A 72,089-nucleotide genomic window follows, 5' to 3' on the forward strand; every position below is an offset into this window, starting at 1 on the left:
TAGTCTATAGTCTAGTCTATAGTCTAGTGTCTATAGTCTAGTCTATAGTCTAGTCTATAGTCTAGTCTATAGTCTAGTCTATAGTCTATCTATAGTCTAGTCTATAGTCTAGTCTATAGTCTAGTCTATAGTCTAGTCTATAGTCTAGTCTATAGTCTAGTCTATAGTCTAGTCTATAGTCTAGTCTATAGTCTAGTCTATAGTCTAGTCTATAGTCTAGTCTATAGTCTAGTCTATAGTCTAGTCTATAGTCTAGTCTAGTCTAGTCTATAGTCTAGTCTATAGTCTAGTCTATAGTCTAATCTATAGTCTACTCTGTAGTCTAGTTTATAGTCTACTCTATAGTATACTCTATGGTCTAGTCTATAGTCTAGTCTGTAGTGAACTAATAAGTCAAGTCTATTAGCAAAAGTAGCGTACTTTTATATTTAGAAACAGCCAATAAAATGACCACATCTCAATACAAAATAAAATTCCCCCAAGCTTTGCAAATAAGTATAAATGTGCTTGTTCCATAAAAAAACAAAACATTCAAGTTCCAAACGTTTAACGATGAAGATCACTCAAGTTTTTATTATCTGTTTCGCTTTGCTAGACGCAGTATCAACAACACAACAACTGTACAAAGCATCAGACGGCAGAGACTACCTAATCGAAACAGAACTTAAGGTAATTTACCCAATAAAATTCTAAGAAAAAATCATTTGCAATATATGAAATCATTAAATTTTCCAGTACAACTGGTATCAGGCCTGGCATGAATGTGCCCGCAGAAATTATCAACTTGTTGAAATTGTTTCTTCAGCAAAAAATAGTGCCATTATTGATCTATTGAAAAAAGTCATAGGGAAATCACATAATTTATGGCTGGGCGGTAATGATGAATACAATACTAGCCGAGACTACGCTCGACCATTCTTCTGGTCTGCTACGGGTCAACAGTTCACATTTACATTTTGGTCCAACGATAATCCCGATAATTACAGAAATCAAGAACATTGTGTTCACATTTGGCAGGAAAAGTCCTTGTTTGAATGGAATGATAATGACTGCACTGTTAAAATGGGTTTCATATGTGAGCCTAATCATTTAGTACAGAAATATAGAAAAGATCTTCAGGATAATTGTGATGCTGTCAAACAATCGCATTCGTTAATTTCGATGCAATTCGACGAGGTCCAAAAGCAACAACTTTCGTTAATGAATAACAAACAACAGAATATCGATCGTGTGGGCAATGATTGGAAATTAGAAATGCAACAATTGCAAAATACTACACAAGCTGCAGTACAAAAACTTCTCGATGATCAGCAAGTGATGCTGAAACAATTGACGGAGAAAATGCTGAAACAAGTGAATGATTTGAATATTGAACTGAAAAACTCTAACGCACAGATAAATACGGAGTTTAGCAAAAAGTTGAATGAGAAACAAAATGAAATTAATAAATTCTGCTAATTTAAAAGTGATCAAGATCTCAGTTTTTTTTTTTTCATGAAAAATTAAAGTATGTACTCTACGCCGATTTTATTTTTTAATCATTATTTTATACTCAACGAAATAACTTAACAGTTTAGTTCTAGCTCTGTTCTTATTCCGTTCTAGTTCAGTTGTAGTTTAGCTGTAGTTCAGTTCTAGTTTAGTTCTAGTTCAGTTCTAGTTCAATTCCAGTTCAGTTCTACATCAGTTTTTGTTCAGTTCTAGTTCAATTCGGTTCCAGTTCTAGTTCAGTTCTAGTTCATTTCTAGTTCAGTTCTAGTTCAGTTCTAGTTCAGTTCTAGTTCCAGTTCAGTTCTAGTTCACTTCTAGTTCAGTTGTGCTTCAGTTCTAGTTCTGTTGTAGTTCAGCTCTAGTTCAAATCTAGTTGTGTTCTAGTTCAGTTCTAGTTCATTTGTACTTCAGTTCTAGTTCATTTCCAGTTCAGTTCTAGTTCAGTTCCAGTTCAGTTCCAGTTCAGTTCCAGTTCAGTTCTAGTTCACTTCTAGTTCAGTTGTACTTCAGTTCTAATTTAGTTGTAGTTCAGTTCTATTTCAGTTCTAGCTCAGTTTTACTTCAGTTCTAGTTCAGTTGTAGTTCAGTTCTACTTCAGTTCTAGTTCAGTTCCAGTTCAGTTCCAGTTCAGTTCCAGTTCAGTTCAGTTCTAGTTCAGTTCTAGTTCAGTTGTACTTCAGTTCTAATTTAGTTGTAGTTCAGTTCTAGTTCATTTCCAGTTCAGTTCTAGTTCAGTTCCAGTTCAGTTCTAGTTCACTTCTAGTTCAGTTGTACTTCAGTTCTAATTTAGTTGTAGTTCAGTTCTAGTTCTGTTGTATTTCAGTTCTAGCTCAGTTGTACTTCAGTTCTAGTTCAGTTGTAGTTCAGTTCTAGTTCTAGTTCAGTTCTAGTTCAATTCTAGCTCAGTTCCAGTTCAGTTCTACTTCAGTTCTAGTTCAGTTCTAGTTCAGTTGTAATTCAGTTCTAGTTCAGTTGTAGTTTAGTTCTAGTTCAGTTGTAGTTCAGTTGTAGTTTAGTTCTAGTTCAGTTCTAATTCAGTTCTAGTTCAGTTCTAGTTCAGTTCCAGTTCAGTTCTAGTTCAGTTCTAGTTCAGTTCTAGTTCAGTTCTAGTTCACTTCTAGTTCAGTTCTAGTTCAGTTCCAGTTCAGTTCTAGTTCAGTTTTAGTTCAGTTCTAGTTCAGTTTTAGTTCAGTTCTAGTTCAGTTTTAGTTCAGTTCTAGTTCAGTTCAGTTCTAGTTCAGTTTTAGTTCAGTTCTAGTTCAGTTTTAGTTCAGTTCTAGTTCAGTTTTAGTTCAGTTCTAGTTCAGTTCTAGTTCAGTTCTAGTTCAGTTCTAGTTCAGTTCTAGTTCAGTTCTAGTTCAGTTCTAGTTCAGTTCTAGTTCAGTTTTAGTTCAGTTCTAGTCCAGTTCTAGTTCAGTTTTAGTTCAGTTTTAATTCAGTTTAGTTCTATTTTGAATCCAGTTCAGTTCTATTTCAAATCTAGTTCAGTTCCAGCTCAGTTCTAGTTCAGTTTTAGTTCAGTTTTAGTTCAGTTCTAGTTTAGTTCCAGTTCAGTTCTAGATCAGTTTTAGTTCAGTTCTCGTTCAGTTGTAGTTCAGTTCTAGTTCAGTTATAGTTTAGTTCTAGTTTAGTTGTAGTTCTCTTTCAAATCGAGTTCAGTTCTAATTCAGAAAAAAAATTTCCTAAAAACTATTTTTAATAAAAAATCCTTAAAATTAATATTTTCATATAAAAATTTCTTAAAATTTATATATTTTGTCCTAAAAAGAAAATTGTTTACAATACACTTTATTTATAATTTTCTATTTAAATTTACCTTTTTGCAAGAGTAACTGGTTTCTTCGCTTTTCTGTGATCATTTCCTTTTAATATCAATAATTTTCACTTAATAACTTTGACTTCAAACACTTTTTATTTAAAAACAGGCCATGGAACGAGTTTTCTAAAACTTACTTTTTTATTAATCTAATTTTATTTATTATTAACTCTTTCATTTAGATTTTTTATTTTTAATAACCTAAATTTGCTTTATTTTTACCTTTAGCAACAACTTTTTTTATTTCCTTTAAAACTAAAGCTAACAACAACAACAAAAACACTTTCACACACACATTTAAACTCGTTAGCTTTATTTTAATAAAAAACAGGCCATAGTTGGAGCTTTTACTTTATATCAAATTAATTTTCATTCATGCTCTCTTTTAATAACTTTACGCATTCATTAAGAATTCGCGAAACGTCTTCGACGATGGATACACATTTTTTCCTTCACGACTGCGCTGCCGGCAGCACATTTTTTCTTTGCAAATTTTCTATCTATTAACGCGATTTATTAAAAAAATTTTAATATATTTTTAAAAAGCATTTTAAGCTCTACATTTCCGCACTTTTTATAACAATTTGAAATAGTTTTTTATATTTTAATAATTTTTTTATTACGACACTACCGGAAGACGAATGTATTGTTAAGAAATCACACTAAGAACTGATTAACAAAACGTGAAACGGAAAGAAAGAGTTTAGTGGAGCAATGCAACAAAAACAGAAAGACACAGATTATATGTGCAAATAGTTAATTTTCATATAAGCTTATAATGAGAGTAAGCAGTTGGATAAAGAGGAAATGTCATTAAGTCGAGAAGTTAAAATTTGCAAACATTCGTGGGAGTGAGATAAATAACGAAAGCAACAGGTTTAAATGCATTTAGTATTAACTAACAAGAAAGAGTAAACGTAGTTATTTGCAGATTTGCCATAAATAGTGCAGTGCGCATGCCCAAAATTATGATGTGATTATTTGAGAGAGTGAAAAAAGTAGGAAATGCAATAGTTTTAGTGCAAAGAGACCAGTTTGTATTAGTTAAGTATGATGATACAAGAACAACAATAAGGAATACTAGGAGCGCATTCATACAAGTATGTGGGAGCTGCCAGCTTTTAATTTTTTATACATAGACTTGTATTGAAGTTTGTGACATAAGAATGTCAAATCTCATATAAGGAAATTTGACAGCAATAAGACTTTTGTGGGATGCTTGTATTTTCATAAATATGCATACCTTAATAAAGACTTCTTTATACATATGTATATGTATGTATGCATGTAAGTATATTGTTGCTTTAAAGTAGATGAAGTTTTTTGAATTGTGCTTTTTTTAGAATATAGCACGGATGGGTAATTATGAATACTTGAGTTCGCCCAGCGCATTATAAGGCATTTATCCTGAAAACCTGGCAAAAAAGGCAAAAATGAATTTAAAGAAATTTAAAAAACTGAGTATACAGTTCGATAGACAACAAAATTCTACATAATATAGTGAATTTTTAAGTTGAGATTTGTAGTTTTGAGACGAAGTCAAAGTCAGGAAAGTGAAGAAAATTAAATGCCTTTTTAAATTTTTATCATTATAACAGGTTTTTGTGTTATTTTTTGGGGCTAAACGAATAGAGGTTTGTTTTTATTTGAAAGGTGGACCACCTTTTAATTTCGATTTTTTGTTTTAATATATATTTATCTTATATAGTAGCGTCAGAATAATTTGTTCAAAATTTAAAAATAATAAATATTTTATACTTTTTTTACACTTCCAAAAAAAGAGATACGAATTTTAAAGGTGAAAGTAGTTTTTAGTAAGTTTAATGTATATACTAGGGTTCTATAGTTGAAACGAAAAGTCGACTTTTCGACTATGTATTTGCATTTAGTTAAAAGTCGACTTTTTGCATTTTATGAAATGTCGATTTTTCGACTTTTAGTATTTTATAAATAGTAGACTTTTCGACTTTTTCCGACTTTGTCCAACTTTTTACGACTTTTCGACTTTTTTCGATGTTTTCCGACTTTTCGACATTTTGACTATTTTCGCATTCTTTCGACTATTTTTGAGTTTTTCCGACTATTTTAGGGTTTTTGACTTTTTTCCACTTTTTTCAAAATTTCCTACTATTTTTTACTTTTTTCTACTATATTCGACTTTTCGACTTTTTCCGACTTATATCGACTTTTTTAGACTTTTCGATTTTTTGACTTTTATTTACAAAGACGACTTTTCGACTATTTAATAGACGATAGTCGAGTTATCGACCTTTTTGGAACAAAATAGTCGACTTCGACTTTTCGACAAAAAGTCAATTGTTCGATTATTCGAAAGTCGATTTATAGAACCCTAGTATATACCACAGCAAAATATGCACTCTCTATATTCAGAAACAAGAAAGCAAGTTTGGGTAAATTTGCGCAAATTTTTTTGAAGATTTTTTTAAAATTTCACTTTTTTGAAAAATTAATAAAAAAAATTCGCCATTTTTCTATCAAAAAAATAAGATTATTGCAATGAAAAGTAGCAAGAATTCAAAAATTGTTATACACCGTAATAAAATATAGAACCTATATTTTCAGAAACAAGAAAAAAAGTTTTCTTACCAAAAAAAAAGAAATAAGCTTATTGCAACGAAAAGTAGCAAGAATTCAAAAATTGTTATACACCGCAATAAAATATAGAATCTCTGTTTTCAGAATCAAAAAAACAAGTTTGTGTATATTTGCGCAATTATTTTTGAAGATTTTTTGAAAATTTCGCTTTTTTTAAAAATTAAAAAATTTTCCACTTTCTTTCAAAAAAAAATAAATAAGATTATTTCAACGAAACGTATCAAGAATTCAAAAATATAGAATCTCTATTTTCAGAAACAATAAAAAAAGTTTGCTCAAATTTTCGCAATTATTTTTGGGGATTTTATAAAAAGTTTCGCTTTTTTGAAAAATTAAAAAAATACCAAAAAATAATAAATACTGAAAGTAGAAATTGTTCTATACCGCAATAAAATATGAAATCTATCTTTATGTGCGATCTAGGGATAGTTATGGACCTACCATAATAAAACTTGGTTAAATGATTTACATTCATATAAAAACCTTTCAAGATAAATTTGATTGCGATACTAATATTTTTAAGTCAATTATGAATGTTTAACCGATTTTCATAAGGGACCTTATGCGGCACCTAGGGTCGGGCAATTATGAACCGATAATAATAAAATTTACTAAAATGATTAATTTTCATATAAAACTCGTTCATGTTAAATTTCATCGCGGTATTTTATTATACACAGAAAAAATTAATTTTAAAAAATTTTCAATTAAACGATTAATCAATAATTTTAAAAGGGTTCAATTCATTTTGTATTTGATTCATAAAAATGTATAATCAAATACGTATTTAACAACAACAAAAATAGAAAAAAATAAAAATTTTGTGTACGAAATCAATTATAAGTAGTAATTGAATATACAATTTTTGTTATAGGTTGAACTTCAAAAAATAAAATAATTGAAAACAAGGTTTTGGTAATTGAAATCGTTTTTCAGTTTTTTCTGTGTAATTTTTAAATTGATTTTCTTAAAAGGCCTTAGTTGAGACCGACCATAACAAAATTTGGAAATATGATTTAGAAATACATATGTAAGCCACCTTCAAGTGGTAGGTACTTTTTGGATTCTCTATAATGGGGAACTGGAACACATGACATACGGTCCTTATTAAATGAGAATTTTTTGTACTTTTTAATTTTTCAGATGGTACTTTTTCAATTTTTTACGATATTGAACATAGAAATATAAAATTTAATATGTAGAGACCTGAGTGAATGAGAATCTAATGATAGGGAATTTTGGTACTTTTTCGTTCATCAAATTATATACATATTTTTTTAATTTTCTATAATATTGAATACATAAACATTTGAAATGTTTTATAACATGGAAGCTAAACGAATGGAATTAAGAATAGACGCTCCTTACTGAATGCGAATTTATTCACGTTATAAATTTCAATAAAATTGAAAATTGAAAAAAGAAACATTAAAAAAACTTTTAATCAATACAAATTTTCTATAAAAATAATCAAAATTTTGTATGTATGTTCAGGTCTGTGTAGCGAACCACCTAGGCTATTCTAGTTTTTTATAAAACGACCTTAAATAAATAAACTTTTCTATAGAAAAATTCTTAAAAAGATATTTATATGAAAGATAGTTCACAGTTATAAAACTGAATTAATATGTGAAATTAATCATTTTAAATTTACCTTTTTAAACAACAACTGTTTTTTTTTGCATTTCGGTGATCATTTCCATTTTTCATATCAATAATTTGCACTTAATAACTTTGACTTCAAACACTTTTTATTTAAAAACAGGCCATGGAAAGAGCTTTCTAAAACTTACATATTTTATTAATTTCTTTTTATTTATTATTAACTCTTTCATTTTTTTTTTTAATTTTTAACAACTTAAATTTGCTTTTTTTAAAACTTTAGCAACAACTTTTTTATTTCCTTTAAAAGCTAATAACCAACATAACACTTTCACACTCTCACACTTTTAAACACTTTTGCTTTAATAAAAAAACAGGCCATAGTTGGAGCTTTTACTTTATATTTCATATATTTACTCTTTATTTTCTTGCATGCTCTCTTTTTATTTACTTTTATATCTTCACTCACTCACACCTCCCACTGCGTAACAAAACACTCTTTAATAGAAAACCCGAACAAGACAGAATTTGCAAAACTTCACAAACATTGAATACACATTTTTTCCGTCACGACTGCGCTGCCGGCAGCACATTTTTTCTAACAATTTAACTATTTTCTTAACAAATTTTCTACTATTTAACGCCATGTATTAATAAAATTAAGATTTTCTCAAAAAACTTTTTATGTTCTATTCACTTTTTTCAATATGAAAATTTAATAACTTTTCTATTTCGAAATAATTTTTTTTATTACGAAACTACCGGAAGACGAACGTCTTATTAAGAAGACATCACACGAAGAACTAATTAACAAGACGAGAAGGAAGAATTTAGTCGAGTAATCCGAAAAAATAGAAAGAGACAGATGGTATGCGCAAAAAGCTTAGCAACAGCTTTAAATGCATTTAGTATTAACTGTCGAGAAAGAGTAAACGTAGTTATTTGCAGAAATGCCATAAATAGTGCAGTGCGCATGTCCAAAATTATGATGTGATTATTTCAGAGAGAGGAAGAAGTAGGAAATGCAATAGTTTTAGTGCAAAGATACCAGTTTGTATTAGTTAAGTATGATGATACAAGAGCAACAATAAGGAAGGCTAGGAGCGCATTCATACAAGTGTGTGGGAGCTGCCAGCTCATAATTTTTTATACATATACTTGTATTGAAGTTTGTGACATAATAATGTCAAACCTTATCTAAAGAAATTTGACAGTAATAAGACTTTTGTGAAATACATGTATCTTCATAAATATACATACCCTAATAAAGGCTTGTTTATATGTGTGTATATGATTGCTCTGAAATATACATACAGTGTCTCTCATAAGTATTCGAATTTAGGTAAACTATGAAAAAAAAACAAATTTAATAATATATTTTGTGTGGAAAATAAATAAATTAATTTGTTATATTGTCTACATAGTCCTTAGTTTTGATATCACGCCCCTTAAAACTTGAAAACTTTACATTTACTTAAATTAGTTGTGCTTTTTTTAAAAAAAGTCCATGAAACTACTTCACAAAAGTATGCGAATTTTTCCTGTATTTCATATTTGATCAAATTATACGATACACAAATTCTAGAATCGCATGGTTTTATGCTTAATATTTTTTTAAGGGGTAACTATCCACCGCATGGATATATTTTTGACCCATTTGGTCCACAATTTTGGGGGATTTCTTGTAACAAAAAATATTATTTTTAGATACCCCAAGGGGTCTTATCAAATTTTTGTTTTATCTCTGGAAATAAGGAGAAAAATTTACAATTATGGCCAAAAATATCCATTTTAATGATACTACTTGAAAAAAGGTACCAATTCCCCAAATTTGTGGACCAAATGGGCCAAAAATATATCCTTTCCGTGGATAGTAACCCCTTAAAACAATATTACGCATAAAAACCATTCGATTCCAAAATTTGTGTTGCGTATAATATGATCAAATATGAAATACAGGAAAAATTCGTATACACATTTAATTTAAGTCAATGCAAATTTTTCAAGTTTTAAAAAGCGTGATATCAAACAACGACTATCTAGACAATATAACAAATTAATTTATTTGTTTTGCACACAAAATATATTATTAAATTTGGTTTCTTTTTATAGTTTACCCAAATTCGAATAATTATGAGAGACACTGTATGTATGTATGAAGTTTATAGTATTGCGATTTTTTGTATAGTAGGGATGGGTAACCATTAAGATATATGGTATGCTAAGAACTTAAAGGTAGCTGAGAAAAGTAACTAACTAACTAACTAACTAACTAACTAACTAACTAACTAACTAACTAACTAACTAACTAACTAACTAACTAACTAACTAACTAACTAACTAACTAACTAACTAACTAACTAACTAACTAACTAACTAACTAACTAACTAACTAACTAACTAACTAACTAACTAACTAACTAACTAACTAACTACTAACTAACTAACTAACTAACTAACTAACTAACTAACTAACTAACTAACTAACTAACTAACTAACTAACTAACTAACTAACTAACTAACTAACTAACTAACTAACTAACTAACTAACTAACTAACTAACTAACTAACTAACTAACTAACTAACTAACTAACTAACTAACTAACTAACTAACTAACTAACTAACTAACTAACTAACTAACTAACTAACTAACTAACTAACTAACTAACTAACTAACTAACTAACTAACTAACTAACTAACTAACTAACTAACTAACTAACTAACTAACTAACTAACTAACTAACTAACTAACTAACTAACTAACTAACTAACTAACTAACTAACTAACTAACTAACTAACTAACTAACTAACTAACTAACTAACTAACTAACTAACTAACTAACTAACTAACTAACTAACTAACTAACTAACTAACTAACTAACTAACTAACTACTAACTAACTAACTAACTAACTAACTAACTAACTAACTAACTAACTAACTACTAACTAACTAACTAACTAACTAACTAACTAACTAACTAACTAACTAACTAACTAACTAACTAACTAACTAACTAACTAACTAACTAACTAACTAACTAACTAACTAACTAACTAACTAACTAACTAACTATCTAACTAACTAACTAACTAACTAACTACTAACTAACTAACTAACTAACTAACTAACGAACTAACTAACTAACTAACTACTAACTAACTAACTAACTAACTAACTAACTAACTAACTAACTAACTAACTAACTAACTAACTAACTAACTAACTAACTAACTAACTAACTATCTAACTAACTAAGGAACTAACTAACTAACTAACTGACTGACTAACTAACTAACTAACTAGTTAGTTACTTTTTTTCAGCTACCTTAATGTTCTTAGCATACCATATATTTTAATGGTTAACCATCCCTGCTATACAAAAAAAGCGCAATACTAGAAACTTCATACATATGTATGTATATTTTAAAGCAATCACATACACTCGTACATATACACAAGCCTTTATTAATGTATATATATTTATGAAGATACATGTATATCACAAAAGTCTTATTACTGTCAAATTTCTTTACATAAGGTTTGACATTATTATGTCACAAACATAAATTTAAGTCTATGTATAAAAAATGTTGAGCTGGCAGCTCCCACACACTTGTATGAATGCGATCCTAGCCTTCCTTATTGTTGTTCTTGTATCATCATACTTAACTAATACAAACTGGTCTTTTTGCACTAAACTATTGCATTTCCTACTTTTTCCTCTCTCTCAAATAATCACATCATAATTTTGGACATGCGCAGTGCACTATTTATGGCAATTCTACAAATAACTACGTTTACTCTTTCTCGACAGTTAATACTAAATGCATTTAAACCTGTTGCTAAGCTTTTTGCGCATACCATCTGTCTCTTTCTATTTTTGTTTGGGTTACTCGACTAAATTCTTCCTTCTCGTCTTGTTAATTAGTTCTTCGTGTGATGTCTTCTTAATAATACGTTCGTCTTCCGGTAGTTTCGTAATAAAAAAATTGTTTAGAAATAGAAAAGTTATTAAATTTTCATATTGAAAAAGTGAATAGAACATAAAAAGTTTTTTGAGAAAATCTTAAATTTTATTAATACATGGCGTTAAATAGTAGAAAATTTGTTAAGAAAATAGATAAATTGTTAGGAAAAAATGTGCTGCCGGCAGCGCAGTCGTGACGGAAAAAATGTGTATTCAATGTTTGTGAAGTTTTGCAAATTCTGTCTTGTTCGGGTTTTCTATTAAAGAGTGTTTTGTTACGCAGTGGCACACCTCCCACAGTAAGTGAAGAAATAAAAGTAAATAAAAAGAGAGCATGCAAGAAAATAAAGAGTAAATATATGAAATATAAAGTAAAAGCTCCAACTATGGCCTGTTTTTTATTAAAGCAAAAGTGTTTAAAAGTGTGAGAGTGTTTTGTAGGATATTAGCTTTTAAAGGAAATAAAAAAGTTGTTGCTAAAGTTTTAAAAAAAGCAATTTTAAGTTGTTAAAAATTAAAAAAAAGAAATGAAAGAGTTAATAATAAATAAAAAGAAATTAATAAAATATGTAAGTTTTAGAAAGCTCTTTCCATGGCCTGTTTTTAAATAAAAAAGTGTTTGAAGTCAAAGGTTATTAAGTGCAAATTATTGATATGAAAAAAGGAAATGATCACCGCAATGCCAAAAAACAGTTGTTGTTTTAAAAAGGTAAATTTAAAATTATTAATTTCACTTATTAATTCAACAGTAGTATTTTATAAAAAAAACATCCTTAAAAAAGTTTTATAACTGTGAACTATATTCATATATTTTTTAAAAGAATTTTTCTATAGAAAAGTTTATAAAAAACTTGAATACCCTAGGTCCTTCGCTACCCAGACATACATAAAAAATTTTGATTACTTTTATAGAAAATTTGTATTGATTAAAAGTTTTTTTAATGTTTCTTTTTTTACGTTCAATTTTATTGAAATTTATAACGTGAATAAATTCGCATTCAGTAAGGAACGTATATTCTTAATTCCATTCATTTAGAAAATTTCAAATGTACCATCTGAAAAATTAAAAAGTACAAAAAATTATCATTTAATAAGGACCGTATGTCATCTGTTCCGGTTCTCCATTATAGAGAATTCAAAAGGTACCACTTGAAGGTGTCTTATGTACATATTTCTAAATTATATTTACAAATTTTGTTATGATCGGTCCATAATTGCCTCTAGGTCTCAAATAAGGCCCTTTAAGAAAATCAGTTTAAAAATTATAATTAATAAAATAATTAAACATATAATTAATGAAATTTAACATGGACAAGTTTTATATGAAAATTAATCATTTTACTAAATTTTATTATTATCGGTTAATAATTGCCTTTAGGTGCCGCATGAGATCCCTTATGAAAATCTGTTAAACATTGATAATTGACATAAAAATATTAGTATCGCAAATCAAATTTATCTTGAAAGGGTTTTATATGAATGTAAATCATTTAACCAAGTTTTGTTATGGTGTATAAAAACACTTTTTAATTTGTGAATAATTTCTAGGTACGATATTATTTTTGTACATTTTTAATTAAAAAGGGTAGATTTTAAAAAAATAACAGCAAATATAATTGCGCAAACTTTTTTTCATGTTCCTGAAAATATAGATTTCATATTTTACTGCGGTATAGAACAATTTCTGATTTTTCTTTCTACTTTCAGTTGCAAACATTTTATATATTTTTTGGTATTTTTTCAATAAAGCGAAACTTTTTATAAAATCTTTAAAAATAATTGCGCAAATTTACGCAAACTTTTTTTTATTGTTTGTGAAAATAGAGATTCTATGTTTTATTGCAATGTATAACAATTTTTGAATTCTTGCTACTCTTCGTTGCAATAATCTTATTTTATTCCAAGAAAGGGATTTTTTTTAATTTTTCAAAAAAGTGGAACTTTTTATAAAACCCCCAAAATAATTGCTCAAATTTACGCAAACTTTTTTTATTGTTTCCCAAAATAGATATTCTATATTTTATTGCGGTGTATAACAATTTTTGAATTCTTGCTACTTTTCGTTGCAATAATCTTATTTATTTTATTCCAAGGAAGGGAATTTTTTTTTAATTTTTCAAAAAAGCAAAACTTTTTATAAAATCCCCAAAAATAATTGCTCAAATTTACGCAAACTTTTTTTATTATTTCTGAAAATAGAGATTCTATATTTTTTTGCGGTGTATAACAATTTTTGAATACTTGCTACTTTTCATTGCGATAATCTTATTTTTTGATAGAAAAGTGGTAAATTTTTTTAATTTTTCAAACAAGTGAAATTTTCAAAAAATCTTCAAATAAAAAAAAAATTGCGTAAATTTACCCAAACTTGCTTTCTTGTTTCTGAATATAGAGAGTGCATATGTTGCTGTGGTATATACTAGGGTTCTATAAATCGACTTTCGAATAATCGAACAATCGACTTTTTGTCGAAAAGTCGAAGTCGACTATTTTGTTCCAAAAAGGTCGATAACTCGACTATCGTCTATTAAAAAAGTCGTCTTTGTAAATAAAAGTCGAAAAAAGTCGAAAAGAATAAAAAAGTCGAACAGTCTAAAAAGTCGATAAAAGTCGGAAAAAGTCGAAAACTCGAAAATAGTGGAAAAAAGTAAAAAATAGTAGGAAATTTTAAAAAAGTGGAAAAAAGTCAAAAACTTTAAAATAGTCGGAAACACTCAAAAAAAGTCAACAAATAGTCGAAAAAAGTCGAGAGAATGCAAAAATAGTCAAAAAGTCGAAAAATCGGAAAAAGTCGTAAAGTCTACTATTTATAAAATACTAAAAGTAGAAAAATCGACTTTTCATAAAATACAAAAAGTCGACTTTTAACTAAATGCAAAAAGTCGACTTTTCGTTTCAACTATAGAACCCTAGTATATATGTACATTAAACTAACTAAAAACTACTTTCACCTTTAAAATCCTTATCTCTTTTTTTTGGAAGTGTAAAAAAGTATAAAATATTTATTATTTTTAAATTTTGAACAAATTATTCTGACACTACTATATAAGATAAATACATATTAAAACAAAAAATCTAAATTAAAAGGTGGTCCACCTTTCAAATAAAAACAAACCTCTATTAGTTTAGCCCCAAAAAATAACACAAAAACCTGTTATAATGATAAAAATTTAAAAAGGCATTTAATTTTCTTCACTTTCCTGTCTTTGACTTCGTCTCAAAACTACAAATCTCAACTTAAAAATTCACTATATTATGTAGAATTTTGTTTTCTATCGAACTGTATACTCAGTTTTTTAAATTTCTTTAAATTCATTTTTGCCTTTTTTGCCAGGTTTTCAGGTTAAATGCCTTATAATGCGCTGGGCGAACTCAAGTATTCATAATTACCCATCCCTGCTATATTCTAAAAAGAGCACAATCAAAAACCTTCATCTACTTTAAAGCAACCATATACTTACATGCATTCATACATATGTATAAACAACTCTTTTTTAAGGTATGTATATTTATGATGTATCTTCATAAAAGTCTTATTACTGTCAAATTTCTTTATATGACATTTGACATTATTATGTCACTAATTTAAATACAAGTCTATGTATAAAAAATTATGAGCTGACAGCTCCCACACACTTGTATGAATGCGCTCCTAGCCTTCCTTATTGTTGTTCTTGTATCATCATACTTAACTAATACAAACTGGTACCTTTGCACTAAAACTATTGCATTTCCTACTTTTTCCTCTCTCTCAAATAATCACATCATAATTTTGGTCTGCGCACTGCACTATTTATGGCAATTCTGCAAATAACTACGTTTACTCTTTCTAGACAGTTAATACTAAATACATTTAAACCTGTTGCTAAGCTTTTTGCGCATACAATCTGTCTCTTTCTATTTTTTTTTCGGATTACTCGACTAAATTCTTCCTTCTCGTCTTGTTAATTAGTTCTTCGTGTGATGTCTTCTTAATAAAACGTTCGTCTTCCGGTAGTTTCGTAATAAAAAAATTATTTAGAAATAGAATAGTTATTAAATTTTCATATTGAAAATAGTGAATAGAACATAACAAGTTTTTTAAGAAAATCTTAAATTTTATTAATACATGGCGTTAAATAGTAGTAAATTTGTTAAGAAAATAGTTAAATTGTTAGGAAAAAATGTGCTGCCGGCAGCGCAGTCGTGACGGAAAAAATTTGTATTCAATGTTTGTGAAGTTTTGCAAATTCTCTCATGTTCGATTTTCTTTGAAAGAGTGTTTTGTTACGCAGTGGGAGGTTTGAGTGAGTGAACAAATACAAGTAAATAAAAAGAGAGCATGCAAGAAAATAAAGAGTAAATATATGAAATATAAAGTAAAAGCTCCAACTATGGCCTGTTTTTTATTAAAGCAAAAGTTTTTAAAAGTGTGAGAGTGTGAAAGCGTTTTGTTGGTTATTAGCTTTTAAAGGAAATAAAAAAGTTGTTGCTAAAGTTTTAAAAAAAGCAAATTTAAGTTGTTCAAAATTAAAAAAAAAGAAATGAAAGAGTTAATAATAAATAAAAAGAAATTAATAAAATATGTAAGTTTTAGAAAGCTCTTTCCATGGCCTGTTTTTAAATAAAAAAGTGTTTGAAGTCAAAGGTTATTAAGTGCAAGTTATTGATATTAAAAATGATCACCAAAAAGCGAAGAAACTAGTTACTGTTGCAAAAAGGTAAATTTAAAATTATTAATTTCACATAAGAATTCAATAACATCTATATGTATATATAAAAGAGTAGCGTTACTGACTGACTGATTCATCATCGCACAGCCCAAACGGCTGAACCTAAATAGAATCATTATTGGTTATGCAGATCCAATAAGAGGGCTTTTTTGGAAATTTGTACATTTAGGGGGAAAACGGTTAAAACAGGTTTTCTTAATTATCTTACCCAATATAAGTGATACAGGAATAATTTTAAATGCATCTGTATCTTCTCTTAATATAAGCAGATGGGTGTCTGGTACTTTTTTGAAATGCGTACTTTTAAAGGGTGAAAATGTGTAAAAATTGTGATTTTCGTACCTTTTTTGGCACTTTATAACGTTTTAACTAATAAACCTAATACATTTTTTGTAAATATTTTGGATAAATCTTTTAAAGTTATGAGACACCTGTTTCGTACTTTTTTTTTAAAATTCAGTTCTTTTTGGGTGTTAAAGGGAGAAAACTGTAATTTGGGTACTTTTTTTTTAACACATTAAGAAAACTTTTTTGATTTATTGAAGTATTCCTATTAAAGTACGGACTAACTCTGCAATATTTATTGAAACAAAATTTTTGCTATCTCACTGGGGAAAAAAGTACCATAAAGGGGAAAAACGGGAAATTGAATTTTATTTAAACTCATTGAGCCAATTTTTATAAAATCGTTAATAGTTAAGTTACTCACACAAAATAAGCTATTGGTATATTATTTTGGAATTCGGCTACTAAGCCCTATATAGGACTTGGAATTCGCGTAAATTGTTTGGTACATACATACATATGTATTTATAGAAAATGAATTTGAATCAATTTACAAAAATCAACAGATTTTATTTATTTCATTTTGTTTTTCATTCAATTTTTCGCCAAACTGTGAATTTGTCTCAATGGTTGAATTCCTCAATTGCTCATCCAAATCCTTTAATTGATTTAGCATTTTCTCTGTCGACTGCTGCACTGAAACCAAATGATTATTGAGTAGTTTTTGTACAGCTGCTTGTGTAGAATTTTGCAATTGTTGAATTTCTATCTTCCAATCATCTAACACACTTTTAGTACTTTGTATTTTATTATCAATTTCGGTTTGCTGTTGTTTTTGTTTCTGTACGAAATCCTCTGAAATTGATGAACTTGATTGTATGACACCATCACATTTATTCTTAAGATTTTTATTACAGGTTTCGACATAATGATTGATTTCACATATGAAGCCCATTTTTTCAGTACAGTCAATATCATTCCATTTATAGGCAGACTTATGGTCCCAGATGTGAGCACAGTGTTCATTTTTTCGATTATTGTCGGGTTGATTGTCCGACCAATAGCTAAATACGATTCGTTTTCCTGTGGCCGCCCAGTAAAAAGGTCGTGTGACAGATTTTTTAGAACTAAACTCATCATTACCGCCCAACCATAAATTACTAGATTTTCCTATGACTTTTTTCAATAGATCGATAATGTTTAAATTTTTAGCTTGCGAATCAATTACAGTTAGTTGAAGATTCCTTCGCGCACATTCATGCCAAGCTTGATACCAGTTGTACTAGAAATTAAAGACTTTCTGTGTTAATTTTTTAGTTATTTCTTCTATGAGCGAAATAAAGTACCTTTTTATCTGTTTCTATTAGATATTCTCTGCCATCTAATGCTTTATAATAATATGGTGTACTGGATATTGCCTTTAGCAATGCAAGGCAAATAAAGAGAACTTGTATAATCGCTTTAAATAAATGCATTGCTTAACCTGCCGAACTTAAATGTTTAATTGTTTTTAAATATGAAAACTATATATACTTACTAGGAAAGTAATTACAGCTGTTATTAAGTAATTTAATCAAAATTGATAAGTTTTATAAAATTTGATTAAACACTTGTAAATTTTGTATATTTAATAATTTTTATTGTTTTTTCAATTTTGTTTCTATTTCAATATATGTATTATTATTGTATTATAGTTGATTATTAAAATTTAAACAATGTTACTACAGTATACACGGACAAAATATTATTGATTTATATATTTAAAATATTCTCATAAATCTATTTAATTAAAATGGAAGACATTTTATGTGTTGGATAAACATCTTATACGATTCAAACCCATTTTGTAAAAGAAAGATCTAATTGCATTTTATTGCTTTCTTCTTGAAACAATCTCTGTAGGTTCCGAGAAACAGATTTTTAAGGATCTCATATAGGATTCGTATTAATGTACTGACGACGAGCAAAATAGAAAATGTATATTGTGGGAAACATAAAAAAAGATTTTTCGCTTACAAATAACTACTTCAATAAGTACTTACAAATACGTATTAAAAAAGTTGTTTTGTTTACGTACAAAAATAAATACTCACAAAGAATACGAACCTGAGGCCCATATATGGGCTTTTTGTTCGTTAGTTCGCTGTCTCACTGTAATACTGAAATAACTAACTAACTAACTAACTAACTAACTAACTAACTAACTAACTAACTAACTAACTAACTAACTAACTAACTAACTAACTAACTAACTAACTAACTAACTAACTAACTAACTAACTAACTAACTAACTAACTAACTACTACTAACTAACTAACTAACTAACTAACTAACTAACTAACTAACTAACTAACTAACTAACTAACTAACTAACTAACTACTAAATAACTAACTAACTAACTAACTAACTAACTAACTAACTAACTAACTAACTAACTAACTAACTAACTAACTAACTAACTAACTAACTAACTAACTAACTAACTAACTAACTAACTAACTAACTAACTAACTAACTAACTAACTACTAACAACTAACTAACTAACTAACTAACTACTAACTAACTAACTAACTAACTAACTAACTAACTAACTAACTAACTAACTAACTAACTACTAACTAACTAACTAACTAACTAACTACTACTAACTAACTAACTAACTAACTAACTAACTAACTACTAACTAACTAACTAACTAACTAACTAACTAACTAACTAACTAACTAACTAACTACTAACTAACTAACTAACTAACTAACTACTAACTAACTAACTAACTACTAACTAACTAACTAACTAACTAACTAACTAACTAACACGAACTAACTAACTACTAACAACTAACTAACTAACTACTACTAACTACTACTAACTAACTAACTACCACTAACTAACTAACTACTAACTAACTAACTACTAACGTAAACTACTAACTAACTAACGAACTAACTAACTAACTAAAACTTAACTACAACTAACTAACTAACTAACTAACTAACTAACTAACTAACTAACTAACTACTAACTAACTACTACTAACTAAACTAACTAACTAACTAACCTAACTAACTAACTAACTAACTAACTAACTAACTAACTAACTAACTAACTAACTAACTAACTAACTAACTAACTAACTAACTACCTAACTAACTAACTAACTACCTACCAACCTAACTAACTAACTAACTATAGAAACATAAGTGGTTATGTGAATGCGAGTTTTTGCTTGGTAGTTGTTGTCAATTGGTTCTTATATCGGTAATTCACATGTGCAATGTTTGTATATCATTTGTAAAATGATTACATTAATAGATAAGAAGTTAATCCTTATATGTATGTAAATATGTATTTGCTAATATATACACTGAAATAATCTACTTCAGTCTTAAGTTCATTACAGTCTAGAAGAGTTGATCGAATCACATTTGACAGTCTATTAAATGAAAGCATTTAATAGTTTCATTTAATATTCTGTACATATAAATATAAATCTTAGTAGTAGAAGATTATTAAATAGGTACCTTGTAGAATCTATAGTATTTACAACAGACAGACAGGCAATCAGATTGGAGTGGCTAGACCGTTTTCCAACTAATAATCACAAATTAAGCTTTAAAATTGTACAAAATAAAATTATCTATGTTTTTGCTTAATTTATATCAGTGTGGAAGTTGAATAAGCAAAAACATTTCTCTGAAAATCCCAACATTAAGATTGCACGTAACGCTAATTTTAGAGAGATGTACCTTGTTTATAGTTCATAAAACACATTGAGATTTTATGAAGATTTTTAAATAATCAATTTATTTACAACTGTATTTTGGAGGATATTTTGTGAAATTCTGAATCGATATTGTTCGTTTTCAATAACAAGCATTACGCATCAATGGAGAATTTAAGCTCTTTAGCTCTTTTCCTTTTCTTTTTAGATCCGCCATAGATAGACGGACGGGCATAACGAAATCGGCTTAGAGTCGAAAAAGTACCCAGAATATATACAAATACTCTTGTGGGTGTAAGACCAATATATCAATTTGTTACAAACACAACAATACAGTTACTACTAGTTGATGGTGGGTAGCATGGTAGAATTCATCCTGGTGGTTCTAGTCTTTGCTATTTTTATAATTATATTAGCAAAGACAACAACAGATCAGGGTTGAATTTATTTCTCTTTGTATTTAACTTTTGTAATAGTAACTATAGAATATTTTTCTGCGTTTTTTTATTTTAAAAGAAAAATATGTCAGATAGGAGAAATTTGATTGAAGGAGAAATTTGTTATGCAGTCTATATACATATAGACTAGACTATAGACTAGACTATAGCCTAGACTATAGACTAGACTATAGCCTAGACTATAGACTAGACTATAGACTAGACTATAGACTAGACTATAGACTAGACTATAGACTAAACTATAGTCTAGACTATAGACTAAACTATAGGCTAGACTATAGACTAGACTATAGACTAGACTATAGACTAGACTATAGACTAGACTATAGACTAGACTATAGACTAGACTATAGACTAGACTATAGACTAGACTATAGACTAGACTATAGACTAGACTATAGATTAGACTATAGACTAGACTATAGACTAGACTATAGACTATAGACTAGACTATAGACTAGACTATAGACTAGACTATAGACTAGGCTATAGACTAGACTATAGACTAGACTATATACTAGACTACAGACTAGACTATAGACTAGACTATAGACTAGACTATAGACTAGACTATAGACTAGACTATAGACTAGACTATAGACTAGACTATAGACTAGACTATAGACTAGACTATAGACTAGACTATAGACTAGACTATAGACTAGACTATAGACTAGACTATAGACTAGACTATAGACTAGACTATAGACTAGACTATAGACTAGACTATAGACTAGACTATAGACTAGACCTATAGACTAGACTATAGACTAGACTATAGACTAGACTATAGACTAGACTATAGACTAGACTATAGACTAGACTATAGACTAGACTATAGACTAGACTATAGACTAGACTATAGACTAGACTATAGACTAGACTATAGACTAGACTATAGACTAGACTATAGACTAGACTATAGACTAGACTATAGACTAGGACTATAGACTAGACTATAGACTAGACTATAGACTAGACTATAGACTAGACTATAGACTAGACTATAGACTAGACTATAGACTAGACTATAGACTAGACTATAGACTAGACTATAGACTAGACTATAGACTAGACTATAGACTAGACTATAGACTAGACTATAGACTAGACTATAGACTAGACTATAGACTAGACTATAGACTAGACTATAGACTAGACTATAGACTAGACTATAGACTAGACTATAGACTAGACTATAGACTAGACTATAGACTAGACTATAGACTAGACTATAGACTAGACTATAGACTAGACTATAGACTAGACTATAGACTAGACTATAGACTAGACTATAGACTAGACTAGACTAGACTAGACTAGACTATAGACTAGACTATAGACTAGACTATAGACTAGACTATAGACTAGACTATAGACTAGACTATAGACTAGACTATAGACTAGACTATAGACTAGACTATAGACTAGACTATAGACTAGACTATAGACTAGACTATAGACTAGACTATAGACTAGACTATAGACTAGACTATAGACTAGACTATAGACTAGACTATAGACTAGACTATAGACTAGACTATAGACTAGACTATAGACTAGACTATAGACTAGACTATAGACTAGACTATAGACTAGACTATAGACTAGACTATAGACTAGACTATAGACTAGACTATAGACTAGACTATAGACTAGACTATAGACTAGACTATAGACTAGACTATAGACTAGACTATAGACTAGACTATAGACTAGACTATAGACTAGACTATAGACTAGACTATAGACTAGACTATAGACTAGACTATAGACTAGACTATAGACTAGACTATAGACTAGACTATAGACTAGACTATAGACTAGACTATAGACTAGACTATAGACTAGACTATAGACTAGACTATAGACTAGACTATAGACTAGACTATAGACTAGACTATAGACTAGACTATAGACTAGACTATAGACTAGACTATAGACTAGACTATAGACTAGACTATAGACTAACTAGACTACTAGACTAGACTATAGACTAGACTATAGACTAGACTATAGACTAGACTATAGACTAGACTATAGACTAGACTATAGACTAGACTATAGACTAGACTATAGACTAGACTATAGACTAGACTATAGACTAGACTAGACTAGACTAGACTAGACTATAGACTAGACTATAGACTAGACTATAGACTAGACTAGACTATAGACTAGACTAGACTATAGACTCCAAAAGTTATGGAATTAACAAAAAATTCACGTAAATTTACTTCTTATTACAAATTAATCAATCCCCATTAAAGGGTATTTCCTAAAATCATTCGGAGTATCATATTAATAACGATGTTTGACAAGCTTTTAATGGTGACTATATAAGATTAAGTTGTACGATAATGTTCTTAATTGTTTTAGAATAAATTCTCTTTTACGTGTGTTTGCTTTTTACAAAATTCTTTATTTGCTTTAGATTAATATTAAAATTCAAGCGTAAGATTTTAATTAAGCATTCATATATACGATCAGTGGCATATATACATTTATTAGGGAGTTTTATTTTTTCTATTAATAATTTAAACATAAAATATTCTCAGCTTTAAAGTTGATAACTAGAATTTTATTTAGTTTTTTAAACATTTCTATGGTTTAGCGGTTAAATAGAAATGTAAATATTGTTAATGTTTGTTTTGTTAATTATTTATTATAAACAATTAATAGTTGGACAATGACGACTATTGAAATCACTTTAGATCGAAGAGAATAATTAGAGACGAAGTCAAATTAAAAAAAAAAAGTTAAAACCCAGTCTAGTAAGTCTAGTACACAGAGGGAAAAGGAATATACACGCCTGGTACCAAATTGACACCAAAGAGTTTATAATTCTTCAATAACATCCGTTGTCAAAGTATATACATACGTTTTGTTTGTCAATAGTGAGCTTATCACGTTTGTTAACATTTAGACAACGGATGTGTATAAAATTTAGATTTCAACAACAAATTGTTGAAATGTTGTCAACATTACATAGTGCTGTTGTACGTATGTATGTATATACTTTGACAACGGATGGTATTGAAAAATTATAAACAGTTTGGTGTCAATTTGTTACCAGGCGTGTATATTTCCTTTTCCTTCTGTATAGAAATGGTATTTCACCAAATTATACATTCTGTGATATGTTTTTGAACTGAAACTAAAATCAGCTTAAATGTACTTTTTGTGATTCATAATTTTTCTTTTTCTCACAAATCAGGAGGTTTTGTAGGAATTGTACAATTTACACATGTTTTTTTTTCTAAGTGGTTAAACGAAAATGATGATAAGAAGACCACAATATGTTTGTGATAAAAGTTTTTATAAAATTTAGTGCAAATATAAATGTGTTAATTTTGTAAATAATTAAACATTAAAGTTTTAAACTTGAAACAATGAAGATCACACAAGTCTTCGTTATTTGCTGCTTATTACTGGGAACAGTATCAGGCTCACCCCAACTACACAAAGCCTCGGATGGCAGAGAATATCTCATCGAAACAGAACTTAAGGTAAGAAATACAGAAAATTTTTCTGAAATTTGTTTTATTAATGTTAGATATAAAACAATTTTCTAGTATAACTGGTATCAGGCTTGGCATGAATGTGCACGCAGAGATTTCCAACTTGTTATTATAGATAATGCAGCCAAAAATACTGCCATTATAAATCTGTTGAAAAGAGTCATAGGAAAATCCCATAATTTGTGGCTGGGTGGTAATGATGAATTTAGCTCTAGTCGAGACTATAAAAGACCCTTTTTCTGGTCCGCCACGGGCAAACAATTTACGTTTAGCTTTTGGTCCGACAACAATCCAGATAATTATCAAAATCAAGAACATTGTGTACACATCTGGGCCTCTAAACCCCTATATCAATGGAATGATGTGGGTTGCACTAATAAAATGGGTTTTATATGTGAAGTTAACCACTATAAAGAAACCTATAATAAGGATCTTAAGAATAAATGTGATGTGATTAAGAAAACCAGTTCTGGAATTGCCATTGAATTTGATCAAACGAAAAAGCAACAGTTATCGGAAATTGATAGTAAATTACAAAATATAGATCGTATGGGTGACGATTGGAAGATAAAGATGCAACAATTGCAAAATACTACACAAGCAGCAGTACAAAAACTGCTCGATGAACAACAGGTGAGCGTTAAGCAATTGACCGAGAAAATGCTGAAAGAAGTAAGCGATTTGAATGTGGAACTGAAGAAATCAGCTACGCAGCTAAGTTCACAATTTGGCGAAAAGTTAAATGTAAAACTTGATGAAATCAATAAAATCTGCTGATGTTATTAAAGATTTTCTATTATTTTCTTATAGGGTTCTTTCTCATTCCCTTGGAGTATAAACAATTTAATTGTTATTAAGCAGGGAGGCTAAAAGAACTGGTTTTAACGCTAGTTTTACAAAGAAACTTTGACTCATAATTAAGTTTTTTTTTTAAGAAAACAAATAAATAAATGATCACTAAATATTTAAGAAATTTTATTTAAGATCAGCATATAACCCCACAATAACATTTTCATGACTTGAAACCACCTTACCCTATGATCGTTGTAGCGTGCTAACTACTTAATTATTTGCTACTAGAGAAAACTGATCGCAAATCTATTCAACAGAAATTTCATTTATTATTTTGTTTTTTTTTGCAAAAGTATAAATACATATTCATATCTCAAGCCACTAAACATTTAAGTTCTAGACCTTTAAACATAAAGATGCTTAAAACGATCGCAGTGATCTTTATCATAAGCTTTGCTTTGCTACAGGCTGTGAGCGGTGATTCAAAGCTGTACAAAGCAAATGATGGTAAAGAGTATCTTATCGAAACAGAAGCAAAGGTAATTTAACCTTAAAAATTCCAAGAAAAGTAAAATAATTTAAAATAAATTTTACATAATATTCTAGTACAACTGGTATCAGGCCTGGCATGAATGTGCACGTAAAAATTTACAACTGGTTGCCATAGAAACGGAAGAAAAAAATAACGCCATTATCGATGTCTTAAAGAAAGTCGTGGGAAAACCACTTAACTTATGGCTGGGTGGTAATGATGAATTTAGTTCGAGTAGAGACTACAACCGTCCCTTCTATTGGTTCGCCACGGGTAAACAATTCTCGTTTACCTCTTGGTCACCCAATAATCCCGATAATGATCGCAAACGTGAACATTGTGTTCATTTCTGGGAAAAAAAACCTTATCAATGGAATGATATTGATTGTACTACACAAATGGGTTTTATATGTGAAGAGAATCATTATGCAGAAACCTATAACAAAGAAGTCACCCAAAAATGTGATGCCTTCAAACATTCAAGTTTATCAATCGCGCATGAATACGATCAGGTGTTTAAGCAACAAATAATGGAAATTAATCATAAAATCCAGAGTAGCAATCATGTGGCAGATGATTGGAAAGTAGAAATGCAACAATTGCAAAATACTACATTAGTTGCGGTGCAAAAAGTGCTCGATGATCAACATTTTATGGTGAAACAATTGACCGAGAAAATGCTTCATCAAGTCCATAGTATGAATGTTGAATTGGAAAAGTCTTCGTCTGCTATCAGTGCTATGTTTAGTGAAAAGTTGAGTGTGAAAGAGAATGAAATTAATAAAATATGTTAGATTTTTTTCGAAAGTTTTACGTGAGTTAAAAATTAATTGTTATTCATCAAATTAAAGTGATGCGATCTTGATAGACTCTGACGTCCATGTCAGCATGATTGACGAAATTGTTTAATTGGCGACAAATCAAGATCTTGATTTCACAGCTGGTAGTCGAGTTAGTTTTCTGCACCGTCTTGTACTCGTGAGATATCTAAACAGAGTTAACTCACCATGATTGGTGAGACTGGACTATAGACTAGACTATAGACTGGACTATAGACTGGACTATAGACTGGACTATAGACTAGACTATAGACTAGGGTTCTATAGTTGAAACGAAATGTCGACTTTTCGACTTTTTTCATTCAGTTGAAAATCGACTTTTCGACTTTTTGCATTTTATGAAAAGTCGATTTTTCGACTTTTCGACTTTTTTCATTTAATTAAAAGTCGACTTTTAGACTTTTCGACTATAAGTATTTTATAAATAGTCGACTTTTCATCTTTTTCCGACTTTTCGACTTTTTTCGACTTTTCGACCTTTTACGACTTTTTTCGACTTTTTTGACTTTTTCCGACTTTTCGACTTTTTCCGACTTTTTTTCGACTTTTTACGACTTTTTGACTTTCTTCGACTTTATTCGACTTATCGACTTTTTTTTCACAGACGATAGTCGAGTTATCGACTTTTTTGGAACAAAATAGTCGACTTCGAATTTTCGACTTTTTTCGACAAAAAGTTGATTGTTCGATTATTCGAAAGTCAATTTATAGAACCCTACTATAGATTAGACTATATACTAGACTATAGACTATAGACTAGACTATAGACTAGACTATAGACTAGACTAGACTAGACTATAGACTAGACTATAGACTAGACTATAGACTAGACTATAGACTAGACTATAGACTAGACTATAGACTAGACTATAGACTAGACTATAGACTAGACTATAGACTAGACTATAGACTAGACTATAGACTAGACTATAGACTAGACTATAGACTAGACTATAGACTAGACTATAGACTAGACTATAGACTAGACTATAGACTAGACTAGACTATAGACTAGACTATAGACTAGACTATAGACTAGACTATAGACTAGACTATAGACTAGACTATAGACTAGACTATAGACTAGACTATAGACTAGACTATAGACTAGACTATAGACTAGACTATAGACTAGACTATAGACTAGACTATAGACTAGACTATAGACTAGACTATAGACTAGACTATAGACTAGACTATAGACTAGACTATAGACTAGACTATAGACTAGACTATAGACTAGACTATAGACTAGACTAGACTAGACTATAGACTAGACTATAGACTAGACTATAGACTAGACTATAGACTAGATTATAGACTAGATTATAGACTAGATTATAGACTAGATTATAGACTAGACTATAGACTAGACTATAGACTAGACTAGACTAGACTATAGACTAGACTATAGACTAGACTATAGACTAGACTATAGACTAGACTATAGACTAGACTATAGACTAGACCATAGACTAGACTATAGACTAGACTATAGACTAGACCATAGACTAGACTATAGACTAGACTATAGACTAGACTGTAGACTAGACTATAGACTAGACTATAGACTAGACTATAGACTAGACTATAGACTAGACTATAGACTAGACTATAGACTAGACTATAGACTAGACTATAGACTAGACTATAGACTAGACTATAGACTAGACTATAGACTAGACTATAGACTAGACTATAGACTAGACTATAGACTAGACTATAGACTAGACTATAGACTAGACTATAGACTAGACTATAGACTAGACTATAGACTAGACTATAGACTAGACTATAGACTAGACTATAGACTAGACTATAGACTAGACTATAGACTAGACTATAAACTAGACTATAGACCAGACTATAGACTAGACTATAGACTAGACTGTAGACTAAACTATAGACTAGACTATATACAAGATTATAGACTAAACTATAGACTCGTCTATCGACTAGACTATAGACAAGCGAATCGACTAGACTATAGCCCAGTCAGCAGGCTAGTTTATAGTAAAGTCTATAGTTTAGCCTGAAGAGTAAACAATCAATAATATAACATCACAGTTCGATAAAATATCTTTTTCATAAACACTGTAAAGTAGTTAGACAAATTTCTAACCATAGATGGCGCAATTAATAGTAAGTAAGAGGTACTAGTTAGCCAAGACAGCAACCAAATCTCTTAAAATCATTTAACAACTTCAAAAATCGCATTGCCAGATAGTTTTAACTTCTCCCTTGTAATATAAAACTAACTTTTAAATTCCTTTTGATTATAGTTTATTTAAAATAATTAAAGTTAATTTTTTTTATAAACTTTTTGTTTAAAATAATAAAAACATATTAATTAGCAGTAAAATTTAGACTTATAGTTGCACTACAAAGTACCCTAATTTAAGGAGGGTTTACATGTTTTTGTTGGTTTATCTATATATAAATAAAGTACGTTTCATTTAAAGTAGTAGATTATTAAAAGGACTTTTGAAGCCCTTCTAGTTTTTTTCCCAGGAATTAACATACTTGCACTAATGCACCCGAACAAAGCTTTAACTCTCACTACAATATATCTTTCTTTATGCCTTACACTCCTTCACTTAGTAGTCTAATTGCCCGTCTTTGCTGTGGTCTTGTGCAAACGTTTCATTTCATTATAAAGCCTTAAAGCTAATTCTGCATTTGGGGCATATTGTCTAGAGGGCACATGATTATTGGCCTGCTTAGAAGGATCTATACAGGTTTTAACTAGTTTCATGAGATTTTTGGGAGTTTTGGCGGAGGCTAATAGACCGGGAAATAGGCCACCACCCTTTAGGATTTGATCACAAAATATTTGTAAATTATTGTTTTGTTGTACACCCGAACATATTAGTTTCTCCTGATCACATTTACCCATACAATAATGATAATTACAGTCCACATCTTCTTCACAGGGAGAGCCATTTGAGAGATGTTTATCGAGTTGTGTTTCCACAAACACATGTTCAGCATTTTCGTATTTTATTCTGTAACGGGAGATTAATATATTAATATAGCAAATATTTTTGTTTTGATCATGTTTGATCATACCTTTTATCACCCGTTACTCCAAAATTGCTTATTTTCATTTTACACATTCTCAAGGGCTCCGGTTTCATTTCATCCATTTTAAATACAAATTCCATAAGGCTTAAGGCAAACTTAAGACGCTTCTGCCAATCGAAAGAACTGCAAGTTAAATTTCTTTTCTATAAATTCCTTTTTCTTTTATACTTTATATCAAATGAAATCGTATCACATTTCGATCTATTTTGATATACAAAACATAACCTCTGTATTTCATGTTATACTTACATATATTGCAATAAAGTTTGTTCAGTTTTTAGTATATTCAAATTTTCGGTGGCATAATAGGGACCACATGAACCCAAGACTGTGGGAAATAAATTCTCCTCATCGTATAGTTTACTCATCATGTAGTTATTGTCTTTGAATAGTCTCCAAAAGTTTAACATTTGCTGGGGATTATTTTGATCGATTTCTTGATTTACTAGGGCTCGTATCTGAAAGATTGAAAAATTATTAAAAATTAAATATCCAGAACTTTTTTTTTTGATTATTTCAAATTTTCTTCAAATTATCTTGTTCTCTTGATAAATAAACTTCAATTAATTATTTTTTATGATCAATACAAAAAATGGCAAAAATGATCTTGGACCCTGCAATGAAACTATTAGGCCATTTGATAACTTAATAGGAAGCTTTTAGTCTTTGTTTTTAATATGGTCCACTTGTTAGTTAGTTCAGTTCTAGTTCAGTTCAGTTCTAGTTACAGTTCTAGTTCAGTTCTAGTTCAGTTCTAGTTCAGTTCTAGTTCAGTTCTAGTTCAGTTCTAGTTCAGTTCTAGTTCAGTTCTAGTTCAGTTCTAGTTCAGTTCTAGTTCTAGTTCAGTTCTAGTTCAGTTCTAGTTCAGTTCTAGTTCAGTTCTAGTTCAGTTCTAGTTCAGTTCTAGTTCAGTTCTAGTTCAGTTCTAGTTCAGTTCTAGTTCAGTTCTAGTTCAGTTATAGTTCAGTTCTAGTCAGTTCTAGTTCAGTTCTAGTTCAGTTCTAGTTCAGTTCTAGTTCAGTTCTAGTTCAGTTCTAGTTCAGTTCTAGTTCAGTTCTAGTTCAGTTCTAGTTCAGTTCTAGTTCAGTTCTAGTTCAGTTCTAGTTCAGTTCTAGTTCAGTTCTAGTTCAGTTCTAGTTCAGTTCTAGTTCAGTTCTAGTTCAGTTCTAGTTCAGTTCTAGTTCAGTTAGTCAGTTCTAGTTCAGTTCTAGTTCAGTTCTAGTTCAGTTTCTAGATCAGTTCTAGTTCAGTTCTAGTTCAGATCTAGTCAGTTTAGTTCAGTTCTAGTTCAGTTCTAGTTCAGTTCTAGTTCAGTCTAGTTCAGTTCTAGTTCAGTTCTAGTTCAGTTCTAGTTCAGTTCTAGTTCAGTTCTAGTTCAGTTCTAGTTCAGTTCTAGTTCAGTTCTAGTTCAGTTCTAGTTCAGTTCTAGTTCAGTTCTAGTTCAGTTCTAGTTCAGTTCTAGTTCAGTTCTAGTTCAGTTCTAGTTCAGTTCTAGTTCAGTCTAGTTCTAGTTCAGTTCTAGTTCAGTTCTAGTTCAGTTCTAGTTCAGTTCTAGTTCAGTTCTAGTTCAGTTCTAGTTCAGTTCTAGTTCAGTTCTAGTTCAGTTCTAGTTCAGTTCTAGTTCAGTTCTAGTTCAGTTCTAGTTCAGTTCTAGTTCAGTTCTAGTTCAGTTCTAGTTCAGTTCTAGTTCAGTTCTAGTTCAGTTCTAGTTCAGTTCTAGTTCAGTTCTAGTTCAGTTCTAGTTCAGTTCTAGTTCAGTTCTAGTTCAGTTCTAGTTCAGTTCTAGTTCAGTTCTAGTTCAGTTCTAGTTCAGTTCTAGTTCAGTTCTAGTTCAGTTCTAGTTCAGTTCTAGTTCAGTTCTAGTTCAGTTCTAGTTCAGTTCTAGTTCAGTTCTAGTTCAGTTCTAGTCAGTTCTAGTTCAGTTCTAGTTCAGTTCTAGTTCAGTTCTAGTTCAGTTCTAGTTCAGTTCTAGTTCAGTTTCTAGTTCAGTTCTAGTTCAGTTTCTAGTTCAGTTCTAGTTCAGTTCTAGTTCAGTTCTAGTTCAGTTCTAGTTCAGTTCTAGTTCAGTTCTAGTTCGTTCTAGTTCAGTTCTAGTTCAGTTTTAGTTCAGTTCTAGTTCAGTTCTAGTTCAGTTCTAGTTCAGTTCTAGTTCAGTTCTAGTTCAGTTCTAGTTCAGTTCTAGTTTAGTTCTAGTTCAGTTCTAGTTCAGTTCTAGTTCAGTTCTAGTTCAGTTCTAGTTCAGTTCTAGTTCAGTTCTAGTTCAGTTCTAGTTCAGTTCTAGTTCAGTTCTAGTTCAGTTCTAGTTCTAGTTCAGTTTAGTTCAGTTCTAGTTCAGTTCTAGTTCAGTTCTAGTTCAGTTCTAGTTCAGTTCTAGTTCAGTTCTAGTTCAGTTCTAGTTCAGTTCTAGTTCAGTTCTAGTTCAGTTCTAGTTCAGTTCTAGTTCAGTTCTAGTTCAGTTCTAGTTCAGTTCTAGTTCAGTTCTAGTTCAGTTCTAGTTCAGTTCTCGTTCAGTTCTCGTTCAGTTCTCGTTCAGTTCTCGTTCAGTTCTAGTTCAGTTCTCGTTCAGTTCTAGTTCAGTTCTTAGTTCAGTTCTAGTTCAGTTCTAGTTCAGTTCTAGTTCAGTTCTAGATCAGTTCTAGATCAGTTCTAGATCAGTTCTAGTTCTAGTTCAGTTCTTGTTCAGTTCTTGTTCAGTTCTTGTTCAATTCTAGTTCAATTCTAGTTCATAGCTTTTTTTTGCTAGCATCGCTTTTTTTTATAAAATAATTAGTTGCTAATCTAAAAATATAATTTCCCACATACCATATTATCATCCAGTGTTACATTATACGTCAAAGTGATATGCATTTTAACAATATGATGGAAGTTTTCTATTTTTGGATAAACCTGTTCGCCGTGTCTATTCACCCAACTTAAATCGTCCTTTATATGGCGAGCCAACTGTGAAACAGAAATGTTTATTTTTAATATTTACTCAATCTAAATTTAACTTCCTCTTACCTTAATGGCATAGACATCACCATTTTTCTCCGCTGTAAACATAATGGTGCTCATATCATTTTGAGGACATTTAAAGGATTTAAAGGACTGTTCATTCGTACACAATTCCTCACATAGCGAACCACTGTATTCATAATTTTTGTACTTTTTACACTAATTTATAAAATAAATAATTATTTAATTTTCTTTGGTCTTCACATAATAACTTACCATATAAGTTAAGCTATTTTGTGACATGATTTTATAGCAAAATTCCAAATTCATATAGGACACCACCAGCATGAAGATGCCTGCTAAAATGGCCAGCAGGATTAAACGTTGCAGCAAAGTGCGAAATCTTCGTTTAAATGCATTTAACATTTTTATTGTGTTTTTTCTTTGTTTTGTGGTTTAATTTATAATATTTTTGTTTATTTAAATTTTTCTTGACAAATTTTTCAACTTATTTTTTCACATTTTGTCTCTACAAGGATTGTTTGTCTAATGAGAACAGGATTCTTACTTTTCTCCTTTTTTGTTTTGTTGGTAGGTATTTGTAGTTAGTGGCAGCAGTATTGTCACTTGTTTATGTTTGATTTTTAAATTTTCCTCGTGTTTTCCTTTTTTTGTTTATCTGCATTGTTGTTTTTTACATTTTACCCTTGCATACTATAGTATGTTTACATTTTGTTAAAACAGTACTTTCACAATTATGCTGGTTTGTAAATAAACCGGAAATAGGTTAGAAAGAAGTTAAAAATTAATATCTTATATAAATTATTTCGAAATTATAAATTTTTCCTCATTTCTGGTACTATTGAGAATAATTTTAATTAACATGTATTTTTAAAATTATAATAACTTTTTTGATGTTAAAGTAATAGAAATGTTCATTACTCACAATCATGATTGAACTGTTAAGAAAAAGAACAAGAAGTTGTAAGGATTCTGCGCAGTATGTGAAAACAGTGGTGGCTTTGTGTAAAGGGCAGTAAATTAACTTGTTAGCTAGAGTGCAAAGCAGCTAACTCCGCTTTTGAAATTTTTATGTAGATGATATTAGTGTGGCTCAGGTTGATGTTCTAGGTGGTCAAAGTCAACTAACGACTAACCTAACAATAACTAACTAACTAACTAACGAACTAACCTAACTAACTAACTAACGAACTAGATAACTAACTAACTAACCTAACTTAACTAACTAAACGAACTAACTAACTAACTAAACGAATAACTAACTAACTAACTAACTAACTAACTAACTAACTAACTAACTAACTAACTAACTACTAAACTAACTAACCTAAATAACTAACGAACTAACTAACAACTAACTAACTAACTAACGCACTAACTACTAACTAACTAACTAACTAACGAACTAACTACTAACTTAACCTAACTAACTACTAACTTAACTAACGAAACTAACTAACTAACTAACTAACTAACTAACTAACTAACTACCTAACGAACTAACTAACTAACTAACTAACTAACTAACTAACTAACTAACTCTACTAACTACTAACTAACTAACTAACTAACTAACTAACTAACTAACTAACTAACTAACTAACTAACTAACTAACTAACTAACTAACTAACTAACTAACTAACTAACTAACTAACTAACTAACTAACTAACTAACTACTAACTAACTAACTAACTAACTAAACTAACTAACTAACTAACTAACTAACTACTACTAACTAACTAACTACTAACTAACTAACTAACTACTAACTAACTAACTAACTAACTAACTAACTACTAACTAACTAACTAACTAACTAACTAACTAACTAACTAACTAACTAACTAACTAACTACTAACTAACTAACTAACTAACTAACTAACTAACTACTAACTAACTAACTAACTAACACTAACTAACTAACTAACTAACTAACTAACTAACTAACTAACTAACTAACTAACTAACTAACTAACTAACTAACTAACGAACTAACTAACTAACTAACTACTAACTAACTAACTAACTAACTAACTAACTAACTAACTAACTAACTAACTAACTAACTAACTAACTAACTAACTAACTAACTAACTAACTAACTAACTAACTAACTAACTAACTAACTAACTAACTAACTAACTACTAACTAACTAACTAACTAACTAACTAACTAACTAACTAACTAACTAACTAACTAACTAACTAACTAACTAACTAACTACTAACTAACTAACTAACTAACTAACTAACTAACTAACTAACTACTACTAACTAACTAACTAACTACTAACTAACTAACTAACTAACTACTAACTAACTAACTAACTAACTAACTAACTAACTAACTACTAACTAACTAACTAACTAACTACTAACTAACTAACTAACTACTAACTAACTAACTAACTAACTAACTAACTAACTAACTAACTAACTACTAACTAACTAACTAACTAACTAACTAACTAACTAACTACTACTAATACTAACTAACTAACTAACTAACTACTAACTAACTAACTAACTAACTAACTAACTAACTAACTAACTAACTAACTAACTAACTAACTAACTAACTAACTAACTAACTAACTAACTAACTAACTAACTAACTAACTAACTAACTAACTAACTAACTAACTAACTAACTAACTAACTACTAACTAACTAACTACTAACTAACTAACTAACTAACTAACTAACTAACTAACTAACTAACTAACTAACTAACTAACTAACTAACTAACTAACTAACTAACTAACTAACTAACTAACTAACTAACTAACTAACTAACTAACTAACTAACTAACTAACTAACTAACTAACTAACTAACTACTAACTAACTAAACTAACTAACTAACTATACTAACTAACTAACTAACTACTAACTAACTAACTAACTAACTAACTAACTAACTAACTAACTAACTAACTAACTAACTAACGAACTAACTAACTAACTAACTAACTAACTAACTAACTAACTAACTAACTAACTAACTAACTAACTAACTAACTAACTACTAACTAACTAACTAACTAACTAACTAACTAACTAACTAACTAACTAACTAACTAACTAACTAACTAACTAACAACTAACTAACTAACTAACTAACTACTAACTAACTAACTAACTAACTAACTACTAACTATAACTAACTAATACTAACTACTAACTACCTAACTAACTAACTAACTACTAACTACTAACTAAACTAACTACTAACTAACTAACTAACTAAACTAACTAACTAACTAACTAACTAACTAACTAACTACTAACTAACTAACTAACTAACTAACTAACTACTAACTAACTAACTAACTAACTAACTAACTAACTAACTAACTAACTAACTAACTAACTAACTAACTAACTACTAACTAGCTACTAACTAACTAACTAACTACTAACTACTAACTAACTAGCTAACAACTACTACTAACTAACTAACTACTCTACTAACTAACTACTAACTAACAAACAACAAACTAACTAACTACTAACTAACTAACTAACTAACTAACAAACAAACTAACTAACTAACTACTAACTAAACTAACTACTAACTAACTAACTACTACCTAACTAACTAACTAACTAACTTTGTACTGAACTTAGAACTGAACTAGAACTGACCTAAAACTGAACTGGAACTGAACTAGAACGTAACACATATAAATTTTTTTTGTTATGAAAACCCTAAAATCGGTCATAGATGTTTAAAAAACGCTCCAATTAAGAAAATGGAGAAAATCTATGGTCACTCATAGTTTCCACCAAGAGTCGGTTTTTATATGGAAAAACTAAAATCGGCCGTTGATTCTTAAATAACGCTCTAATTGAGAAAATAGTGAAAATCTGTGATCACTCATAATTCCCATCAAATATTGCCATTCATATGAAAAACATAAAATCGGCCGTAGATTCTTATATAAAGCAGCAGTTAAGAAAATAATAGATTTTTGTATGAAAAACTATCTAAACTATCTCTTAATATTTGCACATTGATTCAAATGCTTATCCATAACACTTATACATAAATTCTTTGGATTTTCATTTACTTTTGCAGTGAAGAAAAATTTCTGATTACTTATTTCATAAAAATACTTAATAATAGTAATATTATTACAACAATAAACTATAATTAAAAAATGCAATTAATTACACAAGAACTTTAATAATAGTGTTAAAAGTTATATAAAAACTACAACTTGCGATAGAAATCCTATAGTTTTACTTTAGTAAAGTTCGAGAAAAGTCTTGTTTAAGTAAAAAAAAGAGAAGAAAAATGGAAACTAACGGAAAATCTCAAAAACTGCCTGCAGTTAAAAGTCCAAAAAAGAAGTTAAATATACGCGATTTCTATATAACGCCCTTCCGATTCTATACGTTTGTGGGCGTTAAACTTTTTCATTGGGATGAATTCGACATAATGACGAAATGGCAAAAGTTTGTTTTAACCGTGACAATTGCGAATTTAATTTTTAGCTTTACTTGGAAAATTTTTTACGTAATGGTGGATGAATTCGAGAGTACGGTGCAGATGACCGAATGGTTTTTGTATATATCATTTGCAGCAAATGGATTTTTCAAAACCCTCTCTGTTGTCTGGGGACGCAAAATTTTGGATCGTGTTTTAAAGACTTTGGGAAGATTATTTCCGCGTAATGCCAAGGAATGTAAAGATTTTAAATTAAATGAAGGTTACGACTTTATTCATTATCACTCACGTATTATGGTATATAGTCACTGGACCATAGCTTTTATGTTTATGCTTTTTCCCCTGGTGCAGTCGGGTGTGGAGTTTATACAGACGAGAGTATATGTGCAAAGACTTCCCTATATACTGGCCTATCCGTTCGATACCTCTCCTAAACCGGTATATATTTTCTGTTATGTTACACAATTTATGGCTGGTTTCGTCTTGTCGTGTTATTTCTTGGGTTCCGATACTTTGTTGCTTCATACGGTTTATATGGTGGTTTTAAACTTTGAATACTTATGCTTTCGCATTGTGCACTTTGAACCGAAGAATTATGAACAGGATATGACGGAAATTAAGGATGTTTTGGAAAAGCATTATCTATTGAATGAGTAATTGAGAATGTTCTCTTCGGTAAATAAAAAATTTAAAATATTCAAATTATTTTACAGTTTAGCTCAAGCCGTCAACAACGTTTTCAGTTTATCGATACTGATGAACTATATGATCTCGATTATGGTTATTGTATTGATCGGTGTGCAGATTATAACCGGTTCTGAATTGTTTGATTTCATAAAATTTGGTGGATTTTTTGCATCTGCCACCATACAAGTGTATTATGTTTGTCTAATGAGCACTCTACTAATGGAACGAGTAAGTTAAATCCAAAATTCATTTTGCCTTCTAATGTATTAATTGGTTTGCATCATAGAGTACAAGTGTGGGTGAGTCTTTGATGGGCCAGAAATGGTATATGGCAGATGTTCGTTATCAACGCATGTTAACCTTGGCCATCGCTCGATCTCAGAGACCAGCTCATTTAACCGCTTTTAAATTCTTTATGATTTCTATGGAAAGTTTTTCCAATGTAAGTTTAACTCCTCAGACATACATAGGTATTCTTGAAGCAATAAATTTGTGTGTTTTTTTATTTTGTTAGCTAATGACAACTGCATATCAATTTTTCACTTTACTCCAATCTCGCATGGAAGAGGGTGGCCTTTAAAAGGAAAACAAAAAAGCTTGATTTTTAAATTAAAATTTTATGAAGTGACACTTAATTGCACCATTATGGCACCTAGGTGGAATCTAATGCGGTCTGTATTAAATTTCTGGAGAATGATATGATTTCTGTTTGTAATAACTTGGTTTGATGTACTCAAATAATATGATGAGCATTGGAAGTTTGTTTTTTTTGGCACCATAACAATTTAAATAAATAAAGCACCCTGAGTTTTTTGAAAATTAATAGTAAGTCGGACATGGTCATATGGGTATATAATTTCATTTCTGTTGATTTTTTTCTTGGTCTTGTTATATTTAATCAATTTATTGATGAACAAATAATTTTCTGAAAAAGGCTATATATGGGGTCTCGGGATATATATGGAGCGATCCGCATAAAATTTGAAGGGATCAACGTTTATATACAAGCGTGTATAAGGGATGGTGGGCATTCATATGGGGATTTTATTACGCGAATGGGGAAAAATTTATTTGTACCAGTTTTTGTCGAGATCATATACTGGTGTAGGGTATTATGATAATTCACAGACCGATTATCTAGAACACAACTAAAAGAGAACTAAAAGACGTTCAACTGAACTAGAACTGAACTAGAACTGAACTAGAACTAGAACTAGAAACTGAACTAGAACTGAACTAGAACTGAAACTAGAACTGAACTAGAACTGAACTAGAACTGAACTAGAACTGAACTAGAACTGAACTAGAACTGAACTAGAACTGAACTAGAACTGACTAGAACTGAACTAGAACTGAACTAGAACTGAACTAGAACGAACTAGAACTGACTAGAACTGAACTGAACTGACTAGAACTGAACTAGAACTGAACTAGAACTGAACTAGAACTGAACTAGAACTGAACTAGAACTGAACTAGAACTGAACTAGAACTGAACTAGAACTGAACTAGAACTGAACTAGAACTGAACTAGAACTGAACTAGAACTGAACTAGAACTGAACTAGAACTGAACTAGAACTGAACTAGAACTGAACTAGAACTGAACTAGAACTGAACTAGAACTGAACTAGAACTGAACTAGAACTGAACTAGAACTGAACTAGAACTGAACTAGAACTGAACTAGAACTGAACTAGAACTGAACTAGAACTGAACTAGAACTGAACTAGAACTGAACTAGAACTGAACTAGAACTGAACTAGAACTGAACTAGAACTGAACTAGAACTGAACTAGAACTGAACTAGAACTGAACTAGAACTGAACTAGAACTGAACTAGAACTGAACTAGAACTGAACTAGAACTGAACTAGAACTGAACTAGAACTGAACTAGAACTGAACTAGAACTGAACTAGAACTGAACTAGAACTGAACTAGAACTGAACTAGAACTGAACTAGAACTGAACTAGAACTGAACTAGAACTGAACTAGAACTGAACTAGAACTGAACTAGAACTGACTATAACTGAACTAGAACTGAACTAGAACTGAACTAGAACTGAACTAGAACTGAACTAGAACTGAACTAGAACTGAACTAGAAACTGAACTAGAACTGAACTAGAACTGAACTAGAACTGAACTAGAACTGAACTAGAACTGAACTAGAACTGAACTAGAACTGAACTAGAACTGAACTAGAACTGAACTAGAACTGAACTAGAACTGAACTAGAACTGAACTAGAACTGAACTAGAACTGAACTAGAACTGAACTAGAACTGAACTAGAACTGAACTAGAACTGAACTAGAACGAAAAACTGAACTAGAACTGAACTAGAACTGAACTAGAACTGAACTAGAACTGAACTAGAACTGAACTAGAACTGAACTAGAACTGAACTAGAACTGAACTAGAACTGAACTAGAACTGAACTAGAACTGAACTAGAACTGAACTAACTGAACTAACTGAACTAGAACTGAACTAGAACTGAACTAGAACTGAACTAGAACTGAACTAGAACTGAACTAGAACTGAACTAGAACTGAACTAGAACTGAACTAGAACTGAACTAGAACTGAACTAGAACTAGAACTAGAACTAGAACTGAACTAGAACTAGAACTAGAACTGAACTAGAACTGAACTAGAACTGAACTAGAACTGAACTAGAACTGAACTAGAACTGAACTGGAACTGAACTAGACTAGAACTGAACTAGAACTGAACTAGAACTGAACTAGAACTGAACTAGAACTGAACTAGAACTGAACTAGAACTGAACTAGAACTAGAACTGAACTAGAACTGAACTAGAATAACTAACTAGAACTGAACTAGAACTGAACTAGAACTGAACTAGAACTGAACTAGAACTGAACTAGAACTGAACTAGAACTGAACTGAACTAGAACTGAACTAGAACTGAACTAGAACTGAACTAGAACTGAACTAGAACTAGAACTGAACTAGAACTGAACTAGAACTGAACTAGAACTGAACTAGAACTGAACTAGAACTGAACTAGAAACTGAACTAAAGAACTGAACTAGAACTAACTGAACTAAACTGAACTAGAACTGAACTAGAACTGAACTAGAACTGAACTAGAACTGAACTAGAACTGAACTAGAACTGAACTAAACTGAACTAGAACTGAACTAGAACTGAACTAGAACTGAACTAGAACTGAACTAGAACTGAACTAGAACTGAACTAGAACTGAACTAGAACTGAACTAGAACTGAACTAGAACTGAACTAGAACTGAACTAGAACTGAACTAGAACTGAACTAGAACTGAACTAGAACTGAACTAGAACTGAACTAGAACTAGAACTGAACTAGAACTGAACTAGAACTGAACTAGAACTGAACTAGAACTGAACTGAACTGAAGAACTGAACTAGAACTGAACTAGAACTGAACTAGAACTGAACTAGAACTGAACTAGAACTGAACTAGAACTGAACTAGAACTGAACTAGAACTGAACTAGAACTGAACTGAACTAGAACTGAACTAGAACTGAACTAGAACTGTACTAGAACTGAACTAGAATCAAACTAGAACTGAATTAGAATTAATAGAGAACTTATTTAGAAGTGGACTGTAAGTGATTTAAAACTGATTTAGTATTGATTTATAACTAATCTAAAACTGATTTAGTTGTTTCAAATATCTTTAATTAAAACACAATTCCAGTTTTTTTTTATTAATTTTTTTAATTTATTTTCTTCATTTTCTTTTTTGTAATCTTAACGTTTATTTTTATTATTTTTTCGTTACTTGTTGTTGTTTTTTCACATGTTGTTTTTTTTTGTTTTGTTATAATTGCTATTATTAATTATTTCTTTTTAATTTTATTTGAGCAAAATTATTTGTTTTTTTTTTTTTTTGTTAATAATTATTTTTATTTTAATATTTATTTTTCATGTTACTGTTTATTTTTCATATTTTATTTGTTTTGTTTTATAATTAATTGTATAATTCAATATTTTTTTAAACGTTTTTCTCCTTTTTGTCAATAATTTTTCGTGTAACTAAAAAAATGAATAATATTCATTCTTAATATTATTATTATTTTTTTGTTTTTGGTTTAATTAAATATATTTTCTTATTGTATGTATTACAATTATAATTTTATGTTTATTTTTGCAGTTTTTTGAGTTAAATATTTATAAATATTTCTTTTTTTTTTTTATTTTGGTTTAATTATTTATTTTCGTTATTTAATGATTTTCATTATGGGAGAGTTTTTAAGTATGTGTGTGTAAGTATGTTTGCATGATTATTTTTTTTAAGAATATTTTTAGTGTTAATGAGGCGATTTTGAAAGAGTTATAGAAAAAAACACTATAATATGAATATGTGGTAAATTTTTTTTGAAATTTTATTAAAATTTTTGAAATTTTAAAAATATGTGTTTTTCCTAAAACTCTTTGAATTGATTAAGTCACAAATGTTGTTGTTGTTTTGTTATTATTATGCTTTAATTTTTAAATGTAATTCGTTAATTTTTCTTTTTCATGTGAAGATTGTTCTTTCAATTATTAATAGAGGTAATTAAATATAAAAAAAAATTAAGTTAACTTAATTAAAAAAATAATAATATATTTCTACTGTTAATTATGTACAAAAACTAAAATTAGTTTTTTTTTTTATAAATGTGCTGGTTTTATCGCTGTTTTTAATGTTCTTAATTTGTATGATGTTGTTTTTTTTTTATTTTTTTTTGTTTAAATTTAGAAATCAGTAGTGTTGTTGTTTTTAACTTTTTGTCGTAATTTATCTTTAATTTTATACTAACTTTATAACTATTTTAGAATTCTGTTTTCAACTTACTTTACTAATTTATTTCTTCTTATATATTAGGTTTTTAATTTTTTTATTTTAATTATTTTTTATAGCTAATTTTTTTATAAATATTTTTTGTTGTTGTTAAAAATTGTATGTCTTTAATTTGCATATGAGTATTTTTTCCTATTGGTTTTTAATATTTTTAATATTTTTATGTATTTATATTAATTTGTTTTATATATACAAAAGAAAAGTAAATTTAATATAGTTTTTTTGTTAATTTTGGGGTTAATAACTTGGTTTGGAGGAGTTTGGTTGATTCTTTAATAATTGGGTTTGAAAATGAATCTGAAATTTCTAAATGGTTGCTTTGATCCTGATCAAGTTTAAATTTTAAAAATCAAGTTTTAATTTTAAAAATGTATCTCACAAAACCTCCAAGGGCGGGGCAGAGGGTGCTTAAACTTCAACTATTTTCAATACTCTTCATCATTAGGTCCAAAAACATATAAGGTCCTAATTTCAACAAATTATTTAGAAAATTTCTGCCCTTGAGCATAAGGTTAACATGAACAGCTTAATATGAATGGCTTAATCGGCTCAGATTCTTAGGTATACTTTAAGGTGCGAGTGGGACCAATATTTTTGGTAATCGGCTCAGATTCTGAGTCGTTCGGTATACTCTGAGGTGGGTGTAGGGCCAATATTTTTGCGCATTACAAACTCCAGCATAAACCCATAGTACCCTTCCGCACCCATAATACCCTCCCCACTAAATAGCCAGCAGACAGACAGACAGACAGACAGACAGACATGACTTAATAGGCTCAGATTCTGAGGTATAGTTTGGGGTGGGCGTAGGGCCAATATTTTTGTGCATTACAAACACCTGCACAAACCCAAGGTTAAGGTTAACATGAACAGCCAGCTAGCAGACAGACGGACGTACATGGATGTAGGACCAATATTTTTATGGATTACAAACTCCAGCATAAACCCATAATACTCTTCCCACTATGATGATGTACCCATAACACCCTCCCCACTAAACAGCCAGCAGACAGACAGGCATGACTTAATAGGCTCAGATTCTGTGGTATACTTTAAGGTAGATGTGGGACCAATATATTTGTGCATACAAACACCAGCACAAACCCATAATACCCGCCCTTGGACATAAGGTTAACACAGCCAGCTAGCAGACGGACGGACGGACATGGCTTAATCGGTTCAGATTCTGAGTAGTTCGATATACTTTGAGGTGGCTGTGGGACCAATATTTTTGTGCATTACAAACACCTGCACAAAACCATTATATACGCCCTTGAGCCTAAGGTTAACATGAATAGCCAGCTAGCAGACGGACATGGCTTAACCGGTTCAGATTCTGAGTCGTTCGGTATTCTTTAATGTGCATTACAAACTGCAGACCAAACCCATAATATCCTCCCCACTATGGTGACCCATGTCCTATTTCGGGGTATATTACCTTCACGACGTTCCAACTTTAACCTTTTTCTATCAAAATTTCAAGTTTGTGTCACGTGTTCTAAAATCGTAAAACCGAAAGTTAAGTTAGTTTAAGGGTTTGGGAATTACGGGATTCTTACTATTAAGAACACATTTATCTGACCAAAAACTAGATTAGATTGAAGGGGCAAAAATCACTACGACCTGTGTGTGAATCTTTTGTGCAGCCCGTATAATAGTTTAAGTTCATGCATGAAAGTAACTGGTTTAGTTGGTGCGAGATTGAAGATTTCTTTTGGAGTTAGTAAGGCAACATCCATGATCTTAGCTGTGTGGGCTCCTAATATATTCTGAGGTTATCTCTTGTAGGGTACAGAATCTGTAAATAGAATTTAACTCTCATGTCCGCAGCTACTTGACCACGTATAGGAGATTGTTAATGTACTTGTCGGCTACTGTAGGGCAACCAACCCTATTGATTTTCTAGAGCACCACTGGAACTACGAAATCTTTTTTGGAGCTACTCTATCGCGTAACTTATCGGTGACAGTAGTGCGTCCAACTCTTATGATTTACTAGAGCACCATCGTAATGAGGAACTTGATATATATCACACCACTTTTACCGATGAAGACAGGTGAATTGACAGGGTCAGAAGAAGGTTGCTAACGTGATATCAAAGACTTCAATCTTATTCGTTAGCTTGACATAGATGAGATCAAATGCCCTTTTTCAAGACCTAAATATTGAAGAAATAGAAAAGGAGGAAAATGACGAAGATTAAATCACGAATATTTAAGGTTCAGTTAGTATTGTGTCCTCTCTTTCGGAGAACAGCATACCTATGCTGCAAATATATACATACATATATACATAGGGACTTAAAGAAGAATTTTTAGCTCAGTAAATGTTATTCTATGAGACTCTTTTCTTGATGTTTTCCGACAAACATACATGATATGCCCTAAAATCTTGCTGATTAACAAATCTACCGATTCCACCGTCGAAATCAACTTTTAGAAGGTCTTTATTATATTAACGATACAAATGGGAAACCATTCTATCAGTACCGCAATTCTGTAATTTTTTAATTTTAACTACCGATATCGTAAAGTAACGACAAATATCGGTTGCATTAACGAATTTCCAATTCTGTAACTTTTTAACGAACTTAGAATATTTTAACGACAAAGAACGGAAAAATATGAGAATGTCAAAAGTTTTGTATTGAAATATTTTTCAAATATAAAATTATTAACGTGAACTTTTTATTTGTCGTTACATTGCCGATACTTTTCGTTAACTAATGATTATGTTTAACGAAAAATATCGGTGAAATAAAATTCAGAATACCACATAACGACAATTATTGTTAACTTACGAATTTTTACTATTTAACGACAAAATATTGTAGTTAAAAAGTTACTGAATTGCGGTACAGACATACGATTAAATCCAAGTTATGTATATCAAATGAAAGGTATTTCGCAGACCTTTCCAAAGCAATTCATAACATTTCCACAATATGAAATTTCTAAAAATTTTATTATTAGCAACAACCAAAACTTCCTTTAGCCATTAGTTAATAACCTTTTAATTTGCATTAATTATTGTTTTCTTTTTCATAATATTATTTAAATTATATATTTTGATTTATATTTGTTGTTGTTTGAGTTTTTCTGAAAAAAATCATTTTAATACTCGTAATTAACATAAAAAAATTAAATTAACTTAACAACTAAAATTGTCGCTAATTAATTAATTTATTACAATTATTTTTATTAATTAAATTGTCTTAAAATTATTAACTATTTATTATTTATTAATTATTTATATTATTTGCTATTGTTTGTCTCTTTGTATATACAAAATTGTGTGTGTGTGTATTTTATTTTTTGATTTCTCTAAGTTTGTTTTTTACATATTTTTTATTTTTAATTTATTTGTTGTCAAAACCTAAAAAATAAACCATTTTGGCAGTGCATTGAAATTTTTTTGTTTTCTTTATCTTTAACTACAGTATCGTTAATTTGTTGTTATATATTAACATAATATTATTTTTTTTTAATTTCAAACTAAATTATTTTTACATTAATTAAATTAAACAACTTATTATTTGCTATAGAACAACTTAAAGATTTTTTATTTAAAAAAATTCATTTATAAAAAATTAATAACAAATTATATTTTATATTTTTAAATGGAAGACAACAGTTTTTTTTTTTATTTTCTTAAACAAATATAAAAATAAAATATAAAAAAATAATATATAAAAATTTAAATGAAAAAAATATTTCGTACGTAAAATTTATTAGGAACCTTATTTATTTTTTTCGTAATTTATTACAACAAAATTATTATTAGAGAACATAAAAAAGTTTGTTATAAAAAATAATGAGTAAAATGATTTGGATCTTAAATGGATGATCACCCACATTTACCAGAAATGCACTTACATAGGTATTCAAATTCAAAGAATTTTATTAGAATTTATGATTGTTTCTAGAAGAACTAGAACAGAACTAGAAACGAAATAGAACAGAACTGGAACAGAACTAGAACAGAACTAGAACAGAACTAGAACAGAACTAGAACTGAACTAGAACTGAACTAGAACTGAACTAGAACTGAACTAGAACTGAACTAGAACTGAACTAGAACTGAACTAGAACTGAACTAGAACTGAACTAGAACTGAACTAGAACTGAACTAGAACTGAACTAGAACTGAACTAGAACTCAACTAGAACTGAACTAGAACTGAACTAGAACTGAACTAAAACCTAACTAGAACTGAACTAGAACTGAACTAGAACTGAACTAGAACTGAACTAGAACTGAACTAGAACTGAACTAGAACTGAACTAGAACTGAACTAGAACCTGACGAACTAGAACTGAACTAGAACTGAACTAGAACTGAACTAGAACTGAACTAGAACTGAAACTAGAACTGAACTAGAACTGAACTAGAACTGAACTAGAACTGAACTAGAACTGAACTAGAACTGAACTAGAACTGAACTAGAACTGAACTAGAACTGAACTAGAACTGAACTAGAACTGAACTAGAACTGAACTAGAACTGAACTAGAACGAACTGACTGAACTGAACTAGAACTGAACTAGAACTGAACTAGAACTGAACTAGAACTGAACTAGAACTGAACTAGAACTGAACTAGACTGAACTAGAACTGAACTAGAACTGAACTAGAACTGAACTAGAACTGAACTAGAACTGAACTAGAACTGAACTAGAACTGAACTAGAACTGAACTAGAACTGAACTAGAACTGAACTAGAACTGAACTAGAACTGAACTAGAACTGAACTAGAACTGAACTAGAACTGAACTAGAACTGAACTAGAACTGAACTAGAACTGAACTAGAACTGAACTAGAACTGAACTAGAACTGAACTAGAACTGAACTAGAACTGAACTAGAACTGAACTAGAACTGAACTAGAACTGAACTAGAACTGAACTAGAACTAGAACTACTGAACTGAACTAGAACTGAACTAGAACTGAACTAGAACTGAACTAGAACTGAACTAGAACTGAACTAGAACTGAACTAGAACTGAACTAGAACTGAACTAAATGAACTACTGAACTGAACTGAACTGAACTAGAACTGAACTAGAACTGAACTAGAACTGAACTAGAACTGAACTAGAACTGAACTAGAACTGAACTAGAACGAACTAGAACTGAACTAGAACTGAACTAGAACTGAACTAGAACTGAACTAGAACTGAACTAGAACTGAACTAGAACTGAACTAGAACTGAACTAGAACTGAACTAGAACTGAACTAGAACTGAACTAGAACTGAACTAGAACTGAACTAGAACTGAACTAGAACTGAACTAGAACTGAACTAGAACTGAACTAGAACTGAACTAGAACTGAACTAGAACTGAACTAGAACTGAACTAGAACTGAACTAGAAACTGAACTAGAAACTGAACTATAACTGAACTAGAACTGAACAGAACTGAACTAGAACTGAACTAGAACTGAACTAGAACTGAACTAGAACTGAACTAGAAACTGAACTAGAACTGAACTAGAACTGAACTAGAACTGAACTAGAACTGAACTAGAACTGAACTAGAACTGAACTAAACTGAACTAGAACTGAACTAGAACTGAACTAGAACTGAACTAGAACTGAACTAGAACTGAACTAGAACTGAACTAGAACTGAACTAGAACTGAACTAGAACCTGAACTAGAACTGAACTAGAACTGAACTAGAACTGAACTAGAACTGAACTAGAACTGAACTAGAATGACTAGACTGAACTAGAACTGAACTAGAACTGAAACTAGAACTGAACTAGAACTGAACTAGAACTGAACTAGAACTGAACTCGAACTGAACTAGAACTGAACTAGAACTGAACTAGAACTGAACTAGAACTGAACTAGAACTGAACTAGAACTGAACTGAACTAGAACTGACTAGAACTGAACTAGAACTGAACTAGAACTGAACTAGAACTGAACTGGTACATTATAACAGGGTGATCTTTTAAATAAATTGTTCATAAAAGTAAAAAATAAAATAGATTTTTTTCATATTTTCTTCTTTTTTTGGCAGTAATTGTTGTGTTTTGATATTTGTAAAATATAAATAAAACTAGAAGTAAAAAACGAAACCAAAAAAAGGAGAATATTACATAATATATTCTTTACTTCTATCAAATATTTAATTATAATTATTAATTAATTAATTAATTATAAATTACATTATAATTACATACAATAAATACTATAAGTCTTCACTACTTTTAAATTTTTTATTTTTATATATTAATTTTCATATATTTTACAAATTTTATATTTTCATAACAATGTTGTTTTTTGGTTTTTGTTGTTGTAATAATGCTAATTATAATATTACGTAACTTAGAAATAAAAAATTTTTGTTTTTTTGGTTTTTGAATAAGAAAAAGTGTTAATTACGGGTATTGGTTACTGTTCCAAGATGAACTTGTTTTTTTTTTTGTTTGGTTTTTGATTTAACTAATTTGTTGTTGTTGTTTTGGTTTAATTAAAAATTAATGCTAAATTTACGTACAACGTAAAATTTTATTATATTTATTTTAAATGGGGATTATATGTTTTTTTGGTTTTTGTTTTTTTTCAGTAAATGTTATAAAGTGCATTTGATTTTTTTTAAGGGATTTGATTTATCGTTTTTTTTGTTTGTTTGTATTCTATATTTTTTTTTTGTTTTAAACTTTTTATAAACAATTAACTATTTTGTTGTTGGTATTTAACTAAGTACTTTTTTTGAGTGTATTTTGTTTAAGCTAAAACTACTTTTTGTCTTTGTTTTTTGGGGGGGTTTGGGGGAGATTTTTGTCGGGTAGTTTTATTTATATTATTTAAGAGTTTTTGTTCATTTCTATGATGTCGTTGTTTAAAATGTTTTATATTTTTTATTTAAGTTTTTTTTCAGTGTATTTCTGTTGTTATAGCCAACACACGCACACACAGCATTTGTTGGATTTTGGTTTACGCTTAAAAACGAGCCCTCTGGCCACCTTAAAGCATTTGCCAGTTTACTTTATGTTGAAGGAATTTCATTTTTCCCTCTTAAATTTTTTGGCAGTGTCTAACATAATTTTTTTTTTTTGTTGCTAAATAATTCTTTTAAAAGTTAAAATTTTTAAAAGTTTCTTTTTTTAGTTTATTTTTTTAGTAGTTTCTCCTAAATGTCTTCATGATTTATTGCTTTAGTTTTGTGTTTTTTTTTTTTAGTTCTATTCGTTAAACATTATTAATTTGATTGCTTAATTATATCAAAAAATTTATCTAAAGTGCAAGTACATCCAAGTTTTATTGTTTTGTTAATAAATTAAATGAAGATGGTCACACCATTGTTGAAATTTCCTTTAAATGCTCCGAAGAGTAAGTGAGAGAGCGCTTGAAAGTTTGTGTTAGAGAGGTAACATAAAGCAAGAGTTGTCTGTTCTTACTTTAAGAATGATCTCCTCTATCCAGACTTTTAGTTTTCCTATTGAGATGTATGACCACATATTTATGTCCGAAATAGGGTGAAAAGTGTGATGAATCTGATAGAAAAAAAATTAAATGAAATGTCAACAAACTTAATTAAAGTTAAAGCTTAAAGCTTTATACTTAAAACTCTCTTAAAATGCTTTTTCTAACTTTTGTTTATTTTGTTTTATATGCCTAGAAAAGCTTTAAAAAGCTTTATTTCTTGCGTAAGAAATCTGTGTATTTGCGTGCTCTTTTGCGTACTTTCTTAAAAGCATTTGTTAATTTAAAGCTCTCTCTCAAATGATGATGACCGTAATGACCATGATGTGAGTGATAATGAGTATGGGCTCTTTGTATGTCCGGCGGATAATCATAGTGTGGATTAGGATGATGATGCTGCTGTTGTTGCAAATGCATATACGAAGACGTAGATGGATTAATGGAAGCTGAATAGTTCGAAGAATTGGCCGGTGAGGCGGGCGATAGTGGTGAGAGTGGTGTGGGCGTATACTGGCCACTACCCCTCTGCGAAGACAATAAATTATGACCCGATGAAGCATCGAACGATTCGAATGACATGCCTTGCTGTTGACGTTCCACCGGCTCTGGCGATTGTAGCGATGAAGAATGTTGACTCGAAGAGGTGGTATTGGTCATCATGTCGTCAACTCTATTCATCATATCTGGCGGTATTTCATCTATACCCAGTGGTTTATTAAATTGTGAATTAGCTGCCATATTAGTGTAATCATAGGAAGGATAAGTATAGGGCAAATAACCCGCATGATGAGCTTCAGTAGACACCACCGCCGCTCCCGAGGCATTACGTGAAGTGGTATTTATAAATTTCACCTCGTTGGCATTACGTTCCATACAGGAACTGAACACTATATTGATATTGTTTGTGCTAGACGACAAATTAATGTTGGCCGGCGACAAGGGAGTAGAACTACACGATGACATGGCACAGGCACCGGCTCCGGCACATCCTTCTGAAGTGGAAGGATTTTGATTGAGATTTGTCTCTTTGCTGGAGTTACGTCTAAAACGACTGTCATAGCTGCGCATACTTTCCGTTCCCTCCACCGAGGACAATGTGTTAGTGGCAGTGTTGTTATTGGCAAAATTGTTTTTATATTGGAACTCCAGGGCATTGCTCGGCTGAAAGGGATAGGTTTTGGTATTGTTCAAAATATTCCCAGTATCCTGTTGACCTTTCGAAAGATATTGGTGTATGTCTTCGCTTGTGATTTGTAGATCTTGATCCAAGTACGTGTTGCACTGTATGTAGTTGCTGCAACAATTGTTAAATGTTTCGGCATCTTGATGGAATTGCACCATGGTAGACTCTTCATATTTACAAGGACTTTCACAGCATTTGCGCGATGTAGAGGGGCGATCGTCGGATGAAGATCTAGATTTAAAATGATGTCTGCTTTGTGTTCTGTGGCTTTTAACTGGCTGCTTTTCGGGCTCAGCAACTCTTTGTCTTTCTCTTTCTCTCTTGTGTTGCCTAACTTCAGGTCTATGTTGTTTTCGGTCATCTATAGTTTTCGTTCCATTTGTGTGCTGTGGTCTTAATTCGTCTGCACTATCGTTGTTGGTGCTGGTCTTACCATCAGCCAGAAAACTCCATCTTATCGGAGAAGGGGAACAAGCATATTCAGGTAGATCATTACTTAAAGCATCTTTGGATGTGTGTCTTTCTATAGTTACCTTTGAAGGAGAATCATGAGACTTGGTGTCACCGCCATTGGCTGCATATTGTTTAGCTCGATCGAAAACTGAAGTCAGCGAACCCATTTGGCTGTTGGGTCGCGAGGCATTCAAAGCTCTTAAAGAGATCGAACTGTAACTCGGCTGTCTTTGGTGTAATTTCTTCTTGCGCATTGTAACCGAGGCCGATTTTACCGAGTTGTTGCGGCTCAGTGAGGAACGCGACCCATACAGACTCGTCGAATCAGTTTGATAACAGTAATCCGACGATGTGCAACATGAAGATGGTCGCCTAGATGAAGTGCCATACAAATCTTCGGCAAAATATTGAGCCAGTTCTGTGCGGGAATTCGAACAGCAGGCCGTAGATTTTTGCACAAATATCTCTTGAATTTCCCTTTCAGTACATAAGGGATCATTGCAAGTGTTAAGCGATGATTGGGAAATATCAGTAACTGAGCGATGCCGACGAGTGCAAGTATGACCTGAGGATTGACCCTGGTGCAGATGACCATTCGTGTGTCTCTCCATTCCCCCGTCCAACTCGTCTGCTGCGCGTGCTCCATTGGCTTGATGATGCAGAAGAGTGTTTTCGCTACGTTTTCGCCGACGATGATGGTGTGAGTGTGCATGTGAATGAGCGTGAGCAATATGGGACGAAGTACTGCGAACTGAAGCTCTTGGTGCACTATTGCGTATAAAAGGCTCTACACTATTGGTGCCATTTTGGTGTTGATCATGCACATGATGATGCGACTGATGGGGTGAAGAGTGCGAATGCCCGTGACCATGGCTGTGACCATGTCCATGAGGTGAAGTATGACGACTATGAGGAGAAGTATGCCGACTATGAGGTGAAGTATGGCGACTGTGTGGGGAAGTGTGGCGACTATGAGGTGAAGTATGACGACTGTGTGGTGATGTATGTCTACTATGAGGTGAAGTATGACGACTGTGAGGAGATGTATGACGACTAGGATGTGGACTGTGACTGTGTTTTCGTGGCATATGCTGATGGCGATGATGCTGTGGAGGTGGTGGTGGTTGTTGCTGTTGATCTTGCTGGTTAAACGGCAGTGAATATTCAGCGGTGCAAGTGGTAGCTGTTGTGTTGGTGTTCGATTGCCAGTGCTCGTTATGTTTTTGCTGTGATTGTGTCAGATGTGACGGCTGCTGGTGCTGGTGCATTTGATTATCATCACATACAATATCCTTTTCATAGCTACACTGTACGTGATGATGATGTTGATGCTCCTGCTGCTGTACTTGTTGTTGTTGTTGCTGATGTTCATGTGAGTGTTGTTTTTGTAGTTTCGGAGTTTGTGGTTGTTGCTGCTGCTGTAATTGTTGTTGTGACTGTTCAGCGCTCGTTGAATGTACACTGGCAGTTTCAGGAAGTGAGTCGTTCCTCAGTCAAGGCCCGCTGTTCTGGTAGGCATGTGCTTGCTGACGAAGGTGATGGGGCACAGAGGCAGCGCTCCGGCCCTGGTGTGTATTTCGGCCGTCTCCTAAACAACGCTCGGATGCAGCTGTTTAAATTAAATTTAAAATGTCTTCAGTATATTTTGATTTTTAGATGTTCGAGAGGAATATCATTAAAGGACCTTTTTGGTTTACAAAAGCGTGCTTTTCTTTAATGAGAGGGAGGGATTTTCAAAGCTTTTAAGGTGAACATGCTTTAAAGTTTATAAATTCTAAATTATATACATAAATACTTGCCAATTTTGTTCAATCATGCTTTCCTAAGACATGCTATTTTAGTGTAGTATTTTTTGTAATTAAATTTTCAACATTTTTAATAATAAATTAAAAATTTTTAATTATATTTAGCTTTTTATTAATTGGCATTTTTGTTGCGTTTCTTTAGCGGTGTCCTATGAGTTAGTAATGGTGAAATATTGTGTTTAAATATTGGATTTTTTATGTTTGCCGGTGCTATGGTGTAGTGTTTATTAAAGTTAATTATTATAGGGAAATTGGTAGAGTTATAAAAGCTTCTCTATACTAATGTTACCGAAATTTCGGGTGAGATAATCAGATATGTAGCACCATACAAAAAAACATTCAACAGCTCTATATCTATTGTGATAAAAAATATACCCAGTTTAGAACTAGAACTGAACTAGAACTGAAATAGAACTGAACTAGAACTGAACTAGAACTGAACTAGAACTGAACTAGAACTGAACTAGAACTGAACTAGAACTGAACTAGAACTAGAACTGAACTAGAACTGAACTAGAACTGAACTAGAACTGAACTAGAACTGAACTAGAACTGAACTAGAACAGAACTAGAACTGAACTAGAACTAGAACTGAACTAGAACTAGAACTGAACTAGAACTAGAACTGAACTAGAACTGAACTAGAACTGAACTAGAACTGAACTAGAACTGAACTAGAACTGAACTAGAACTGAACTAGAACTGAACTAGAACTGAACTAGAACTGAACTAGAACTGAACTAGAACTGAACTAGAACTGAACTAGAACTGAACTAGAACTGAACTAGAACTGAACTAGAACTGAACTAGAACTGAACTAGAACTGAACTAGAGAACTGAACTAGAACTGAACTAGAACTGAACTAGAACTGAACTAGAACTGAACTAGAACTGAACTAGAACTGAACTAGAACTGAACTAGAACTGAACTAGAACTGAACTAGAACTGAACTAGAACTGAACTAGAACTGAACTAGAACTGAACTAGAACTGAACTAGAACTGAACTAGAACTGAACTAGAACTGAACTAGAACTGAACTAGAACTGAACTAGAAACTGAACTAGAACTGAACTAGAACTGAACTAGAACTGAACTAGAACTGAACTAGAACTGAACTAGAACTGAACTAGAACTGAACTAGAACTGAACTAGAACTGAACTAGAACTGAACTAGAACTGAACTAGAACTGAACTAGAACTGAACTAGAACTGAACTAGAACTGAACTAGAACTGAACTAGAACTGAACTAGAACTGAACTAGAACTGAACTAGAACTGAACTAGAACTGAACTAGAACTGAACTAGAACTGAACTAGAACTGAACTAGAACTGAACTAGAACTGAACTAGAACTGAACTAGAACTGAACTAGAACTGAACTAGAACTGAACTAGAACTGAACTAGAACTGAACTAGAACTGAACTAGAACTGAACTAGAACTGAACTAGAACTGAACTAGAACTGAACTAGAACTGAACTAGAACTGAACTAGAACTGAACTAGAACTGAACTAGAACTGAACTAGAACAGAACTAGAACTGAATTAGAACTGAACTAGAACTGAACTAGAACTGAATTAGAACTGAATTAGAACTGAACTAGAACTGAACTAGACCTAAACTGGAACTGAACTAAAACTTTACTGGAACTAAAACTGAACTAGATCTGATTCACAACTGAACTGGAGCTGATCCACAACTGAACTAGAACTGATCTACAACTAAACTAGAACTGAACTAAGTAGAACGGAACTAGGACTGAACTAGGATAGAACTAAACTAGAACTGAACTTGAACTGAACTGTAGACAAGTTAGTGTGTTAAGGAATCAGAAGTTGATAGATGAATCACAAGTTGAATCTATAAACTCATTGATCTTGAATAAGTTCCGTGAATTTTAAATTTTATCGTGAATGTTTTGCTTTTAATGTTAGCCCAACTCATAAAGAATGATCATTCTTTTAATGTATTGTAGTAGATTAATGTTATAAATAAAGGTATTTGGTACTAGAAATGTTTTCGACGTCGATATTTAATTTCGAATTTATTGTTGGCTTTGACTATGAATGACTTAATGCAGGGCAACTTTTCTTTAAGTTGATCTTATTTTTCAAAAATCTTTCTACAAGCGGAAAAGTACGATTTTAAGCGTGACAATATGAATGGATTGCTGAAATTTCAGTTAAAAATTTAAGCTTTTAAGATAACATAAATGAAGTGCTGTTAAAAAAAAATTATGAAACAAAAAAGTGAATTTAAAATTACAACAATTTTATTTTGTTTTTGATTATCATTTAAATAGTTCTGTTTTTCAACTTTGCTTGTTTTACTCCATTAAAACTGTACAAATACCAAAATAAAATAAATATATATATAAAAATTAATAACAATTTGAGTGAATTTTCTTGTTCTTGTTTTTCTTTTTTTTTTTTGGTGTATTTGACAAAGTGAACATTTAACAGACGTTATAGGGGATACCTGATGACACCTACACATTCTTCCATGAGCCGAATGGCGACGAAAATTATCACGATCATAATAAGAATCGTAGTAACACTTGCGCATTGGATTTGGCGTACTATACGCATTCGTACCATAATTGGTGTAACAAGTTGAGCTGCCAGCTAAACTTGTTGTTGGACCCAAGAGATTTGTGCTATCGCTTAACGGATATGGACCCATGCCTTCAACCGTTAATGAAAATGAAGTTGTACCAAATACTTTAGTTGTTTTTTTTATTCATAATCAAATTATAATACAAAGGGGTTTCAGAAACAAAAATAGATTTATTTTTGGCCAATTCAAGTTGATATGTTTTGTTTCAGTGTATTATTGAGATTATTTTTTTTGTTTTGGTTTAATGAGTTGAGAAAAATCCAATTTTAACGATGTTTATTAAAGATGTTTGATTTTTTGGGATAGTTTTTTTTTCAAATGTTTAAAATTATTTACCGCAAATAATAAATGCCAAAGAAACATATTCAATTATTTATTAGAGTATGAAAAAGAAAATTAAGGAAAATTAAATTAATTAAAAATCTGTAAAAAATTAAAATTATATTACAATATAATAATCTAATCTATTTAAAGTTATTATGTAAGATGTGTTGCTAATAAGACCATAATGGACTATGTCGGCTGCAAAAATATTACAGTCCCTTATATGTATATCAAATATTATTCAAATATTTTAGTAGCAACTCACCACAACATGTAACTTAAATTAAATTAGTTGGTTTCAAATTTTTTTCTATATATTAAAGTTTTTGAAATCTAAACAATCACAACTAATAACATACACAATTAACGAGCACAAACATATTTAATTTACAATATTGTTAATAATTTAATTCATTATAAATATTATAAAGCAACTAAATCGCTAATGTTACGAAACTAAAAAAATAAACGTAAACGATTATAAGGTTTAAAGCTTATGTAAATTTTGAACAAAATTAGCTCCCAAATTAGAACTGAACTAGAACTGAACTAGAACTGCACCAGAACTGAACTAGAACTGAACTAGAACTGAACTAGAACTGAACTAGAACTGAACTAGAACTGAACTAGAACTGAACTAGAACTGAACTAGAACTGAACTAGAACTGAACTAGAACTGAACTAGAACTGAACTAGAACTGAACTAGAACTGAACTAGAACTGAACTAGAACTGAACTAGAACTGAACTAGAACTGAACTAGAACTGAACAGAACTGAACTAGAACTGAACTAGAACTGAACTAGAACTGAACTAGAACTGAACTAGAACTGAACTAGAACTGAACTAGAACTGAACTAGAACTGAACTAGAACTGAACTAGAACTGAACTAAAACTGAACTAGAACTGAACTAGAACTGAACTAGAACTGAACTAGAACTGAACTAGAACTGAACTAGAACTGAACTAGAACTGAACTAGAACTGAACTAGAACTGAACTAGAACTGAACTAGAACTGAACTAGAACTGAACTAGAACTGAACTAGAACTGAACTAGAACTGAACTAGAACTGAACTAGAACTGAACTAGAACTGAACTAGAACTGAACTAGAACTGAACTAGAACTGAACTAGAACTGAACTAGAACTGAACAAGACTGAACTAGAACTGAACTAGAACTGACCTAGAACTGAACTAGAACTGAACTAGAACTGAACTAGAATTGAACTAGAACTGAACTAGAACTGAACTAGAACTGACCTAGAACTGAACTAGAACTGAACTAGAACTGAACTAGAACTGAACTAGAACTGAACTAGAACTGACCTAGAACTGAACTAGAACTGAACTAGAACTGACTAGAACTGAACTAGAACTGAACTAGAACTGAACTAGAACTGAACTAGAACTGAACTAGAACTGAACTAGAACTGAACTAGAACTGAACTAGAACTGAACTAGAACTGAACTAGAACTGAACTAGAACTGAACTAGAACTGAACTAGAACTGAACTAGAACTGAACTAGAACTGAACTAGAACTGAACTAGAACTGAACTAGAACTGAACTAGAATTGAACTAGAACTGAACTAGAACTGAACTAGAACTGACCTAGAACTGAACTAGAACTGAACTAGAACTGAACTAGAACTGAACTAGAACTGAACTAGAACTGAACTAGAACTGACCTAGAACTGAACTAGAACTGAACTAGAACTGAACTAGAACTGAACTAGTACTGAATTAGAACTGAACTAGAACTGAACTAGAACTGAACTAGAACTGAACTAGAACTGAACTAGAACTGAACTAGAACTGAACTTGAACTGAACTAGTACTGAATTAGAACTGAACTAGAACTGAACTAGAACTGAACTAGAACTGAACTAGAACTGAACTAGAACTAAACTAGAACTGAACTAGAACTGAACTAGAACTGAACTAGAACTGAACTAGAACTGACCTAGAACTGAACTTGAACTGACCTAGAAATGAACTAGAACTGAACTGGAACTGAACTAGAATTGAACTAGAACTGAACTAGAACTGAACTAGAACTGACCTAGAACTGAACTAGAACTGAACTAGAACTGAACTAGAACTGAACTAGAACTGACCTAGAACTGAACTAGAACTGAACTAGAACTGAACTAGAACTGAACTAGTACTGAATTAGAACTGAACTAGAACTAGTTGAACTAGAACTGAACTAGAACTGAACTAGAACTGAACTAGAACTGAACTAGAACTGAACTAGAACTGAACTAGAACTGAACTAGAACTGAACTAGAACTAGTTGAACTAGAACTGAACTAGAACTGAACTAGAACTGAACTAGAACTGAACTAGAACTGAACTAGAACTGAACTAGAACTGAACTAGAACTGACCTAGAACTGAACTAGAACTGAACTAGAACTGAACTAGAACTGAACTAGAACTGAACTAGAACTGACCTAGAACTGAACTAGAACTGAACTAGAACTGAACTAGAACTGAACTAGAACTGACTAGAACTGAACTAGAACTGAACTAGAACTGAACTAGAACTGAACTAGAACTGAACTAGAACTGAACTGAACTAGAACTGAACTAGAACTGAACTAGAACTGAACTAGAACTGAACTAGAACTGAACTAGAACTGAACTAGAACTGAACTAGAACTGAACTAGAACTGAACTAGAACTGAACTAGAACTGAACTAGAACTGAACTAGAACTGAACTCGAACTGAACTAGAACTGAACTAGAACTGAACTAGAACTGAACTAGAACTGAACTAGTACTGAATTAGAACTGAACTAGAACTTTTTCTGCTGCAATTTTTGAATTTCAATGTAAACTTTTAAACCTTTTAATGCATTTTATCTTGAAACTAAGAAACTATAAATAATTATAAACAAGTTAAACTAATGAAACAACAAAATGCTTAATAATGACTGGATGATTGATAGATTTAATTAGTTTGTTAAATGATTAATGAGTGATGACATTGACATGTTAAGTTGTGTTTTGTGTGTTTGACATTTAGTTGACAATTTTGTTTGTTATTACTTTCATAAAAAAATAATGTTCTTTAATAAGTTGTTAAAACGTTTAATAATTGTCAATTCAGGAAATAAAAAATATTATAAATAAGAAAATTTGTGTAAACTAAAATATAAGTGTTTTTATTTCAGACAAATAACAATTTCGTTTTTGGATTAAAAAGGGTGTTAGTAGTTTGTTAATTTGTTTTTTTTTTTATTTCAATAATTTCAGTATTAGAAGATAACATAAATTTTGTTTAACTACACAAAAACAAAAAAATAAATTATATATAGAGATTTTAAATATATTTTTGATTTGGTTAATGATTATGAATAGAAATATTGTCTTACGTGAATCATGTTGGGTCTTCTCCTCAGATACCATAAGGGCGGCATGTTCGATGCCCGAATTCATACTTTGTGGCTCCAAACTATTTGTGCAGTTTAGCATACTCCTGAAATTCGCACACTCTACGATTATGTTTTAAATTGTATGGGTATTTTTTTTGTTTTGTTTGTTTTTGTAATATTTTTTTTTAATAAATTTTATTTGCAAAACATTAGAAAAATTTTAAGAAAATACATTTGAGAATTTACCAAAAATATTTATAGAGAAAAGCTTTAAGGAAATAGTTATTTATTTGTAGATTTGATTTGAAAGCCCTTTAAACCCAAATAAAATGTAACAATTATTGGAAACCTAACTTATTTAGAAATACGCTAATAATATGTATTTGGAATTATTACAAATTATTTAATTCTATGTGTAATAATTCCAATCGAAAGTAAATCCATTAAGAGAATATTTTCGAATAAATCCGTTTATCTTTAAATACTTTTGGTAAATTTCAAACATACTTCAATTTTACCCCTAATTAAATCTTCATACTAAACAGTTTTACTTACTTTTTATTATCACAAATAAAATACTTTTTCAATTAAACTAAAAACAATTTTTATACTAAATACTTGGAAGTTCTTTTTAGAGTTCAAAATTATTTATTTAAATATAAAAAAGAAAAAATTACAAAAATTATAAAAAATTTAAAATTTTGATAATAAGTACAATAAAAATATGTAAGAAACAATAACTTAAATATAACTAAATAATAAAAATTAAGATATAAGAGAAATAAATCAAGAATTGTGCGATTTGGACTGTTCTGCTATGGAATTACGTGGAGTTATTTCAATATCTTCAGTGGATTTACTTGTGTCGGATTCATTGCTAAATTAAGGAAATAAATAAATAAAATAAAAATTAATTTACAAAATAAAGTTAAAATAAAAGTATTACAATTTACTTAAGATATATTCAAATGGCTAACAACGGAAATTAGTCAGAATTAGAAAAGAACTAGATTGGACCGGGAACAGAACTAGATTGGACTGAGAACAGAACTAGAATATAATTAGAACAGAACTAGAACAGAACTAGAACAGAACTAGAACAGAGCTGGAACAGAACTGGAACAGAACTAGAACAGAACTAGAACAGACTAGAACAGAACTAGAACAGAACTAGAACAGAACTAGAACAGAACTAGAACAGAACTAGAACAAACTAGAACAGAACTAGAACAGAACTAGAACAGAACTAGAACAGAACTAGAACAGAACTAGAACAGAACTAGAACAGAACTAGAACAGAACTAGAACAGAACTAGAACAGAACTAGAACAGAACTAGAACAGAACTAGAACAGAACTAGCACAGAACTAGAACAGAACTAGAACAGAACTTAGAACTAGAACTAGAACTAGAACTAGAACAGCACTAGAACAGCAACTAGAACAGAACTAGAACTAGAAACAGAATAGAACAGACTAGAACAGAACTAGAACAGCACTAGAACAGCACTAGAACAGCACTAGAACAGAACTAGAACAGAACTAGAACAGAACTAGAACAGAACTAGAACAGAACTAGAACAGAACAGAACAGAACTAGAACAGAACTAGAACAGAACTAGAACAGAACTAGAACAGAACTAGAACAGAACTAGAACAGAACTAGCACAGAACTAGAACTGAACTAGAACAGAACTAGAACAGACTAGAACAGAACTAGAACAGAACTAGAACAGAACTAGAACAGAACTAGAACAGAACTAGAACAGAACTAGAACAGACTAGACAGAACTAGAAATGAACTAGAACAGAACTAGAACAGAACTAGAACAGAACTAGAACAGAACTAGAACAGAACTAGAACAGAACTAGAACAGAACTAGAACAGAACTAGAACAGAACTAGAACAGAACTAGAACAGAACTAGAACAGAACTAGAACAGAACTAGAACAGAACTAGAAAGAACTAGAACAGAACTAGAACAGAACTAGAACAGAACTAGAACAGAACTAGAACAGAACTAGAACAGAACTAGAACTGAACTAGAACAGAACTAGAACAGAAACTAGAACAGAACTAGAACAGAACTAGAACAGAACTAGAACAGAACTAGAACAGAACTAGAACAGAACTAGAACCGAACTAGAACAGAACTAGAACAGAACTAGAACAGACTAGAACAGAACTAGAAATGACTAGAACATGAACTAGAACTGAACTAGAACAGAACTAGAACAGAACTAGAACGGAACTAGAACAGAACTAGAACAGAACTAGAACAGAACTAGAACAGAACTAGAACAGAACTAGAACAGAACTAGAACAGAACTAGAACAGAACAGAACAGAACTAGAACAGAACTAGAACAGAACTAGAACAGAACTAGAACAGAACTAGAACAGAACTAGAACAGAACTAGAACAGAACTAGAACAGAACTAGAACAGAACTAGAACAGAACTAGAACAGAACTAGAACAGAACTAGAACAGAACTAGAAAGAACTAGAACATAACTAGAACAGAACTAGAACAGAACTAGAACAGAACTAGAACAGAACTAGAACAGAACTAGAACAGAACTAGAACAGAACTAGAACAGAACTAGAACAGAACTAGAACAGAACTAGAACAGAAACTAGAACAGAACTAGAACAGAACTAGAACAGAACTAGAACAGAACTAGAACAGAACTAGAACAGAACTAGAACAGAACTAAACAGACTATAACAGAACAGAGACAGAACTAGAACAGAACTAGAACAGAACTAGAACAGAACAAGAACAAAACTAAGAAAAAAAAGAAATTACGGCTAAACAAGCCCTGAGGTATGGAGCACTGGATAGCCGGCCTTTGGCCCAGGGGTATTTCGAATACCCGACTTAAGCTTTTTTCGATAATGGCTCTTTGGAAATCCTTGATCTTTATGACACATTGCTCATGGACACTTGACAGCTTTCAAAATTGTTACTTAACGTCTGTGGACATTATGAGTCAATTGACATTATGAGACTGGACGTTATGGACTCGCCACCCTGAGCTATGGGAAACTGGAACAAGTTTAAAACTGATATGGATGGGGCAAATAAGTTATAAGTTCAAGAAAATGACTTAACTTACTGGAAGCCTATGTAATCCTGAGTAAAGCTTTTGATTATATTATCAAAATTTATTAATATAAAGTTGGATTGGTTCGCATATTAATGTAAATTGGTTAATTTAAAATAGAGGCAATAAAACAAAAAAGAAATTTGAACTTAAATCAAGTGTATTAAATAAAGTCTTTTTTGTTTCAATTGTTGTTTTTTAGTATTAAATATTGTTGTAATTGTTGTTGTAAATGACGATGACGTAGGCGAAGGATGATGAAGAGATAGAGCTAATAATGGTTAAGGCATGAAGAACAAACGCTTGACATGAAAACATGATGAAATTTTTAATTTGTTTTTGGAAAATTTTGAGTTTTTTTCAAATATTTGGATTTTGTATAATTAAAAGTAATTTTTTTGTTGAATTAATTTTATGATACAAAACGATTAGAATAAAAGATTGTATTTTTTTTTTTAATTTTTAAATGTTTATGTAGCATTCAAAGCATTCATAACAAGAAACTATTATTTTTGGTAATTTGTTTTGTTGTAAAAAATTAACAAATATTTAAACAAAATTATAGCAGGTATTTAGAATTATGTAATTAATAATTTGTTTTTATATATAACATTAAGAAAGTATTTGTTTAAGAAAAATATATAGATATAAACATATTAAAAGGAACACATTTTATTTAACATTTTTTTGTTTGTTTAAAAAACTACTTATAGAACAATATTTATTACTAACATTATTATTTTTTATTATGTTTATAAATTCTTTGTTAAAGAAAAGTGTTTAAAAGAACCAACTTTAAAATTTGCTTTGTATATAAAAAATATTTATAAAGGGATGGGGGTTGTATGTTAATTGCAGGGTTTTCTTTTTTCATATACTTTTTTCTATTTTGGTTCATCATGCAACTTACCCGTACAGTCTACTATCTCGGAATGTCCTTCTTGTTTTTAGTTTATGATCAAAAAAGGTTTGTTGGGTAATGGTTTCAATTTTTTTATAATTAAAGTTAGTTTTTTTTATATAAAAAAATTGTTATGGGTTATTAAAATTGTTAAATTAGGAAAGTATAAAATTAACATTTGAAATAAAAATTAAATAAAGTGCTTCGACTAAATGAAATTTTAGAAAATTAAAATTTTGTAATTGAACTATAAATTAAGAAAAATAGATGGTACTGTATTAATGCTAACAAATTTCGTAAATTTAATTATTTTCATATTCAGATATGTTTGCTTTAGTAAGATCTAATCATTCCCAAAATTGGAACTGATCCGAACTAGAAATTAACTAAAACTGAACTAGAACAGAACTAGAACTGAACTAGAACAGAACTAGAACCGAACTAGAACTGAACTAGAACTGAACTAGAACTGAACTAGAACTGAACTAGAACTGAACTAGAACTGAACTAGAACTGAACTAGAACTGAACTAGAACTGAACTAGAACTGAACTAGAACTGAACTAGAACTGAACTAGAACTGAACTAGAACTGAACTAGAACTGAACTAGAACTGAACTAGAACTGAACTAGAACTGAACTAAACTGAACTAGAACTGAACTAAACTGAACTAGAACTGAACTAGAACTGAACTAGAACTGAACTAGAACTGAACTAGAACTGAACTAGAACTGAACTAGAACTGAACTAGAACTGAACTAGAACTGAACTAGAACTGAACTAGAACTGAACTAGAACTGAACTAGAACTGAACTAGAACTGAACTAGAACTGAACAACTGAACTAGAACTGAACTAGAACTGAACTAGAACTGAACTAGAACTGAACTAGAACTGAACTAGAACTGAACTAGAACTGAACTAGAACGGAACTAGAACTGAACTGGAACTGAACTGGAACTGAATTGGAACTGAACTAGAACTGAACTAGAACTGAACTAGAACTGAACTAGAACTGAACTAGAACTGAACTAGAACTGAACTAGAACTGAACTAGAACTGAACTAGAACTGAACTAGAACTGAACTAGAACTGAACTAGAACTGAACTAGAACTGAACTAGAACTGAACTAGAACTGAACTAGAACTGAACTGAACTGAACTAGAACTGAACTAGAACTAAACTAGAACTAAACTAGAACTGAACTAGAACTGAACTAGAACTGAACTAGAACTGAACTAGAACTGAACTAGAACTGAACTAGAACTGAACTAGAACTGAACTAGAACTGAACTAGAACTGAACTAGAACTGAACTAAACGAACTAGACAGAACTAGAACAGAACTAGAACTGAACTAGAACTGAACTAGAACTGAACTAGAACTGAACTAGAACAGAACTAGAACTGAACTAGAACTGAACTAGAACTGAACTAGAACTGAACTAGAACTGAACTAGAACTGAACTAGAACTGAACTAGAACTGAACTAGAACTGAACTAGAACTGAACTAGAACTGAACTAGAACTGAACTAGAACTGAACTAGAACTGAACTAGAACTGAACTAGAACTGAACTAGAACTGAACTAGAACTGAACTAGAACTGAACTAGAACTGAACTAGAACTGAACTAGAACTGAACTAGAACTGAACTAGAACTGAACTAGAACTGAACTAGAACAGAACTGGAACAGAAACAGCAGAACAGAACTAGAACTGAACTAGAACAGAACTAGAACAGAACTAGAACTGAACTAGAACTGAACTAGAACTGAACTAGAACTGAACTAGACTGAACTAGACTGAACTAGAACTTATAACTAGAACTGAAAAACTAAAAACTGAACTAGAACTGAACTAGAACTGAACTAGAACTGAACTAGAACTGAACTAGAACTGAACTAGAACTGAACTAGAACTGACTAGAACTGAACTAGAACGGAACTAGAACTGAACTAGAACTGAACTAGAACTGAACTAGAACTGAACTAGAACTGAACTAGAACTGAACTAGAACTGAACTAGAACTGAACTAGAACTGACTAGACGAACTAGAACTGAACTAGAACTGAACTAGAACTGAACTAGAACTGAACTAGACTGAACTAGAACTGAACTAGAACTGAACTAGAACTGAACTAGAACTGAACTAGAACTGAACTAGAACTGAACTATAACTGAACTACGAAACTAGAACTGACTAGAAAGGAACTAGCACTAGAACTAACTTGAACTGAACAAGTACTGAACTAGTACTGAACTAGTACTGATTTGTATTAATACAATACCATTAAACACAAAACTTTAAATCATAAAAAAAAAATCTCTAAAAATCTAAAACTTCCAAGTTTTGTTCTCATTAAATAGTCGAAAAAAACAAACCAATAAACTTAAAAATTCGAAATAATTTTTAAAAAGAAAATAACAAAATAAAAAAATTAGTTAAAGAATATACCTTCCATTTCCATGACGGATAGCGCCAAAATTTCTTCGAAGGTTTTGTTTTTGGTCTCAGGAACCTTTTATAGGTGAATATCCAAAATATGGCTAACATAACGCTAAACGGTAAGAATGTATAATTTTCCAAGGCAGTCTGCAAAAATAAAAATTATAATAAATATCAAATTTTGTATTTTATAAATTCTAGTTTACCTTCATACTGGGGAAACCAATGCCAACCACAAAGTTCGCCATCCAATTGACCAATACCGCTATGGCCATAGCACTTGGTCGCGGACCCTGCGAAAATAGTTCGGCCGTTATCATCCAGGGTATTGAACCGGGACCGACGGCAAAGAAGACCACAAAGCCCAGTGTTGAGACCACCGATAGATAGGACATCCAGTCGATCATTTCCTGTACATAACCAAAAAACTCCTATACAAAACGTGAAATTACCAAATTCTCGATGGTTTTGTAGGCTTTTCTTTTTTACCGCGATTTGTTTTTATTATTTTACTTTTAAGAATTTAAATTAAATGAAAATTAAAACTAAATTTCTCAAAACCGTTTCTTTTTTCAAATTTACTGATAATAAAAATAAGAAAAAATATATAAATTTAAGAAAGAAAAACCTTATTTACTTTTTTTGTTATTTTTATTTAGTAATTGCTTTGTTATTTGTTTGAAAGGATAACAGATTTTGCTTTAATTATGTAGAAAAAGCACTTTAAATTTGATAAGATTACCACTAGAACTGAAGTAGAATAGAAATAGAACTGAACTAGAACAGAAGTAGAACTGAACTAGAACAGAAGTAGAAAAGAACTAGAACAGAATTAGAACAGAACTAGAACAGTACTAGAACAGAACTAGAACAGAACTAGAACAGAACTAGAACAGAAACTAGAACAGAACTAGAACAGAACTAGAACAGAACTAGAACATAACTAGAACAGAACTAGAACAGAACTAGAAAAGAACTAGAACAGACTAGAACAGAATTAGAACAGAAATAGAACAGAACTAGAACAGAACTAGAACAGAACTAGAACAGAACTAGAACTGAACTAGACTGAAGTAGAACTGAACTAGAACTGAACTAGAACTGAACTAGAACTGAACTAGAACTGAACTAGAAACTGAACTAGAACTGAACTAGAACTGAACTAGAACTGAACTAGAACTGACTAGAACTGAACTAGAACTGAACTAGAACTGAACTAGAACTGAACTAGAACTGAACTAGAACTGAACTAGAACTGAACTAGAAACTGAACTAGAACTGAACTAGAACTGAACTAGAACTGAACTAGAACTGAACTAGAACTGAACTAGAACTGAACTAGAACTGAACTAGAACTGAACTAGAACTGAACTAGAACTGAACTAGAACTGACTAGAACTGAACTAGAACTGAACTAGAACTGAACTAGAACTGAACTAGAACTGAACTAGAACTGAACTAGAACTGAACTAGAACTGAACTAGAACTGAAACTAGAACTGAACTAGAACTGAACTAGAACTGAACTAGAACTGAACTAGAACTGAACTAGAACTGAACTAGAACTGAACTAGAACTGTAACTAGAACTGACTAGAACTGAACTAGAACTGAACTAGGACTGAACTAGAACTGAACTAGAAACTGAACTAGAACTGAACTAGAACTGAACTAGAACTGACTAGAACTAGAACTAGAACTAGAACTGAACTAGAACTGAACTAGAACTGAACTAGAACTGAACTAGAACTGAACTAGAACTGAACTAGAACTGAACTAGAACTGAACTAAAACTGAACTAGAACTGAACTAGAACTGAACTAGGACTGAACTAGAACTGAACTAGAACTGAACTAGAACTGAACTAGAAATGAAATAGAACTGAACTAGAACTGAACTAGAACTGAACTAGAACTGAACTAGAACTAAACTAGAACTGAACTAGAACTGAACTAGAACTGTACTAGAACTGTACTAGAACTGAACTAGAACTGAACTAGAAATGAACTAGAACTGAACTAGAACTGAACTAGAACTGAACTAGAACTGAACTAGAACTGAACTAGAACTGAACTAGAACTAAACTAGAACTGAACTAGAACTGAACTAGAACTGTACTAGAACTGTACTAGAACTGAACTAGAACTGAACTAGGACTGAACTAGAACTGAACTAGAACTGAACTAGAACTGAACTGAGAACTGAACTGAGAAACTGAACTAGAACTGAACTAGAACTGAACTAGAACTGAACTAGAACAGAAGTAGAACTGAACTAGAACAGAAGTAGAAAAGAACTAGAACAGAATTAGAACAGAACTAGAACAGTACTAGAACAGAACTAGAACAGAACTAGAACAGAACTAGAACAGAACTAGAACAGAACTAGAACAGAACTAGAACATAACTAGAACAGAACTAGAACAGAACTAGAACAGACTAGAACAGAACTAGAACAGAATTAGAACAGAACTAGACGACTAGAACAGACAGAACAGAACTAGAACTAACTAAACTGAAGTCAGAACTGAACTAGAACTGAAGCTAGAACTGAACTAGAACTGAACTAGAACTGAACTAGAACTGAAGTAGAACTGACTAGAACTGAACTAGAACTGAACTAGAACTGAACTAGAACTGAACTAGAACTGAACTAGAACTGAACTAGAACTGACTAGAACTGAACTAGAACTGAACTGAACTAGAACTGAACTAGAACTGAACTAGAACTGAACTAGAACTGAACTAGAAACTGAACTAGAACTGAACTAGAACTGAACTAGAACTGAACTAGAACTGAACTAGAAACTGAACTAGAACTGAACTAGAACTGAACTAGAACTGAACTAGAACTGAACTAGAACTGACTAGAACTGAACTAGAACTGAACTAGAACTGAACTAGAACTGAACTAGAACTGAACTAGAACTGAACTAGAACTGAACTAGAACTGAACTAGAAACTGAACTAGAACTGAACTAGAACTGAACTAGAACTGAACTAGAACTGAACTAGAACTGAACTAGAACTGAACTAGAACTGAACTAGAACTGAACTAGAACTGAACTAGAACTGAACTAGAACTGAACTAGAACTGAACTAGAACTGAACTAGAACTGAACTAGAACTGAACTAGAACTGAACTAGAACTGAACTAGAACTGAACTAGAACTGAACTAGAACTGAACTAGAACTAGAACTGAACTAGAACTGAACAGAACTGAACTAGAACTGACTAGAACTGAACTATAACTGAACTAGAACTGAACTAGAACTGAACTAGAACTGACTAGAACTGAACTAGAACTGAACTAGAACTGAACTAGAACTGAACTAGAACTGAAAGAACTAGAACTGAACTAGAACTGAACTAGAACTGAACTAGAACTGAACTAGAACTGAAAGAACTGAACTAGAACTGAACTAGAACTGAACTAGAACTGAACTAGAACTGAACTAGAACTGAACTAGAACTGAACTAGAACTGAACTAGAACTGAACTAGAACTGAACTAGAACTGAACTAGAACTGAACTAGAACTGAACTAGAACTGAACTAGAACTGAACTAGAACTGAACTAGAACTGAACTAGAACTGAACTAGAACTGAACTAGAACTGAACTAGAACTGAACTAGAACTGAACTAGAACTGAACTAGAACTGAACTAGAACTGAACTAGAACTGAACTAGAACTGAACTAGAACTGAACTAGAACTGAACTAGAACTGAACTAGAACTGAACTAGAACTGAACTAGAACTGAACTAGAACTGAACTAGAACTGAACTAGAACTGAACTAGAACTGAACTAGAACTGAACTAGAACTGAACTAGAACTGAACTAGAACTGAACTAGAACTGAACTAGAACTGAACTAGAACTGAACTAGAACTGAACTAGAACTGAACTAGAACTGAACTAGAACTGAACTAGAACTGAACTAGAACTGAACTAGAACTGAACTAGAACTGAACTAGAACTGAACTAGAACTGAACTAGAACTGAACTAGAAACTGAACTAGAACTGAACTAGAACTGAACTAGAACTGAACTAGAACTGAACTAGAACTGAACTAGAACTGAACTAGAACTGAACTAGAACTGAACTAGAACTGAACTAGAACTGAACTAGAACTGAACTAGAACTGAACTAGAACTGAACTAGAACTGAACTAGAACTGAACTAGAACTGAACTAGAACTGAACTAGAACTGAACTAGAACTGAACTAGAACTGAACTAGAACTGAACTAGAACTGAACTAGAACTGAACTAGAACTGAACTAGAACTGAACTAGAACTGAACTAGAACTGAACTAGAACTGAACTAGAACTGAACTAGAACTGAACTAGACTGAACTAGAACTGAACTAGAACTGAACTAGAACTGAACTAGAACTGAACTAGAACTGAACTAGAACTGAACTAGAACTGAACTAGAACTGAACTAGAACTGAACTAGAACTGAACTAGAACTGAACTAGAACTGAACTAGAACTGAACTAGAACTGAACTAGAACTGAACTAGAACTGAACTAGAACTGAACTAGAACTGAACTAGAACTGAACTAGAACTGAACTAGAACTGAACTAGAACTGAACTAGAACTGAACTAAAACTGAACTAGACGACTGAGGAAGAACTTAACTAGAACTGAACTAGAACTGAACTAGAACTGAACTAGAACTGAACTAGAACTGAACTAGAACTGAACTAGAACTGAACTAGAACTGAACTAGAACTGAACTAGAACGAACTAGAACTGAACTGAACTGAACTAGAACTGAACTAGAACTGAACTAGAACTGAACTAAGAACTGAACTAGAACTGAACTAGAACTGAACTAGAACTAAACTAGAACTGAACTAGAACTAAACTAGAACTGAACTAGAACTGAACTGCAACTGAACTGAACTGAACTGAACTAACTAGAACTGAATTAGAACTGAATTAGAACTGAACTAGAACTGAACTAGAACTGAACTAGAACTGAACTAGAACTGAACTAGAACTGAACTAGAACTGAACTAGAACTGAACTAGAACTGAACTAGAACTGAACTAGAACTGAACTAGAACTGAACTAAAACTGAACTAGAACTGAACTAGAACTGAACTAGAACAGAACTAGAACTGAACTAGAACTGATTTTCTTTTGATAGCTGTTAATTATCAAATTGCTTTTTCAAATTCTGAAAACTGTTATCATTTCATAAATTAAACATTTGTATTTTGAATAAAAAATATTGAAATATTGTTCCTTTTTAACTAGTTTTGAACGTCAAACACTAGATATTTATTTTTATGCATGAGTTGAATAGTTTTTCAAATAAAGTTAAACTAAAGGATTACTGTCATATTTAGCAGTTACAATTTGAACTAGTTTTTTTTCTTTAAGAAATGTTCACAAAGTCTGGTTCCATTTAAAATGTTTTCCATTTGTTGTTATACAAAGTTTAACAAACTGTTTTGTAAGTTTTTAATTTAAAATGGAACTGTTTTTTTAACTAAATTGTTTATATCATTAAAAGGAATATTATTTATATAATTTTTGTTTAAGTAAATTTTTAGGATATTAATATAAAATTTATTTTAGGTTTTGTGAAATCAAAATATTAAATAAAAAAGTATATTTTTTTTTTTTATCAAAAAAGGCGTGGCTTTAGTGAAAAATTTGGTTTATTTTGTTAAATATTTTGTTGAAGTGTAGCTTTTATAGAATTTGGTGTTATTTTACACATTTATTATTATTATTTTTTTTTAGAAGTGAGTAGTGAAATTCTTTATTTCTATTCTTTTAGGTTTATTGTAATAATAAACTATTAGATAGTAATTTTAGGTGTTTGTATAATTTAAGTGCACTTTTTTTTCTCAGTGTATTAAATTTAATTCTTTTTTAAATTAAATTTTAAATAAAAGCCTAACTAAAGCCTGTTGTTGTTTTCAAAATTATAAAGTAACTAAAATGATAAATTTAAATATTTTACAAATTTTAAACATAAATTTTTTTTTAAATTTTAAACATATTTTTGTTTATGT

At 30.9% G+C, this 72,089-nt stretch overlaps 7 protein-coding genes across 8 annotated transcripts in view; 4 read left to right on the top strand and 3 right to left on the bottom strand.

The window, feature by feature from the left end:
- The first annotated feature begins 524 nt into the window (after positions 1-524).
- Positions 525-1,473, top strand: LOC119608926 (lectin subunit alpha-like). The gene is made up of 2 exons (XM_037963518.1): positions 525-669; positions 736-1,473. Exons 1-2 carry the CDS (start codon positions 553-555, stop codon positions 1,456-1,458), a joined length of 840 nt encoding a protein of 279 aa, XP_037819446.1. The 5' UTR covers positions 525-552; the 3' UTR covers positions 1,459-1,473.
- A 15,467-nt stretch (positions 1,474-16,940) lies between these two features.
- LOC119608924 (lectin subunit alpha-like) lies at positions 16,941-17,985 on the bottom strand. Its single transcript, XM_037963511.1, has 2 exons — positions 17,844-17,985; positions 16,941-17,779 (listed from the first exon to the last, which is right to left on the bottom strand). The coding sequence occupies exons 1-2, from the start codon at positions 17,970-17,972 to the stop codon at positions 17,057-17,059; spliced, it is 852 nt and encodes a 283-aa protein (XP_037819439.1). The 5' UTR covers positions 17,973-17,985; the 3' UTR covers positions 16,941-17,056.
- A 6,065-nt stretch (positions 17,986-24,050) lies between these two features.
- On the top strand, positions 24,051-25,176 carry LOC119608927 (lectin subunit alpha-like). Of its 2 annotated transcripts, XM_037963519.1 has the most exons (3): positions 24,051-24,191; positions 24,258-24,947; positions 25,014-25,176. In XM_037963519.1, exons 1-3 carry the CDS (start codon positions 24,075-24,077, stop codon positions 25,071-25,073), a joined length of 867 nt encoding a protein of 288 aa, XP_037819447.1. In that variant the 5' UTR covers positions 24,051-24,074; the 3' UTR covers positions 25,074-25,176. The 2 variants fall into 2 exon arrangements, with proteins under 2 accessions (XP_037819447.1, XP_037819448.1); XM_037963520.1 differs by lacking the exon at positions 25,014-25,176 and having other exon boundaries at positions 24,258-25,006.
- Positions 25,177-25,334: 158 nt separating this feature from the next.
- On the top strand, positions 25,335-26,329 carry LOC119608928 (lectin subunit alpha-like). Its single transcript, XM_037963521.1, has 2 exons — positions 25,335-25,534; positions 25,602-26,329. Exons 1-2 carry the CDS (start codon positions 25,412-25,414, stop codon positions 26,319-26,321), a joined length of 843 nt encoding a protein of 280 aa, XP_037819449.1. The 5' UTR covers positions 25,335-25,411; the 3' UTR covers positions 26,322-26,329.
- A 2,200-nt stretch (positions 26,330-28,529) lies between these two features.
- LOC119608923 (divergent protein kinase domain 1C) lies at positions 28,530-32,810 on the bottom strand. Its single transcript, XM_037963510.1, has 6 exons — positions 32,661-32,810; positions 32,451-32,603; positions 32,253-32,390; positions 29,700-29,908; positions 29,436-29,573; positions 28,530-29,371 (listed from the first exon to the last, which is right to left on the bottom strand). Exons 1-6 carry the CDS (start codon positions 32,808-32,810, stop codon positions 28,972-28,974), a joined length of 1,188 nt encoding a protein of 395 aa, XP_037819438.1. The 3' UTR covers positions 28,530-28,971.
- Positions 32,811-36,708: 3,898 nt separating this feature from the next.
- Positions 36,709-38,128, top strand: LOC119608920 (odorant receptor 85c-like). Its single transcript, XM_037963508.1, has 4 exons — positions 36,709-37,514; positions 37,575-37,776; positions 37,835-37,990; positions 38,063-38,128. The coding sequence occupies exons 1-4, from the start codon at positions 36,709-36,711 to the stop codon at positions 38,126-38,128; spliced, it is 1,230 nt and encodes a 409-aa protein (XP_037819436.1).
- A 10,890-nt stretch (positions 38,129-49,018) lies between these two features.
- LOC119608921 (glucose transporter type 1-like) overlaps positions 49,019-72,089 on the bottom strand; it is a gene marked incomplete at its 5' end in the record, with an annotated part of 30,179 nt that continues 7,108 nt past the window's right edge. The window contains 7 exon segments of the mRNA XM_037963509.1: positions 49,019-52,953; positions 52,955-53,081; positions 63,617-63,646; positions 66,064-66,082; positions 66,085-66,132; positions 66,135-66,201; positions 66,261-66,464. Coding sequence (XP_037819437.1) covers positions 50,050-52,953; positions 52,955-53,081; positions 63,617-63,646; positions 66,064-66,082; positions 66,085-66,132; positions 66,135-66,201; positions 66,261-66,464 — 3,399 coding nt within the window.

This window comes from Lucilia sericata, unplaced genomic scaffold, assembly GCF_015586225.1.
Source record: "Lucilia sericata isolate MDLA Ls3-8-SP2 unplaced genomic scaffold, ASM1558622v1 Contig000900F_arrow, whole genome shotgun sequence".
Taxonomy (NCBI): Eukaryota; Metazoa; Arthropoda; class Insecta; order Diptera; family Calliphoridae; genus Lucilia; species Lucilia sericata.

Excerpts from the sequence above, each read along its gene's own strand:
- LOC119608926 (XM_037963518.1), top strand. The coding sequence starts at position 553 with ATGAAGATCACTCAAGTTTTTATTATCTGTTTCGCTTTGCTAGACGCA. Across the intron at positions 670-735 it reads TAATCGAAACAGAACTTAAG|TACAACTGGTATCAGGCCTG; the intron begins GTAATTTACCCA and ends TAAATTTTCCAG.
- LOC119608924 (XM_037963511.1), bottom strand. The coding sequence starts at position 17,972 with ATGCATTTATTTAAAGCGATTATACAAGTTCTCTTTATTTGCCTTGCA. Across the intron at positions 17,780-17,843 it reads TAATAGAAACAGATAAAAAG|TACAACTGGTATCAAGCTTG; the intron begins GTACTTTATTTC and ends TTTAATTTCTAG.
- LOC119608927 (XM_037963519.1), top strand. The coding sequence starts at position 24,075 with ATGAAGATCACACAAGTCTTCGTTATTTGCTGCTTATTACTGGGAACA. Across the intron at positions 24,192-24,257 it reads TCATCGAAACAGAACTTAAG|TATAACTGGTATCAGGCTTG; the intron begins GTAAGAAATACA and ends ACAATTTTCTAG. Across the intron at positions 24,948-25,013 it reads AATTTGGCGAAAAGTTAAAT|GGTTCTTTCTCATTCCCTTG; the intron begins GTAAAACTTGAT and ends ATTTTCTTATAG.
- LOC119608928 (XM_037963521.1), top strand. The coding sequence starts at position 25,412 with ATGCTTAAAACGATCGCAGTGATCTTTATCATAAGCTTTGCTTTGCTA. Across the intron at positions 25,535-25,601 it reads TTATCGAAACAGAAGCAAAG|TACAACTGGTATCAGGCCTG; the intron begins GTAATTTAACCT and ends ATAATATTCTAG.
- LOC119608923 (XM_037963510.1), bottom strand. The coding sequence starts at position 32,810 with ATGTTAAATGCATTTAAACGAAGATTTCGCACTTTGCTGCAACGTTTA. Across the intron at positions 32,604-32,660 it reads AAAATAGCTTAACTTATATG|TGTAAAAAGTACAAAAATTA; the intron begins GTAAGTTATTAT and ends TTTATAAATTAG. Across the intron at positions 29,909-32,252 it reads TAACACTGGATGATAATATG|ATACGAGCCCTAGTAAATCA; the intron begins GTATGTGGGAAA and ends TCAATCTTTCAG.
- LOC119608920 (XM_037963508.1), top strand. The coding sequence starts at position 36,709 with ATGGAAACTAACGGAAAATCTCAAAAACTGCCTGCAGTTAAAAGTCCA. Across the intron at positions 37,515-37,574 it reads AAGCATTATCTATTGAATGA|TTTAGCTCAAGCCGTCAACA; the intron begins GTAATTGAGAAT and ends ATTATTTTACAG. Across the intron at positions 37,777-37,834 it reads GCACTCTACTAATGGAACGA|AGTACAAGTGTGGGTGAGTC; the intron begins GTAAGTTAAATC and ends TTTGCATCATAG.